General features: G+C 38.1%; 1 pseudogene; it reads left to right on the forward strand.

The window, feature by feature from the left end:
• The first annotated feature begins 15,725 nt into the window (after positions 1-15,725).
• Positions 15,726-15,843, forward strand: LOC145071815 (5S ribosomal RNA; annotated as a pseudogene).
• Positions 15,844-72,089: the final 56,246 nt, after the last annotated feature.

Consider the following 72,089-nt stretch of genomic DNA (forward strand, 5'->3'; position numbering starts at 1 on the left):
TGACTTATAAGTTACATAAACACATTTTATGAACTTCTTTTATATTAATTTGGATTAAAACCAACTATCACTTAATTTTATTCATTAATCTAAATTCACTCATAAAACAAGGTAACACAAAAAACTTTTGGTGATCCATAACTTATTCTTAAGTTATGGAATCCTTTAAAACATTAACACCAAATTTTGTAACTCCGTAAAAACTTTGAATCATTTTTTTTAAAACCTTTTCATATCCATAACTTATGGAGGTTTCAAAAAATAAAACTCTTTAGATCAAACTTTTAAAACTAATAAAATAATCATATCATTTTATCTTTTATTAAATTTGACCTAATTCAACACATAAAGCAAATTATTCAAATTTTACAAATAATTAGTTTTTCATAAGAACAAGTAATTATCTTAAAATTTGAAAATAAAATATTTGCATCAATATAACAGAAAACAACCCGTGGCTCTGATACCACTGTTGGGTTTTGAGCATTCTAACACTCCTAAGTGTACATGCAACCCGAAATACCTTGGATCCATGTTTTCTCTATTATACATGCAAATGTGAACTTCCAAGGTATTATCCTAATCTAGCATACAAAACAATGAATATAACAAGATAGAATATATACCTCTTTGATGTAGAAAGTCTTCATGAAGCTTGAGTGCCTAGTGCCCCAAGTGTGACACCTCAAATGGTTCACACAACACCAAATACACTTGGAATAACTTGAGAGAAACTTGAACACTCCTTGAAATCGTCTAGCCCTCACACTCACACATAGTGCACGATTTCTTGAGCCATGAAATTCTTTTATATGGTGGCTATTAGGGTTACGCCATGTAACTCATGACTTTACCCATTCCTTATGCTCCATGGATTTTAACCTCCATGGAGCATCCATGGGTCACCCCATGGAATTAGTCCAACATAACGAATCTTCGATCACAAGCCCACATATATAAGAATGAATGATTTACACAATCAACCCATATATTTAATTAGTCTCCTTTTGACCACTTAATTAATTCCAAATTAATTCTTGATAAATACTAATTAAATAACCTTATTAATATATTAGAACTTATAATATATTAACAAACCTTAAGTGATATTTCTCTCATTTTATTCTTTCCAAATGCATAATGCCATGCAACCCAAATGGACCATGTCGGGTCGGGTCAAGTCTTACCAATTATAGTTATGGACTTAGACATTAATCCAACAACTTCAGCAGGGATTGTACCACCCCTGCACCTTTGATTTAGACATCGAAGTTGTTGAGTTTCCACTGCAACCAGATGGACCACAAGAAGGCCAATTGCCCCCAGTTGACAGCATCAGCATCGGCTAAGGCGCCAGCTCCAGCTACCCTTCGGATTACAGATGGCCGGAAGGTCAAGGCAGAGGCTCCAGTGGTGAGAAGCCGGGCATTTCAGCTGACTACCGAGGAGGCTCGCGCTACGCCCGATGTGGTGACGGGTATGATTCTTTCCCTCTATCTTATTTTTATGATGTTATGATATTGATTTGTGCTCTGTGTATATGCGTTAGGATCGTTCCATGTGAACGACATTCCTGTTCAAGTGTTGTTTGACTCAGGTGCCACCCGATCATTTTTTTTCCCTTGCGCTTAGCAAGAGGTTTACTGAGTCTTCGAGCATGTTGGATTGCCCTTTAGAGGTAGAGATCGCCAATGATCGATCGGTGCGAGCGTCAGTAGTATTCAGTGATTGTGTCCTAAGGTTATTTGAGGAGCACTATTTGGTGGATTTGGTTCCCATCCCTTTGCGGGGGAACAAGGTGATTATAGGCATGGATTGGTTGAGCCCTAATGGGGCGGTGATAGATTGCACACAGCAGTTAGTGCGGATTAGGACCCTAAGTGGGTGAGAGTTGGTGATCCACGGCGAAAGGCCACAGCATGGACCCACAGTATGTTCAGCAGCGAGAGCTAGGCGCTACCTTCAGCAGGGTTGCGCGGGATATGTCACGTACGTTATGGATACCAGTGATGCGGGTAAGGCGACGGTGAGTGAGGTTCCAGTGGTGCGAGACTACGCTGATGTGTTCCCGGAGGAGCTTCCTGGAATACCTATGGAGCGTCATGTAGAGTTCAGGATCGACCTAGTTCCTGGTGCGGCTCCGATAGCCAAGGCACCCTATCGGTTGGCTCCTCCCGAGATGTAGGAATTGTCTACACAGCTGTAGGAGCTGCTAGACAAGGGATTTATTTGACCGAGCAGTTCACCCTGGGGAGCCCGGATCCTATTTGTGAAGAAGAAGGACGGGTCGCATCGGATGTGTATAGATTATCGGGAGCTGAATAAGGTAACGGTGAAGAACCGTTACCCGCTCCCGAGGATTGATGACATCTTTAACCAGTTACAGGGAGCATCTTGGTTCTCCAAGATCGATTTGCGTTCAGGTTATCATCAGATGAGGGTTAGAGAAGAGGATGTACAGAAGACCGCATTTCGGACACGTTATGGCCATTATGAGTTCGTGGTGATGCCGTTTGGGCTTACCAATGCTCCTGCCGCATTCATGGACCTCATGAACCGCGTGTGTACACCGATGCTGGATCGGTCTGTGATAGTTTTCATTGATGACATCTTGGTTTATTCCAAGACATAGGAGGAGCACGAGGAGCATCTGAGAGAAGTTTTGGAGACCTTGAGGAGGGAGAGCTTGTACGCCAAGTTCTCCAAATGTGAGTTTTGGTTGCGCGATGTGCAGTTTCTTGGGCACCTCGTCAACCAGAATGAGATTTTAGTAGACCCGACCAAGGTGGAGGCCGTGATGAGATGGGAGGTTCCGAAGTCTCCATCCGAGATTCAGAGTTTCCTAGGATTAGCAGGCTACTATCGGAGATTCATTCCGGATTTCTCCAAGATAGCCGTACCCCTGACACAGTTGACTAGGAAAGTCGTGGTCTTTCGATAGGGGCCTGAGCAGCAGGCAACGTTCGAGATTCTGAGGCAGAGATTGTGCGAGGCGCCAATCTTAACCCTGCCGGAGGGTGTAGAGGATTTCGTGGTATACTGTGATGCGTCTATCTCAGGCATAGGCGCAGTATTGATGCAGAGGGGACATGTCATCGCTTATGCCTCGAGGCAGCTGAAGCCCCACAAGGCGAACTACCCGACGCATGATTTAGAGTTAGGGGCGGTGGTCTTCACCCTCAAGATTTGGCGGCATTACCTCTACGGGGTTCGATGTACCATTTACACGGAACACAAGAGTTTGTGGTACCTCATGGATCAGCCGAATCTGAACATGAGGCAGCTTCGGTGGTTGGACGTGGTGAAGGATTATGATTACGAGATCCTTTATCACCCGGGGAAGGCCAACGTGGAGGCCGATGCGCTTAGCCGTAAGGCGGCACCAATCAGGGATGTGTGTATGAGGATGACGGTGGTGAGTCCACTGTTAGAGCATATTCGGGAAGCTCAGCAGGAGGCTATGAAGGAGGAACATCGGAAGAGTGAGCGAATAGTGGGTCAAGTCACCTCCTTCGATTATGATAGCCAAGGATGATTAACACTAAACCGTAGGGTGTGGGTGCCGTACCACGGAGGAGTGCGCCAGATCTTGATGGAGGAGGCGCACAAATCCCGATTCTCTATCCATCCATGGGCGACAAAGATGTATAGGGATCTTCGTCTAGACTATTGGTGGCCCTACATGAAGCGATGTTTGACCTGCAGGAAGGTCAAGGCCAAGCATCAGAAACCGCACGGCAAGTTGCAGTCGTTGGATATCCCGTTGTGGAAATGGGAGGATATTACGATGGATTTTATCACAAAGCTTCCCCAGACGGCGCGAGGAGTAGATTCGATTTTGGTCATCATGGGTCGGTTGACCAAGAGCACCCATTTTATTCCGATTCAGGAGAGTATCTCGGCCAAAAAGTTAGCTGATATCTATATCAGGGAAATAGTGGTACGGCACAGGGTGCTAGTTTCAGTGATATCAGACTCAGATGTGCGGTTCACTTCCAGGTTTTGGAAGTGGTTTCATGATGAGTTGGGCACTCGCCTGCATTTTACCACTGCCTTTCACCTGCAGACGGATGGTCAGAGCGAGCGGGCCATCCTGACTTTGGAGGATATGTTGCGGGCACATATGCTAGACTTTAGTGGTAGCTGGGATATCTATCTTCCCTTGGCTGAGTTCTCGTACAACTACAGCTACCGCGCGAGTATTAACCGTCCACCATTCGAGATGTTGTACGGACGGAGGTGTAGGACCCTGATATGTTGGGGTGAAGTTGGCCAGAGGGTCATGGGGAGCACCGAAGTGGTGCTCAAAATGACCAAGAGAATCCAGCAGGTTCAAAGCAAGCTGGAAACTGCGCAGAGTCGGCAGAAAAGTTACGCCGACAAGCGCCGGTCAGACCTGGAGTTTCAGGTTGGGGATATGGTTCTCCTGAAAGTGTTGCCTTGGAAGGGCGTCATTTGATTCAGGAAGCGGGGCAAGTTGGGCCCAAGATTCATTGGTCCGTTTAGGGTTGTAGCCCGGGTGGGCAAGGTGGCATATAGGCTGGATCTGCCTGCCGAGCTCAGTCAGATCCACAACACCTTCCATGTCTCCCAGATGCGGAAGTGCCTAGTGGATGATTCAGTGGTGGTGCCGCTAAAGGATGTACAGGTTGATGACAACCTGAATTACATTGAGCGCCCAATCATAATCCTCGACTGGAAGTCGAAGGATCTGAGGAACAAGAGGGTGGAATTAGTAAAGGTGCAATGGCAGCACGGAAAGGGTTCGGAATGGACTTGGGAGCCGGTGGAACAAATGATGGAGCATTACCCTAAGCTGTTTCAGGATCGAGCAGCAGACTTCGAGACGAAGTCTAAAATAAGTGGGGGAGATTTGTAGCACCTGGATCCTGGTACGTAAAATTTATCTAAGTATTTTACATTTTTAGCCTTGGACTCGGCGACTTATAGGCCCGACTCACCGAGTGGAGACGGGTTTGGGAGCACGTTTAATTTGGCGACTCGGCGAGTCCACATTCTGGACTTGGCGAGTCTCCGTTGTCTGATGAAACCCTAAATTCCAAGGGTTTGCACCCTATTTAAACCAACCTTATGCGCCCCAACCTCGCCCCCTTCACCCTCAGAGCTCCCAACATCGTTCAAACCCTTATTCCTTGTGAGATTGAAGTGCTTTGGTGTGTTTCTTGAGGATTTTGAGAAGAAAGAATAATAGATCAAGAAGAGAAGAAGGAGGCCAGACATCCTTGTGTTATCTCAGTGATTTCCTTGAGGTATAACTCAGTTTCCCATCGTTTCCATGCTTATAGTCTCTTATAGCTCCATTAGAGTCCTTCTTGAGCCATTTCCAAGCTTGGGTATGGTTTAAGATCTATAATAAGTTGATTAACCTTTAGATCTAGGTATGATTGAGCTCCAGGAGCTTAATTCTTCTGCCTTTATGGAGCCATATTGCATGAGAGCCATAGATCTACTCTTTTAGTGCATTTTGAGCCCTAAAACCTTCATTGGGGTTTATTTACACATAAAGTTGGAAACTTTACATGTTAACCAGGCCCTAGAAACCAATATCTATGTATGGCATGAGCTGGATTCAAGCAAAATCGAATATTTAGTGTTTGCATGTGATAGACTCGGCGTCGTTCATCGGACTCGGCGAGTCGAGTCCCGAGTCCCCGAGTTTTACCTTTTTGTGTTTTCGAAGTGGAGTAGTGAGTCATGGGGTGTGACTCAATGAGTCGGAAGCCAGACTCACCCATGAAGGAACTCAGCGAGTTAATGCCCTGACTCGGCGAGTCCAAGGCAATCTTCTTGCCTCAAGAACAGACTCGGCGAGTTGTTCATACAACTCGGCGAGTCTCATCATAGCATGTTCTTTGGATGAAGATGAACTCGCCGAGTTGTTCATACAACTCAGCGAGTAGGATGAAGGACTATTGGACCTTGGATTAAAAGGAAAACTCGTCGAGTCAACGCCTAACTCGACGAATAGAGGCGGCGTTATGGTCAGACAAAGGGATAAGGACTCGGCGAGTTGGCAGGCCAACTTGGCGAGTCGGGTCAACTGGTAGTTGACTTTGACTTTGACTCTTGGCTCGGTCAGGGGTAAATGGTCATTTTACCCTGAATTAGCAGTATTTGACTGGGTGTTTTGTGGGGATTTTAGCCAGAGGACTTCCGGGACAGCAGCAGCAGAAGACAGTCAATTCCCATGCAAATCAGCAGCTACTTTGAGGTGAGTTACCTTCCAGTAGTGGTGGGTCTACGGCCACAATGCCGGCCCACCGGTAGGAGTTGTACGCTAGGTTATTGTCTTTGTGATATCATCTAGGTTTGCTACTACCTCATATGTTTCTATGTTGGCATGATATATATATGTGATAGTAATAGAGTTCGGCTGTTAGGACTGAAGGGTAGGTCAGACACCCCAGATATGTCTGACAGTATGTGATGATATGTTTATATGTTGGCATGATATGCTATATGTGATAGTGGTAGTAGGAGGGGAATAGTCCCCAAGCCCGGTCGTTAGGGCCGAAGGGTAGACCGGACGCCCCAGATATGTCTGATAATATGCTATGTTATGATATATGTGATAGTAGCAGTAGGGGGTGAAATAGTCCCTGAGGATCGGTTTTAGGACCGATGGGTAGTTAGCACCCCAAAATGGCTTGACATGGGTAGTCAGCACCCCAGAACGGCTTGACACGGGTAGTTCGGCACCCTAGAATGGTCGTACTGGGTAGGTCGGGCACCTTAGAATTGCCCAACAATGTGTATGATATGTGATTGTATGGTATGTGGTAAGATGGGGGAACTCACTAAGCTTCATGCTTACAGTTTTCAGTTTTGGTTTCAGGTACCTCTTCTTCGAAGGGGAAGGAGCCGGCACGGTAGCGGTACATCACACACACGCTTTGTATTCCGCACTATGGGATCTTCCTAGGGATTTGTACTCTAATAGTATTATGTTCTATAAAATGGTTTCCAGACAAGCAACATCTTTTATGAAATGATATGATCCGTGAATTTTTTATTTCTAATGTTTTGCAAAGTGTATGTTTTAAAAATGAAATTTTTGGTTCGTATTTTTGGGATGTTACAGTGACTACGTGCGGCGTACACCCCAGTACGCCCAACGTACTCACCAAATCCACCTTTCAACTTTATGGGACTAATTTGCTAACTCTCCAAAATAGAAGGGTCATAAAGCTAACCTGGATTTCAGGTTGTTACAATACATTGTGAACACACTTTCTTTTTCTCTATATTTACTACATGGTCTTCTCTCTCAATAGTTACCTCATCTGACTGATCTTCTTTGAAGGGATCAGGATATCATTTCCTAAATACATCACTCTCCTTGTGAAGCCAGTTGGCGCTAACTCTACATCTTTTCTCAGCAACAACTGCCCTCTCACTGACGCTGATGCACACATTGATTGACATGTTGGTTTATGTTGATGAGACCAGACAAGGGAAAACTGTGCCACCAAGTGTTCTGGGCACATATTTCTTCTGTCTTGAATAACATATTTCTGTTTCAAAAGGATGAGATAAATTTAAGTGACCTACCTCAACTAATTTCCAGAAATGCTATCACTAAAAATTCATCACCTCAAAAATCCAAAGGCGTATTCAAGGAGACAAACCATCCCACCTTCTCCTCCTTCATATATCACAATGAATGGAACCTTCTTAGATTGGGCACAAAGGACTGGTGGAACGTGGTGACTGGTTCTTATGTATGTTTCACATTTTGTATGTTCCCTTAGTGGAGAGAGAGTGATTGGATGAAGAGTATTTATCATTGATGAAGAGGACAAAGTCGGCGATCGAGATCACCAAGATGATTACTGAGAGGGCTCTTTTTTTCTATCCCGAGTATTCTGCCTTAGAGCATGCCTTCATGGTGCAATACTTGAGAATGATCAAGGTGAAGAATCATCAGTTTTGGTCTACTTAACTATATTGTACATTCTCCAAGCTTCATGATGTCGCCCTGAGGCACTATATTGAGATTGAGACTCAAACGAGGGAGGAGAGGCAGTCATCGGTTCAGTCACAGCCTGCAACAAAGTGGTTTAAGACCGATGCTTCATGATCTGGGGAACATAGGGTCGTACATGTGGCAAGTGTGGCAAGGTTCATGAGGTTATTTTTTAATCTTCTTTTAGGTGCCACAAATGTGGTAAGGAGGTTCATTATGTGAAGGAATATCGTCAGAAGCCTCCTTCAAGTATCAGAGTATGTTTCCACTATGATCAAGTTCACTATATAAAGGTCGACTGCCCCTTACTCGCCTCTAGACCAACAGAAACACTAGACACTTCAACCCTTTAGATCACGGATGGACCCCCCAGGTAGGACAGAGCCCCGTGGGCTCGAGGTTGTGCTTTCAAACTTACAGTCGAGGAGGCTAGGGTGGTGCCAAACATTGTTACTAGTATTTTTTCATTTATGATTCTGTCAAAATTATTTTAGTATAGGCTTATGATTGTATATCAATTAGTTACCTTCTTAGTGAACTCCTTGCCTTAGTTGTTCTTTTTCACTTATGTGCAAGTCGATCCTTTGTGTAGCGTTCTTTTAGTAGGAGTTTTGACATGTCTCTTGCAGAGTTGGAGTGCCTGTTGCGAGTTTTTATCGCCAACGAGCATTGGTTTCTGTATCGAGCATTTTTCAGGATTGTACTTTGGAGATTCTCGAGGTGTCTTACTTGATCGATTTGATCTCTATCCCTATGGTAGATGTATATGTGATAGAAGAGATGAACTAATTGAGCAAGTTTGGTTCCATGATAGATTTTGAGGGGCAACTGGTGCTGGTTCGAACCCCAAGTGGGGGAGAACTGACTATTTATGGCGAGGGTATTACGGTTGGATCAAGTTTTTGTTCTGTTGCCAGGGCTCGGCAATATATCCAAAATGGGCGTATGAGTTATATCGTGTACGTGGTTGACACCCGGGTAGAGAAAGGGGTTTCAGTTTCGAATGTGCATGTGGTAAGAGAGTTTCTATACATATTTTTAGAGGGAAAACCCAGCGGGCCATCCACGAGGAAAATAGAGTTCAGGATCGACCTGATCACTGGTGTAGTGTTAATTGCCAAGGATTCATACCGATTAGCAATATCAGCGGTGCATGTGTTGTCCTCTTAGCTTCAGGAGCAGTTGGGCAAGAAGTTCATAAGACCGACAAGTTTGCCTTGGGGAGCGCCGATTTTGTTTCATAAGAAGAAGGATACAACAAGTTGATGGTCAACAACCGTTACCTACTTCCATGGATTTATGATCTCTTGGATCAGTTATAGGGTGTGTCTTGGTTTTCCAACATCGATCTGGGGTCAGGGTACCATCAGATGAGGGATAGAGAGGAGGACGTGGAGAAGACATCATTCAAAACTTGTTGTAGTCATTATAAGTTTGCGTGATGGATTTTGGGATCACTAATGCACTAACAACATTTATGGAATTGATGAATTGAGTATGGAGGCCGATGCTCAATCGATCAGTTATTTTTTTCATCGATGAAATCCTGGTATATTCCAAAACCAGGGATCAACACCATGAGCACCTTTGAAAGCTACTAGAAGTTTTATGGAGGGAGAGTCTTTATGCGAAGTTCTTGAAGTGTGATTTAGGTTACGGGAGGTCCAGTTCTTGGGACACCTCATTATCCAGAACTAGATTCTGGTCGACCCAGCCAAGATTGAGGCAGCTATGCAGTGGGCCCTATAGAGGTATTCCAGACATAGGTTATGAGCTAAGTGTACATGTTTTTTATATGTTTCATGTGTGGTATTATGGGGGAAGTCACTAAGATTTGGCTTAAAGTTAAAGTGTTATGTTTCAAGTACATCAAATGATTGGGGCAAGGCGAAGGTGTTTTCATACACATCCCTCAGTGATATGTTTTGGAGATTTTATGATACTCTGATATTGAAATAATTGTTGGATTAGTGTCTAAGTCCATAACTATTTTTGGTATGTACTTGACCCGATGGTGCATGGTCCTTTTGGGTTGCCTTCACCAAAGCAACTTGATAGGATGAATTATGGAGAGAAAGGATTAATTATGATTTATTAATATATTATGAGAATAATATATTAAAGGAGAAATCATATTGTTTAATTAATATTAGTCAAAAATTAATAAGAATTAAGTTTGTGGCTAAAAGACATTAATTAAACATAAGGGAATAGAATTGTCAATTGTGTGATAGTCGAATATTGGGCTAATGGACTCCATATTAAAGGGGTGGATGAATTCTATGGGGAAACCCATTAGAAATCGTCCAAAGGCTTTAAGAAAGGGGTTCATGGGTTGCTTAGGGCCTAAGCATCCAAATTAGGGTTTCCTTGTTAGATAACCCTAATAGCCTCACTATTTAAAGAACCCTTAAGCCCCAAAAACGTGGTGAACTGGTTCTCTAGGGTTTCCACACGCTTTGGGTAGCCTCCTTCTCTTCTCTTCTTTCATCCTCTTGCTCTTGGTGTTTGTGAACCATTAGAGGAGTGACATTTGTGACTCTAAGCTTTCTAAAGTCAATACAAGAAGGATTTGAGATTGTTATTGCTACATAACAATCAAGGTATGATCTAAGCCCTAATTCATATGTTATATTGATTATCATATATTAGATCCAGGGTTTGAAGTCTTGGATGAATTGCATGTACAATAGAGAAACCTAGATCCAAGCATTAGGGTTTGTATGAGCACATAGGATGTTCTTATGGTTAAAATTCGAGATGGAAAATTCGATTGGTTTCTATCGTATTGATGCCTTGTTTGTTTGTTCAAGCTGTAAAATTCGATTTTTGTGAGTCTGTCTGATGAACTCGGCGAGTCCCACTGTGGACTCGGCGAGTAGCTCCAACTCGGTGAGTCCATAGAGGAACTCGGCGAGTTCGAGCGTCAGAAAGAGGGGTTTTCGGGATTTCGTGCTGTTTTACTCATGGATAATTGCCTTATCTGTGTTAGATCATTAAAATCCGATTTTATACATATTTATGAGTATATCCTTGATTAAACAAAACATAATTACCAATTAATTAGATAATAACTTCCTCATATGATAAAGTTTGATTATTTGTATTAATTGGGTAACTTACTTTACAAGAAATTGAAATTAGGTCAAATATAGATAATGATAAAATAAATTGTTTAATTTATATTATTTTTTATTTGATCCTTGTGTTATGAAAAGTTTCAATTTTTCCCCTTTAGGTTTTGTAGTTTAAATTTGAACTCAAAAGTTTTGTTTTGAAATTTAAATAGTAGAAACCCTAATGTTCTAAAAAAGGTTTCAAAACTTGCCCTCAAGTTTTGGAATTTAAATTTTGATTGAAAAGTTTGATTTTGGAATATTTAAATTCTAAACCCTAATGTTTTGAAATGTTTCAAAACTTTCCCTCAAGTTTTGGAATTTAAAAGTTGATTAAAAGTTTAATTTAGGAATGTTAAATTCTAAAACCCTAGTATTGTTTTGAAAAGTTCAAATCACACCCTTATGGTTTTATTAATTAATTAAAGTTTATAATTAAAAGACGTTTAATAAATCCATAAAACTTTTGGTTTACAATTTAATCAAATTAAAGGTATAATTTTAAATTAGACCAATCAGTATTTTAAAAAGTATACACCCTATACTATATATAACATTAAAAGTCTAACATTATATATATATGTATGAGTAAAAGTAAGTCTTATTGTCAGTAGGCCTCATTCACAAAGCTGGTCTAGAAGGCGCGTTTAAGGAAATTGCCTATAAAATGGCGATTGAATGGGTATCCACTCTTACCCACCGCACTCTTGACTAGTAGAGGGTCGTTAGCCGAACGGGTAGGATAGTACAGAAACCTTCCATTATAAGTATAATGAAGTCTAAAAGTAACTAAATGCTTTCATAAAATTCCTAATCTTAGTTACTTTAGGCAAAAGTGAATTGATACAAATCCATGAAATTACACTTTGTGCCCTTGCAAAGACGTTAGTGGAGCGTGTATGGTTAACGGACGCACTAAATGGTTCTAAGCAAAGGTAGCAAAGGGTGACTCAGTGTTTGTCATAGTTCGGTGGAGCGTGTGTGGTTTACCGGCACATCGAATAGGTGACCGTAACATGTGAGGGCACCATGTAAGTTTGCATGGTTATTCACACCCGCTTTGTGATCCTCGGCATCCCAGTCACAAACTAGAGGGGCATATCGAGATTTAAACATGCCATTGAAAAGTTTCAATGAATCTCAAAGGATCTAGGAGTTTTCAATACATTTAAGACTTAATCTGTTTTTCGTTTTTCATGGTGGAAAATTAGTGAATCGTCATTCACTTACCTTTAAATGTTCTGCAATTTGGGTTACGGCATCCCTCTCCCGAGTTGTGGAATATTGTGTTGGGTCCTAGCCTTAATATCTCATTTGGGTGATTTATTAAGGACTCAATCAATCAACTAACTTGAATTTGTTTTCTCCCGTTTTGTAGATGTCAAAGTACAACAACTATGGTCTTCCCAAATCTTGTGGAACAAGCATTCCACATGAAGTGGTATTCCACGATTCGATCGAGGAACAAGAAATCATGCTTCACTTCCTCCTCCTCCTCCCGTTATTCTCCCTAACCCACAAGATCGAAGAATTGAAAGGTTCAGTGTCACTAAAGCCCTATTGGAAATGAAACATGATGATGGTAAACCCGTGTGTGCCCACGTTCTAGGAATGAAATCACACATCGATAGGTTGATAATGTTGGGTGCGTCATTTCCGGATAAGTTGGCTGTGAACTGGGTTCTGCAGTCACATCCCGAATCATATAACGAGTTCAAAAGAAAGTATTATATGATGGATCATAACAAAAACCTCATTGACCTAACTTACATACTCATTGTTGTTGAATCAGAAATGATTTGGCAAAGCAATAGAGCGTATTTGTTGGGAATGTCAACCAACCATGCTTTGGAGGATGTTCTAGGAGAACCGACCTGCGTTTGCCGCCAAGAGAAAGGGCGTTGGATACAAGTCTGCCCAAAGAGCCTGAAGAGTCCAGAAGATGGGAGAGTTAAAGAGTATGGATGTGCTTCAGGTAAAATCCACTATCTAACTCCATTAAGTTCCTATTCATTGATTCTTAATACATAATGTGATAAGATTGCATTTGAATGTTTTGCAGGATCAGTGAAAAGAGAGGAGGCTTGATGGAAAAGCAAGATGAGTCTAATCACAAAGAAATGGATCTCGATCACATGGACTTGAAGATTAGATTTTGAGCTTAGAAAGTTATGATAGAGTTGTTAGGAATATTTATTACTTAGTTTTTCAATTGATTTTGTATTGTAAGGACAAAATGTTTTCTGCTACTTTATGAATAAAATAAATTTCGATTTGACTCATTTATTTATTTGTTTCCTTGCAATAAAATCGTTATGAAAAATTGATGTTTGCATATTTCTACAACGAATGGATGTGATTCTTATTATGATAATTGTGAAATGTCGAGAATTTGCCAAATAGGGAGAGTTTCTCATCGCCCAAGTTTCAATTGGACAGAAATTTCGAATCATGCAACTTGGTTGCACGATGAATGAGAAATTTCATATTTGGAAATTAGACTAATGCATTGACAAAGTGTCAAGTGAAGGACTAGGAGATCGAGTACACAAAGTTGTGTGTTGATCAAGTCCACCACAAGAGTAACAAAGATATTCGTCATGATTTACTAAAGGTTTAGTAAATATGATTATACTTATAAGATTAAGTGTAATTCTGAATTGATTGAAAAGGTTTAAATCAATAGCAGAACGAATAAGAAGAATCAAGTAGGCAGAAAGATAAAAGTTTCTCTATTCTAAGAAGAAGGGAGAGTAACTTTTATATTTTATGATAGGTCTTAATGATTAAGAACCATATCTCAATTAATCTTCTGTGTAAGTCTTAGTACAATTGTATGTCTTAGAAGTGGAATCAAGAATTGAAGAAATGGTTAAATCAAGAGGCCAATCATAATTCGTTCCAAAACAAGTCTTAAAGTTAAGATTGTGACATTTAGTGACAAGTCTTAAGAAGGTTTATAACATTCATCAAATGTAGAATTTCGAAAAAGTTTTTTCTTATTCTTGCACATTTGAAATTGGAATGTTGTGATGTCTTCGATAAGACAAAGACCAACTAGGACCAATTTATGAAGTGTTTTGTCTTGATAAAAGCTACACTAACTCTTGAATATTTGTTTGTCAAGAAATCCTTATTGACAAGAGAATCTTATATGTGAAGGAGTCAGTGGGAGTCTTAATAGTCTTGAAAGGTTTCATGAACAAATCAAGAATAAACCTTATCGATCATCACTAGCACACGACTTGAGGTTTACAACATATTGTGTTGACATTATCTTGTTTCTGTGTCGTTCCAATTGAGTTAATTATGCATGTGAGACCTTTGAGTTCTCATTTGAATGCATAAAAGGCAAGGACCTTGATCAATGAAAAGTACATTGATAGGAAAGGGTGAGCTGCTTAACTACTTGGAAGACATGGTGGGCAGCTGTGTTACCATAAGGCAAGAAATCAAGATTAAGAAAGTTCGATCCATAAGAGTTTGAATTTTTCATAAACCTTGGTTTTAACAAATTCACATGGATAGGAACACATACACCATTAAAATCAAGGTGTCATAAGATTCCCTCCTTCATGAAAATGAGTGTGAGGAAATACTTTCACTAAAAGAGATTTTAAGAAGATAGTGATTGTGATAATTGGATTCTCAAATTTGATTATGGTTACGGTATCCCTTTCCATGATTCGAATTGTGAGATCTAGCAATTAGTCTGAATTGTTTAAGACACACACATAAACTATCTAAGGAAAAGGTGTATAAGTTTATAAAGCCTTGATAAAAGATTATCAGAGCATTGGGTATTAGAAATATGAACTTAAAGAAATTCAATAGGCATTGTTTTTCTGAAAGGTAAGTTGTTTCTGAATACATGTCAAAGTTAGTGGGAGCATAAGTGTTATGTTTATAATAATCATCATCATAGTGGGAGCATAAATGTTATGATTGTATGATTATTAAGGCAAGTATTTGTAACAACCCCCTCTGGCACGTATCACAATATTGTCCGCTTTGGGCCACTCGGCACGAGGACTTCCCAGGGAGTCACCCATCCTGGTACTACTCCCGCCCGAGCACGCTTAACTGCAGAGTTCTTATGGGATCTGCTACCCTCACGGCTTTAAATCGCGTTGTGATAGGGAAGGTATCCACACCCCTTATAAGGAATGCTTAGTTCTCCTTCCCAGCCGATGTGGGATCAGATCTAACCCACTTTCACCCCCCATTATAGGGTTCGACGTCCCCGTCGAACACATCAACCCGTGCCCTAGCTCTGATACCATTTCTAACATCCCCCTCTGGCACGTATCACAATATTGTCCGCTTTGGGCCACTCGGCACGAGGACTTCCCAGGGGGTCACCCAACCTGGTACTACTCCTGCCCGAGCACGCTTAACTGCAGAGTTCTTATGGGATCTGCTACCCTCACGGCTTTAAAATGCGTTGTGATAGGGAAGGTATCCACACCCCTTATAAGGAATGCTTAGTTCTCCTTCCCAGCCGATGTGGGATCAGATCTAACCCACTTTCACCCCCCATTATAGGGTTAGATCTGATCCCACATCGGCTGGGAAGGAGAACTAAGCATTCCTTATAAGGGGTGTGGATACCTTCCCTATCACAACGCGTTTTAAAGCCGTGAGGGCAGCAGATCCCATAAGAACTCTGCAGTTAAGCGTGCTCGGGCGGGAGTAGTACCAGGATGGGTGACCCCCTGGGAAGTCCTCGTGTCGAGTGGCCCAAAGCGAACAATATTGTGATACGTGCCAGAGGGGGATGTTAGAAATGGTATCAGAGCTAGGGCACGGGTCGATGTGTTCGACGGGGACGTTGAACCCTATAATGGGGGGTGAAAGTGGGTTAGATCTGATCCCACATCGGCTTGGAAGGAGAACGAAACATCTCCTTATAAGGGGTGTGGATACCTTTCTTGTCACAACGCGTTTTAAAGCCGTGAGGGCAGCAGACCCCATAAGAACTCTGCAGTTAAGCGTGCTCGGGCGGGAGTAGTACCAGGATGGGTGACCCCCTGGGAAGTCCTCGTGCCGAGTGGCCCAAAGCGGACAATATTGTGATACGTGCCAGAGGGGGATGTTAGAAATGGTATCAGAGCTAGGGCACGGGTTGATGTGTTCGACGGGGACGTCGAACCCTATAATGGGGGGTGAAAGTGGGTTAGATCTGATCCCACATCGGCTGGGAAGGAGAACTAAGCATTCCTTATAAGGGGTGTGGATACCTTCCCTATCACAACGCGTTTTAAAGCCGTGAGGGCAGCAGATCCCATAAGAACTCTGCAGTTAAGCGTGCTCGGGCGGGAGTAGTACCAGGATGGGTGACCCCCTGGGAAGTCCTCGTGCCGAGTGGCCCAAAGCGGACAATATTGTGATACGTGCCAGAGGGGGATGTTAGAGTATTGCAAGTTAGCAATATTAATTATAGAAAAACAAGAGTTATACCTTGCAAAGTCGTAAGGGTTGTAAAGTTGTTTTGCTATAATTAAGGGAGAGAATATTATGCTTCATTTCAAATCTAAAGGCTTAGGTTATGGGATGTTAATAAACTCAGTCAAGGATACATAGTGAGTTCTTAAATTTCGATTATGATTACGACAATCCTCTTCATAATTCGAATCACAAGAACATGGCACATAATATATTATGGCAGAGATTGATAAAATATCAAATCTTTATGTAAAACATTATGCATCATGTCCCATACGCTTTGGGTATAGGATAGATTGCAAATGCTATAATATTTGACCATTCTAAAATTTTCCAGATGTCTAGCGCATTTAGAGGGAAAAAGGACTAGAATCGGTTTTGACTAAGATAATTAAACAACTATCAAAGGACGATCCAAAGCTTGCCAAGGATTGGTCGCTTGTGAGTAGTTGGAAGTATGATATTGGATGGAGCATATCGACATAATTATGAATAGATAAGATTCTATTAAGAATGTGTTGTAATATGGTATGTATGGAAAGGTTTCCATAATGAGAGTTGGATATTGAGAATCTATGTCTAGATTAGAAACTTTTATGCAAAAGGCTGTTCGAAGGAATGTACTTTGAGTGAGAGACATCACGTCTATGGAATTGTCTTGTAACAATTTCCGATAGAGAGCATTGTAATTCATTGGCAATAGTCATTGTGACCTTAGTGCAATGACATTACGAAAGGATCATTGCATAAAATGTTAAAATCTATCATATTATATAAGTGGCAAGAATTTGATATTCTTTCACTTGTAGAATGGATTGGGAGTTGTAAAATGAGTATGATTGGTAATGTGTTCATTTGATCTATTTCACAAAGTAAGAACCATAGGTAAACATTGTGTGCATGCTAAGAGCATGGGACAAGTGTGGTAATAATTCAAGTAAGAAGTTGATTACCCGAAACAACAAATAATGAGTAATCGATATGGTGATAAATAAAATGTGTTTTATTTATACTCAAAGGTTTGAGGCCATATGGGATTAGTATTATTCTTGTGTTTCACTTTGCATGTTTTGACTTCCTAAATAATTTAATTGGTTGTGAAAAGTCAAATTGTTCAAACGGAACACAGTCATTCATATGTTGGAAGTAGGTATGAATGAAGACTGTTGTGAATTGGTGTGTGGATTGTCTAAAGTGTATTAGACATAAGCAATTGTTTGCTGCAACATTCATGAGTGCTTATGAATATGAGTTTAAGCATTGGATTAAACCCACGCTCACTTGGATCACTTCATGGATTTTATCACGAGTGATTGGTGAGACGATAATATCTTATATTCTTGAAACCAAGATGTGTGAGTTTGCGAGTCGGTTGCAGATTGATAATATGTAGACGCACCAGTAACTTGGTGTTATAAAACATATTGTTGTGTGTGATTTGGTGAGTGAGTGCAAGCAAGAATTGAGTCAAAGTTTATCCGTTCCTTTTATCCAAAGTAGGATGAAAGCGATATACGTGGTCCCCTCGATGATTTAGTGATGGCACCTAAGCGCTTGGCCAAGCCGGGACTAAATTGATGTGTTCAATTGTAGTCTAATGTCAGTCGTCATAAATTTGAATTCGGGAAACAGCACATAGACAGAGAGAATGATTTAGATCCATGTCTCAGTCTATATGATAATATCTAGAATGGGAAAATATATGATCCCTTATCTAAAGGACACGCGTATCTGATAAGATCAGAGTTAACAGCAGCTTTAGAAAGCTACGATTGCAGATCAGGATCTGAAGTCATACACGAAATAGTTATTAGACTTATCCAAGTGGGAGACTGTTGGATTAGTGTCTAAGTCCAAAACTATTTGTGGTATGTACTTGACCCGATGGTGCATGGTCCTTTTGGGTTGCCTTCACCAAAGCAACTTGATAGGATGAATTATGGAGAGAAAGGATTAATTATGACTTATTAATATATTATGAGAATAATATATTAAAGGAGAAATCATATTCTTTAATTAATATTAGTCAATAATTAATAAAAATTAATTTTGTGGCTAAAAGACATTATTTAAACTTAAGGGACTAGAACTGTCAATTGTGTGATAGTTGAATATTGGGCTAATGGACTCCATATTAAAGGGGTGGAAAAATTCTATGGGGAAACCCATTTGAAATCGTCCAAAGGCTTAAAGAAAGGGGTTCATGGGTTGCTTAGGGCCTAAGCATCCAAATTAGGGTTTCCTTGTTAGATAACCCTAATAGCCTCACTATTTAAAGAACCCTTAAGCCCCAAAAACGTGGTGAACTGGTTCTCTAGGGTTTCCACACATTTTGGGTAGACTCCTTCTCTTCTCTTCTTCATCCTCTTGCTCTTGGTGTTTGTGAACCATTAGAGGAGTGACATTTGTGACTCTAAGCTTTCTAAAGTCAATACAAGAAGGATTTGAGATTGTTATTGCTACATAACAATCAAGGTATGATCTAAACCCTAATTCATATGTTATATTGATTATCATATATTAGATCTAGGGTTTGAAATCTTGGATGAATTGCATGTACAATAGAGAAACCTAGATCCAAGCATTAGGGTTTGTATGAGCATATAGGATGTTCTTATGGTTAAAACCCATCAATAATTGTATTTGATACTTGTTTTTTATGATTTAAGAATTGATTGAATAATGATTTTACTTTAATTGTAAAAAAAATTTGTCACGATTTTTAGGATGTTACAAACATGGTATCCCATTTTATCTATGGTTGTGGGTTATAAGTCTATACTAGCAACGTAATTCACTAGATCGCCTAAATACTCAAGTGTTGTCATCTACTATGGTCGATGACCCAAATATACTTGTCAGTTATCTGATCTTAAGCTACCATTTATGATCATGTAAGAAGAGTATGACTACTACTCTCCGCCTTGCTCTCACACTCTACCCAAGGATGAGACCTATTCGATATTCAGCTTAATTTGAACTAATGATCCTTTATAAGTTTTATTTTTATAACTAAAGAAGACTATATTTAAAGGCAATCTACTTCTAATACAAACCCTAATCAAGCAGTACTATTACAGTTACACAAATAGCACATAGTATAAATACTACATTTAACAATTACCAATACATGATTTTATAAAATTATGTTCTGGATAGTAACTACACACTCGCCTAGCAAGGTTGGGTGATTTGAGGTTAGGGCAGTGCTTTGCCTACACCTTGTCCTTTCAAAAGACCTATATTTAAATATCTATAAGTCTTAATCTAGATAGATATTTCTTACGATAATAATAATGATAGTCTAGATTCAAAAATAATCCTAATGTCTAGTTCTAGATCTATAAAGTAAGGAATAACCAGGTAGGATCATATCGAAGATAGTGTCCATTTGGTATATAGAGTATACTCTTTAGGAATACACTTTAAACACCTCACTAAATCCAGCTTAGACATCACTCCTATAAGTATATCAACCAATATTATGAATTGGAATCACTAATAAATCTTATTTATAGGCTCATAATAAAAATTATGTTTATAAGTATAAGTTACACTTGAATTAAGATAAGTGCAACTTAGCTTACAAAGTTTTCTATCAAGAATTTGTAATTTCAAGGGTAGAACTCTCACTCGGGAACCTCTGTTTCCCTAGCTCTAATGTTGTAGGGCCTTGCTAAGGTAGTCACGAACAAGGGAGTAAATGGCTAGTCGAGGAAAGGGTTTCCATACGATTTGGGTGAATGTGAATGAGAAAATGAGCTATAAACGCTGGTATGTATAGCTTGAAAAAGAGGGGAGTGTTGTGCATGTTGTATGGTGCGTGTCGTGCCCTCTACCAGGGGCATTGATAAGGTTCGCTACAATGCTGACATGAATCATAAAACAGGTACGCCGCGTTGGGTTTTTCATGCAGGTCTTGCACCCTGTCTTTGCACGCAAAATCTCAATATTATTTAAAAATTCGTACTTGTTTTCATATGAGCCCTATTTTCGACGTTCTGTATATCCATGCATATCTATCGACAAGTACTACAACAATTGTTGAGTCACTTCTGGCTATTTCTCAATTTATTGTTAAAGGTATAATCTTAATATGCTTAGACTGTTAAGGTACATATAATAATCGTAACTCTCTCATGTGACCTTCTTTATTGTCTTTATATCGACGAATTCCTATTCACGTGATCTTTACTTCTCGCTTAGATTGTTTTTCCTAACTATCGACCGATTTTATTTTTCGTTTCTGTGTCGCACACTGTTACGCTGAAATTTCGAAAAATCATAACTTCCTTATACGAAGTCGGATTTAAGCATTCCTTATACACACGAGATCGATGTTTCAATTACTATGATTTTGTTTAGGTTATTTATCCTAAATAATATTATATTTTTAATTTCTATTTTATCCTTGTATTAAGTTTTGACATATGCTTTTACATAGATATTATATACACATAATATCTCTAAGATTCACATAAACACATACATATTTGAATAATCCAATTTCAGTTATTCATAGAAGATTTCAATAGCACACAACATGAGTACGTATTCATAACTAGGCCTAGTGATAAACGCGAACCTTACAATAACAGACCGTATTTGTCAGTATTCCATTAATGAAGAGTGTGTTTCTAAAGGAAAAGTGTCGTAGGAAATAATTCTATGACTGAATATTATTGACGGATTTCCGACATTAATTTGGAACACCCCTATTCGCACGTATATTTTTCTAAGTTTAAATTGGTCTTTTGTTGCATTTTTATGCCCTAGGTTAACTGTAGGATAGTCCCCTACACTGAGTGTATGTGGAAGATGACATGCAGGGGATTAGTGACCTACTTTGAGCGTAGGTTAAGATACACTGAGAGTAGGTGTGCTGCACCAAAATCTTAATTCTTGGGGTTGTTAGCCCAATTTAAAGGCTCTAACTCCTTGAGGGCCTCTCCATGCTAAGCCTCCATCCTCTTATTTAGTCATCTTGAAACCCTAGCTACCTTGTGTGAGTTTGAAGCCTTAAAGTGTTTTCTGTTCTCTACGAAGGAAGAAGGTGTTTGTAGAACCAAGTGTGATGTTTGAAGGTGTGTAGATCTCGGATTTGCAAGCCAACATCCTCATCTAAAAGCTATAAACTTCCCATCTTGGTATTCTTTCATGCTAGATCTAGTTTAGTCATGGATTTATATGCTTCTTGTCCTATACCTTTTGAATGCCATTTCCTGATATTTTTCATGTTGTTTAGTCATGAAAACGACAGTTTGGTGACTCTTATCCATCCATGCTTGAGTTCTTGAGACTGTACCCATTAAGACAATCTTTGGGTTCAGATCTGAGAATTGGATACTTGATCCTTATATATTAAGAGCTTAATAGAAAGTTGGGATATAATCAGAGCTACATTCATTGTAGCTTTATCTACGCATAGTTTAGCCTGGTTTTTCCCTTTTTCCACCTGGACCTCTATTTTAAGTGTAGAGCAGTGTGTTACACTCAGCGTAACATCTTGAGGTTGACTTTTGAAAAGTTTGACTTTTGGTCAGCTATGTGGGGTTTACTTTTGAAGGGTAAAATGGTCTTTTTCCATAAGAAGGATTAAATATGAATCGAGACACTTTGAGTGGTGGTTATTACCATAATTGTTAATTAGGGTTTTATTCTAGATATATTTAGTGTTAGGAGCTCCAGTATCATCAGCTCAATTATGTGACCTGTCTGCCTATAGATTGAGGTGAGTCTTCTCACTATACTATGTAGGTTGTGAGATTATATCGGTGACTCTTGCATAAAAGAGTGTGGTTGGATCATAACACTTGTATGAAGATTGTGGTTGGATCACAACACATGTATGAATGATTGTAGTTGGATCATAACACCTATATGAAAGACTATGGTTGGATCACAACACTTATATGAGAGACTATGGTTGGATCACAACACTTGTTTGTCTTCTTTGCTTGCATGGAAAACCTTGGTTGCATCATGGCAGAAAGGTTACCGTCGGGCTATATCTAAGGGTGATTGAAAGAATATGGTTGGATCATAGCATTCACATAGGGTTAGACCCATCGATATGTATGGTGCATGCTATTTTTGGGAACTTACTAAGCTTTGTGCTTATGATTTTGTTGTTTAACATTTTCAGGCAGGGGCAGATCCACAATAAATCCTGGGGTATCCTGGGATGCCCCTCAAAAAAGTTTTAGTATTGTAATTTATTTAGAAAAATTTCATTTTATGTAGTGTATATATACACAATATTAATAGGTTTAGCGAGATAATATCACAAGTTGTATTTAGTTCAGATGGATAAGGCGTTAGGGGTGGTTTTGGAGGTTACAAGGTCAAATTTTCTTTCAAACATTTATTTTCTTTTATTTTCGCAACTCCTTTTATATAACTTTATACAGATAATACCTATTATATTATGATGCTGAGAGAATTAAACATAAGTACTGAGTTTTCCAAGTGGTAAAGCATTGAATTTTTAACTTTGAGGTCCCTATTTGGAATCTTGGCCCTTACACGGGTATACTTTATTTTCTTTATCATTTTTTCAACTTGTTTTTTAGAACTCTAAAATTTTTCCATATCGGCCATAACATGAAACATAGCTCCTATACATATGTTATATAAGCAACACAAGCTTCTCAATTCTCAACAAGTTAAACTTTAAAATGGGTATGGGTTTAAACCTGAAACCGAGTTTGGAAAACCAAGAAACTGAACCCATCGGTTTGGGACACCCCTTTACTTTAACCCTAGCTCCACCATTGTTTTCAGGTACCTCTAATTCCAAAGGGAATTGACTCGACTTAACAACACGGTATCCCCTAATGTTTTTCTACACTGATTATTATCATTTCACTTTGATGTTTACGATAAATTTTTTTATCACAATTGATTTTGGAACATTTGATGTATGGAATTTATGGCTTGAAAATAAAATACAAAAATTATTACTATTACAAAGGATGTTGTCAATTAGTATCAGAGCCTTGGTTTAATGGATTTGAGCACACTCTTGGGTGTGGATGAACTCAAACTGAGTTATTGGTAATCTTACCAAAAGAAAATCAACTTTCATATAATATTTTTTACAAAGAAAGGGGTGTAATGTATGCAATTAGCCAAGCTCAAGTAAGTGATTCCCAAAATACTCATACATGAGTAATATGTGTTTATATGAATTACATGCTAGGATAGGGCTAAGGATACTTTCAGGAATTGCATGATAAAATTGTCTGATTTGTGATGCCTTATAGCCTAAGAGGAATTAGATGCTACGTATTACTTGGAATCTTGATTGGTGAAGTTAACTGGTAAGTGTATATTTAAAAATTGCATACGATTAGGATCATATAGCCCAAGAATGACTGATTTAGCATTATTTCCTATTCTTTTTCTAGTTGTGGGCTTAGGGTAGAATCTGGTATTTGATACTCTATTTGATCTTGTACTATGTATAATTTCCATGCATAAGGAAAACATCGATGATCCATATGATCTATTTTGTTGTTGGTATGCCTTGTTCAACATCAACGTTTTCCTTATTTCCTTATTTCCAATTATATGGATCGTTTCAGCCATCGTCCCACCCTATAGTAGAAACTAATGCTTATGTTACCACTACGTTATCTTCTATGTTGGATCCTCAAGTTCTTGAGTAGTTCATAAAGTTCCTTAATCTCAATTACACAACCATGTATACATCTACATCTCATTCATGATTTTCTCATCTACTCCTTTAGGTATTCCTTCTAATTATGGATCTTGTATTGTGTCTAATCACGTTATGTGTCACCTTATTTGTCATTGTTTCTATCTTTGACTTGTGGATCATCCATTATTGCCAGGTATGCTAGCTCTACACCATGGCTATAGAGGATGTTGGTTCTATTAAAACTTCTTATGTATCTCTTGATGATTTTTTTTATATTCTTTCTTTACAGCTGTGATTAGTTACTACGTGATGTAAATATATTTATTGGGTTTTCTTTTTCGATTATCTTTGTTGCGTTCTTGATTCTAGCTCCTAGAGAGTGATTGGCACCGGTTGCAAGCTTGGGGAATAATATGTCTCAGATCAACTCAAAATTCATGATGGTATTGCCCATTGTGTTGATTTATATTCTTTTCATTTAAGTGATTCGTCTTCTGACATTAATCTTTGGCTTTCACATTTGGCACATCTGTCAACTTCTCGTTTATAGTTTTTAGCCTCTACAAGCGTTTTAGCTCATTTGAAAAGTCGTGATATTTCTGACTGTTGTGGTTGTAAACTGGCAAAATTTGCAGCTCTATCGTTTAATAGACGTGTCACTTATTCTGTTGCTCCTTTTGATCTTGTGCATTTTGATGTGTGGGATCCTTCACTAAATTCTAAAGGAGGAACTACTTACTAAATTTCCTTGATAGATGATTATCTTCGTTAGACGTCGGTTTATCTTATGAAGCGCAGGTCTGCCTTTTTTACCATATATAGTGAATTTAGAGCCCTAATCAAGATTCAACACTCTGAACTTATAAAATTATTTCGTTTTGATTTGGGAGGGACACATACCTCTAATGATTTTACTCAGTTACTTGTATCTGATAGCACTATGAACCATTCATCGTGTGCATATACATCTTCACAAAATAATATTGGAGAAAGAAAACATCACCACCTTTTTGTAACTGCACGCTCTTTTCTTTAATCCTCTTAGGTCACTGGTATTTTTCGGGATGAAGTTGTTCTTAGTGCTACATATGTCATTAATCACATTTCTACTGCACATAATTCTAGGATGTTTTCCCATGAAAAACTATATGGAAAGCTTCTTTATTTTTCTTCATAATGTGTTTTTAGGTGTGCATGCATTGTTTTACGACGTCATGTTGACTGAACCAAGTTGTCACCAAAATCTACTAATTTAGGTAACTTAGTAGATAAAACTAGTTAATAATTATGTTCCCTATGTTCGATACCCGACTATTTGTGCTATTCTATTTTCGACTAGGTACATTGCCTTAGGAGGAATGATTAGGTACATTAGTTTGTTAAGTCTAGTGCATAATTATTTCAAATGAGTGAGTATTTAAAGGAGGCTTTCCTAGTGAAAGAGTTTGATATTTTTCCATAAAAATACTCCCTATGTTTGCTATGTATTCATAAATATTAAGCCCTTCTCTATATCTTATTCTTGCAGTTTTTGTGTTAGAATTAACAGTATATATGTTCCTTCTCTTTAAGATTTATTTGGTATAGCTCTTAAACCTTAAGAAAAACATATATATAAGTGAAGACTAGCATCTTTGGTTGTTATTTCTTGCTTGGTGGATAAATTTCATAGAGCTTCTTTTTTGGATTTTAATGTCATCTTAATGAACTTCCTAATTGCCAAAAGGAATCAAAGGTTTCAAAGGTTATAAAATATTTCTTTATATGGTTGTTTTAATATTCCTAAGATTTGAAAAATACTCCTTATTGGTTAAAATGGTTTTAGTTTATTCAAACCAAGCACGAGAGGCATCGTAGAGACCATACATTACTTTCCGAAGCCAAAAAACTTCACCTAACTAGTAAGCAATACCTTGTGGAGGAGACATGTATACCTCCTCAAGAAGATCACCATTCAAATACTCTCCAAGGGTTTGCTCAAAATTTGCAATGGCCTTTTTTAATTTGGAAGCCTTCGATGGCGATAAAATTTGTTTTATGAATTATTCACGCTTTTTCGCCCATGTTGTTATGTGCCCGGTAGGAGTGCATTCAACCAGTTCTTTGCTTCACCCATAAGAATAACGGGGAACATTCCTAGTAAAACTGTCTCTGTAACACCCCGGATTCCCAAGTATTATTTTATTCTTTTATTTTTGGGTGAGTGTGAGGAGACTCGGCGAGTTGGAGTCCAAACTCGCCGAGTAGGATCGCAATTTTGTGCGCGGGTTCGCGTCTGGACTCAGCGAGTCCAAAAGTGGACTCGGCGAGTCTACACTGTTTAATGAAACCCTAATTTCCAGGGTTTGCGACCTATTTAAAGGGGCTTATGGTCGTCATTTGCGGCCACCAACCCCAGAGAGAAACCCTAAAGAGATTTTGAGCGTTTTGGGAGAGAGAAGAGGCCATTGTTGACCTTTGAAGCTTTGTTTGGCAAGGCAAAGGAGATTCTAGCTAAGAGGAGGCAAGGGAGGTGGACATCCTTCGATTTTGGAGCTCAGAGCATCATCTTGGAGGTATATTTTGGATTCCTTTTCTGTTGTCATCATAAACATGGGGGTTAGGGTTTCTTGACCCCTTTGTTGGTTAGATTTGATGTCCATTTCGTCCCTATTTGTGATGAGGCTTGGGATGAGATCCATAGAGGTCCAGAGAAGCTATATTCCTTAAGATTTATGAGGATTCATGGGAGTTTTGACCTAGAGTTATGAGATATGGGGCTAAAACATCATCTAGGAGCAAATAGTTGTTGTTTGAGCACCAAGCTTTGGACTTTACGTGGTTATCATGCCTGGGGAGGCCAGATCTATGATTGTATGGAGCAGATCTGACCTTAGAAGTGAGTTTGAGTTATGAATGGCATGGACTCGCCGAGTCTCAAGAACAGACTCGGCGAGTAGCATGAAGTTTGCCCGTAACCACTCAGCGAGTGGTCTTGTCGAGTTGAGGGGTCGACTCAGTGAGTCAGGGAGAGTCAGGGGGGACTGAGTCAAGTCGGAACTCGCCAAGTTGTTCTTGAGACTCGACGAGTTGAGTCGTGGTGGCCCCGCGATTTATGCCAGGTGAAACTCGTCGAGTCAGAGAAATACTCGACGTGTCAAGAGAGGATCCAAGGGAGTCAGTGGACATGTATAGACTCGCCGAGTCGCCCTAGTGCACTCGCCGAGTCCGGTCAAAGTTGACCGTTGACTTTTGTTGACTTTTAGGGTTGGTCAGCGATGTGGCCTTTGGGCCAAGAGAGGGGTAAAATGGTCTTTTACCCTTAAGAGGGTGCCAAGAGAGGGTTGATTCTAGTCTCGAGAGTTATATTCATGAGAGTATTTGCCTTATGTGTTAGGCGGTGGCGAGTACGAGATTCAAGTGTGGGGATATCTGCTTTCTGCTTGCCAGGTGAGTCTTCTCACTATACTTTACCTTGAGTAGGTAACCAGACTTATGTGACAAAGTATTTGTATGCTATGTATGTTATGTGTTGTACTGCATTATTTCTATGTGATTTATGTTGTGCATGTTTACAGAGTTAGAACCGGAAGGTTCCCAGAGTTAGAACCGAAACGTTCACAGAGTTAGAACCAGAGGGTTCATAGAGTAGGGTCCACGGATCCACAGAGTTATAGCCTCGAGTGGCTAATATATGTTATGTTTGGTATTTTGGGGAACTCACTAAGCTTCGTGCTTATAGTGTTTTGTGCTATGTGTTTCAGGTTTCTCTCAGGATCACGGGACGACACCGGCTCGATTGTACACACCAGAGAAAGAGTCATGTTTTGAGGATCCTGGTTTATTAAGCAAGTGAAAATGGAGTTATGTTTGTGTAATTCGATTATGACTAGAATTTTAAGAAAAGTGTTTTTAAAATTAACGATTATTTTTAAATGAAAAATTGTTTTGAAATTTACGGTGTTACAAGTTGGTATCAGAGCCTTGGTTTGAGGGATTTAGAGGCACCTTCGGGGAAATCTGGTAGCATGTGTGTCGCGAGGCAGTGATTTATCATGAGCAGATAGTCAGTTAGGACTGAGATAGTCGAGGACCACATTACACCTATTTGAGTATAGTAGGGTGTATTGTAGTGGTATCAATGGGGAGTTCAGTCGAGTTTAGCAGTGCAGTGGGTTTTTTTTATCTATGTTGGGTATTGAATATGGGAGTGGGTCCCCATTCTTGGGATGATCCATGTGTTGGAACGTTGGTTGATGAGTTGAGGTGGGGGAGTACGATGATTTTGTGGTTCAATCTATCAGCCAGTGATGTTATTAGACAGTTGAGTTGTTTAGTATTGGATTGGTACGAGACTTAGAGCGACTAGAGGCAGTCGTGACGAGAAGTTCTTGAGGATTTCATCTGAGGTTCAAAGTATATGAGGTCGATTGATTTCCTTAAAGGGGATTATCGGGCGTTGTGTATCACTTTCCAGGGGTCAGAGTGAGTTAATGCAGGAAGTACTTGTTTGAGAAGGATGAATGTCTCCACGACAGGTGGTTAATGGTCAGGAACCTGGTAGTGGTCACTGTTGTTGCAAGTAGGTAGAGAATGATTGGGCAGCCAACTCCCGGGTCGGTATGCGTATTCTTGCTTGGATTTTGTGCAGTAGGAAAAAGGGTTTCGGAGAATTATCATCGTATTCCGTAAGTGTTAGCGTTTTCTCGTATTCCAATTAAGTAATTGGATACACCGAAGTTGCACTTTAGGAAAAATGAAGATCTAATTATGGGGTTCAGAGGAAATGTATTATTGTATCTATATGATGCTTGGGGCAGGAGATCAGTGGTTGCTGCAGGATCTTGTAATGTTCTGTTCGGGTGTTCCGAGGTATCCGGGTATGATATCTTGATTTCGGAGTTATTCATGAATCTTGAGTTGAGACGACTTGTGGTATATCAACTATCTATGGTTCTAGTGGGATCCCTTCGAGTATTGGCATCCAGAGGGATTATTTAAGAGAGTGGATCTCCGTAAGGTGGGCATTTTGTTATGTCGATCGCCTCCAAATTCTATGATGCATATTCGGGTCGAGTATGGGTAGCTACCTATGATAGTCTGCGGAGCATGAGTTAGTGGAGGTAGAGGGTGTTGTGATACTGTAGGGAGCCGTAGTACTCACTAGTCAGAGGGTGTTGTGATACTGCGGGGAGCCGTAGTACTCACTAGTCAGAAGGTGTTGTGATACTGCGGGGAGCCGTAGTACTCACTAGTCAGAGGGTGTTGTGATACTGCGGGGAGCCGTAGTACTCACTAGTCAGAGAGTGTTGTGATACTGCGGGGAGCCATAGTACTCACTAGTCATAGAGTATTGTGATACTGTGGGTAGCCATAGTACTCGCTAGTCATTGAGAGGTCATTATGATGTTGCGGGGAGCCATAGTACTCTTTAGATGGCAAGAGAATGTGGTGATGGAGTGTTCTCCGATCAGTGTATGATGTGGAAGAGTTTTGGGCTTGAGTAACCCTAGTATTGAGTTTTTGGAGCCTGGGTGTTGAACCAGGGGCGAGACTGGGGTCTCCGTCTCTGTCGGGAGATGCGGCGAGATGCGCAGCAGACACCATAGATCAGAGTTGAGACGATCCTCGGTTGGATTGTATTTTTCTCGCATAAGGAAAAGAGAATTTCGTGACTTGCATGTCACTGGGCTGGGATAGTGGTCACGGGGAGGAAGTTAGTGGGATATTTGGATCATGATATGGGTGACCTTTGGAGGCTCAGCTGGGGAGTCAAAAGCTGACCTGGTGCTCAGTCTCGAAGAGGGATATGAGAAATGAGCTAGAGCTTATCATGGTGATGTCTGAGGACACTTCAGAGCGAGCGAACGATTCAGACGCTCGAATACATGCTTTGGGCATGTGTATTAGATTTCGGAGGGAGTTGCGGCACGTATTTACCCTTAGTTAAGTTTCCCATATCGACAGCCATCATTCGAGCATTGGTATGCCACCCTTTGAGCTGTTGTATGGGAGGAGGTGTCGGACCCCCATTTGCTGGGGAGAGGTTGGGCAGCGTGTTATGGGTAGTACGTAGATTGGGTTGCAGACGATTGCGCAGATTCAGCAGGTCAAGCGGAGGTTATTGACCGCTCAGAGTCGTCAGAAGAGTTATGCGGACAGGCGTCGGTCCGAGCTCGAGTTCCAGATCGGCGACCTTGTGCTCCTGAAGGTCTCTCCTTGGAAAGAAGTGATTCGATTCAGGAAGAGGGGAAAGTTGGGGCCCCGATATATTGGTCCATTCAGGGTGGTCGTGAGGGTAGGCAGGGTAGCCTATCGTTTGGAGTTGCCAGCAGAGTTGGGTCAGATTCACGACACCTTCCACGTGTCGCAGTTGCAAAAGTGCTTAGTCGACGAGTCAGCAGTAGTGCCACTAGAGGATATTCAGGTGGATGCGAGCCTGAATTATGCTGAGAGACCAGCGGCGGTCACAGATCGAAGGACTAAGGTTCTGAGGAATAAAGAGGTGCCACTGGTGCAGATTCAGTGGCAGCATCAGAAAGGGTCAGAGTTAACTTGGGAGCCGGAGTGCGAGACGCGTGAGCAGCATCCGGAGTTATTTGCAAAGCGAGACTTCCAGGGCGAAGTCTAATTCAAGTGGGGGAGGATTGTAACACCCTGGATTCCCATGTATTATTTTATTCTTTTATTTTTGGGTGAGTGTGAGGAGACTCGGCGAGTTGGAGTCCAAACTCGCCGAGTAGGATCGCGGTTTTGTGTGCGGGTTCACGTCTGGACTCGGCGAGTCCAAAAGTGGACTCGGAAAGTCCACGCTGTTTAATGAAACCCTAATTTCCAAGGTTTGAGACCTATTTAAAGGGGCTTATGGCCGTCATTTGTGGCCACCAACCCCAGAGAGAAACCCTAAAGAGATTTTGAGCATTTTGGGAGAGAGAAGAGGCCATTATTGACCTTTGAAGCTTTGTTTGGCAAGTCAAAGGAGACTCTAGCTAAGAGGAGGCAAGGGAGCTGGACATCCTTCGATTTTGGAGCTCAGAGCATCATCTTGGAGGTATATTTTGGCTTCCTTTTCTGTTGTCATCATAAACATGGGGGTTAGGGTTTCTTGACCCCTTTGTTGGTTAGATTTGATGTCCATTTCGTCCCTATTTGTGATGAGGCTTGGGATGAGATCCATAGAGGTCCAGAGAAGCTTTATTCCTTAAGCTTTATGAGGATTCATGGGAGTTTTGACCTAGAGTTATGAGATATGGGGCTAAAACATCATCTAGGAGCAAATAGTTGTTGTTTGAGCACCAAGCTTTGGACTTTACGTGGTTATCATGCCTGGGGAGGCCAGATCTATGATTGTATGGAGCAGATCTGACCTCAGAAGTGAGTTTGAGTTATGAATGGCATGGACTCGCCGAGTCTCAAGAACAGACTCGGCGAGTAGCATGAAGTTTGCCCGTAACCACTCAGCGAGTGGTCTTGTCGAGTTGAGGGGTCGACTCAGTGAGTCAGGGAGAGTCAGGGGGGACTGAGTCAAGTCGGAACTCGCCAAGTTGTTCTTGAGACTCGGCGAGTTGAGTCGTGGTGGCCCCGCGATTTATGCCAGGTGAAACTCGTCGAGTCAGAGAAATACTCGACGTGTCAAGAGAGGATCCAAGGGAGTCAGTGGACATGTATAGACTCGCCGAGTCGCCCTAGTGCACTCGCCGAGTCCGGTCAAAGTTGACCGTTGACTTTTGTTGACTTTTAGGGTTGGTCAGCGATGTGGCCTTTGGGCCAAGAGAGGGGTAAAATGGTCTTTTACCCTTAAGAGGGTGCCAAGAGAGGGTTGATTCTAGTCTCGAGAGTTATATTCATGAGAGTATTTGCCTTATGTGTTAGGCGGTGGCGAGTACGAGATTCAAGTGTGGGGATATCTGCTTTCTGCTTGCCAGGTGAGTCTTCTCACTATACTTTACCTTGAGTAGGTAACCAGAGTTATGTGACAAAGTATTTGTATGCTATGTATGTTATGTGTTGTACTGCATTATTTCTATGTGATTTATGTTGTGCATGTTTACAGAGTTAGAATCGGAAGGTTCCCAGAGTTAGAACCGGAACGTTCACAGAGTTAGAACCAGAGGGTTCATAGAGTAGGGTCCACGGATCCACAGAGTTATAGCCTCGAGTGGCTAATATATGTTATGTGTGGTATTTTGGGGAACTCACTAAGCTTCGTGCTTATAGTGTTTTGTGCTATGTGTTTCAGGTTTCTCTCAGGATCACGGGACGACACCGGCTCGATTGTACACACCAGAGAAAGAGTCATGTTTTTAGGATCCTGGTTTATTAAGCAAGTGAAAATGGAGTTATGTTTTTGTAATTCGATTATGAGTGGAATTTTAAGAAAAGTGTTTTTAAAATTAACGATTATTTTTAAATGAAAAATTGTTTTGAAATTTACGGTGTTACAAGTTGGTATCAGAGCCTTGGTTTGAGGGATTCGGAGGCACCTTCGGGGAAATCTGGACTCAAACTGAGGATTTAAGAAAATTTTTCAAAAAGAAATGTGTTTTTATACAGAGAATAAGTGTTTCAAAGAGAAAGCAAAAAGAGAAGTGTGTAGAATCAGCCAGAGCCGGAACGGTGATTTCCCAAAACACCCTTATTTTGTGTTATGAGATATTTGTGATATATTTTATGAGATAGTGTGCATGCTAGAGGCAGGCTAGGCAATTCATATTTTAGGACTAGAGTGGCCTGATTTGTGATGCCTTAGCCTAGGGTTGCTGATATATGTGATGTGCTTTTGAGTATGTGCTGAGCGAGAGTGTCCAGCAGGAAATTTTAAGGGGATTTGAGCAGGGAAGTAATATGGAAGAGATATCTATATGAGCATATGAGGAGCTTGCCGAGAGGGTAGCCAGATGCCTACGTGGGGCGGGGTTATTAGAGTTCAGTGATATCCATCATGAATGAGGAAGGTGACTGGATGATAACCTAAGGAGGTTTTTCGTACTGAAGGGGACGCTTCAATACCCGAATGCTGCTTGCTTTGTGGAACTCCCGATGATGGGAGTCAGCTACTAAGTGAATATGACGATATTCAGGAGGTAGATGGCTGGCATCATTAGGAGCTCTTCAGCAGCCGATGGTAGAGAAGTATGGGAATCTAGGAAGAGCCTAGGGAGTAACCTTAGCCAGATGAGTGCGCTGGCAGAGTAGAGAATTTCGCTGGGGAGCGAGCACGCGCGAAGGGATTGGTGAAAGAGCAGGTCGAGCAGCTACTTAGGAGCTCCGGGATAGTCCGTGTGGAAAGTATCGGTAGATGTGGCAGGTAGTATGGGCTCGTACTACTGAAAGCAGAGGACCCATACTTGATACAGGGAGTATTCCGGAGGTTCTAAGGAGCGGATTGCGGAGTGATGTTATGGTACGAGCACCATACATTGGAGCGGATTGAGGAGTGATGTTATGGTTCGGGCACCATACATCGGAGCGGATTGAGGAGTGATGTTATGGTTCGAGAACCATACATCGGGGCGGATTGAGGAGTGATGTTATGGTTCGGGTACCATACATCGGAGCGGATTGAGGAGTGATTTTATGGTTCGAGTACCATACATCAGAGCGGATTGAGGAGTGATGTTATGGTTCGAGTACCATACATCGGAGCGGATTGAGGAGTGATGTTATGGTTCGGGTACCATACATCGGAGCGGATTGAGGAGTGATGTTATGGTTCGAGTACCATACATCCGAGCAGATTGAGGAGTGATGTTATGGTTCGAGTACCATACATCGGAGCGAATTGAGGAGTGATGTTATGGTTCGAGTACCATACATCAGATCGGATTGAGGAGTGATGTTATGGTTCGGGCACCATACATCGGAGCGGATTGAGGAGTGATGTTATGGTTCGGGTACCATACATCGGAGCGGATTGCGGAGTGATGTTATGGTTCGAGTACCATACATCGGAGAGGATTGAGGAGTGATGTTATGGTTCGAGCACCATACATCAGAGCGGATTGAGGAGTGATGTTATGGTTCGGGTACCATACACTAGAGCATATTGAGAAGAAATGTCATGGAATGAGTACCATGATTCGTAGTGAATGATGCTTGTGGTTCTCCGGTTATCCGGTCATGATTGAGTTCGAAGAGCCGTCCCTTGAGAGGGAGATCGAGAGCCTCTCAGAGTATTTTAGTAAGGAGTCAGAGAGAGGGGAGAATTTCGGTCTGAGTTGAGCAATCAGTCGATAGGGGAGATGTCACCTTCTATGATCTGGGTGGTACCAATCATGTTCGTGTGCAAAACATGAGAAGCATGATGTTTAAGCTTTGGGTTTGGGGGTAAACCCTGCAGGTTGTCATTGATGATGATTTTCCACCAGAGTATCAGGTAGCATGTGTGTCGCGAGGCAGTGATTTATCATGAGCAGATAGTCAGTTAGGACTGAGATAGTCGAGGACCACATTACACCTATTTGAGTATAGTAGGGTGTATTGTAGTGGTATCAATGGGGAGTTCAGTCGAGTTTAGCAGTGCAGTGGGTTTTTTATCTATGTTGGGTATTGAATATGGGAGTGGGTCCCCATTCTTGGGATGATCCATGTGTTGGAACGTTGGTTGATGAGTTGAGGTAGGGGAGTACGATGATTTTGTGGTTCAATCTATCAGCCAGTGATGTTATTAGACAGTTGAGTTATTTAGTATTGGATTGGTACGAGACTTGGAGCGACTAGAGGTAATCGTGACGAGAAGTTCTTGAGGATTTCATCTGAGGTTCAAAGTATATGAGGTCGATTGATTTCCTTAAAGGGGATTATCGGGCGTTGTGTATCACTTTCCAGGGGTCAGAGTGAGTTAATGCAGGAAGTACTTGTTTGAGAAGGATGAATGTCTCCACGACAGGTGGTTAATGGTCAGGAACCTAGTAGTGGTCACTGTTGTTGCAAGTAGGTAGAGAATGATTGGGCAGCCAACTCCCGGGTCGGTATGCGTATTCTTGCTTGGATTTTGTGCAGTAGGAAAAAGGGTTTCGGAGAATTATCATCGTATTCCGTAAGTGTTAGCGTTTTCTCGTATTCCAATTAAGTAATTGGATACACCGAAGTTGCACTTTAGGAAAAATGAAGATCTAATTATGGGGTTCAGAGGAAATGTATTATTGTATCTATATGATGCTTGGGGCAGGAGATCAGTGGTTGCTGCAGGATCTTGTAATGTTCTGTTCGGGTGTTCCGAGGTATCCGGGTATGATATCTTGATTTCGGAGTTATTCATGAATCTTGAGTTGAGACGACTTGTGGTATATCAACTATCTATGGTTCTAGTGGGATCCCTTCGAGTATTGGCATCCAGAGGGATTATTTAAGAGAGTGGATCTCCGTAAGGTGGGCATTTTGTTATCTCGATTGCCTCCAAATTCTGTGATGCATATTCGGGTCGAGTATGGGTAGCTACCTATGATAGTCTGCGGAGCATGAGTTAGTGGAGGTAGAGAGTGTTGTGATACTGCAGGGAGCCATAGTACTCACTAGTCAGAGGGTGTTGTGATACTGCGGGGAGCCGTAGTACTCACTAGTCAGAAGGTGTTGTGATACTGCGGGGAGCCGTAGTACTCACTAGTCAGAGGGTGTTGTGATACTGCGGGGAGCCGTAGTACTCACTAGTCAGAGAGTGTTGTGATACTGCGGGGAGCCGTAGTACTCACTAGTCATAGAGTGTTGTGATACTGTGGGGAGCCATAGTACTCGCTAGTCATTGAGAGGTCATCACGATGTTGCGGGGAGCCATAGTACTCTTTAGATGGCAAGAGAATGTGGTGATGGAGTGTTCTCCGATCAGTGTATGATGTGGAAGAGTTTTGGGCTTGAGTAACCCTAGTATTGAGTTTTTGGAGCCTGGGTGTTGAACCAGGGGCGAGACTGGGGTCTCCGTCTCTGTCGGGAGATGCGGCGAGATGCGCAGCAGACACCATAGATCAGAGTTGAGACGATCCTCGGTTGGATTATATTTTTCTCGCATAAGGAAAAGAGAATTTTGTGACTTGCGTGTCACTGGGCTGGGATAGTGGTCACGGGGAGGAAGTTAGTGGGATATTTGGATCATGATATGGGTGACCTTTGGAGGCTCAGCTGTGGAGTCAAAAGCTGACCTGGTGCTCAGTCTCGAAGAGGGATATGAGAAATGAGCTAGAGCTTATCATGGTGATGTCTGAGGACACTTCAGAGCGAGCGAACGATTCAGACGCTCGAATACATGCTTTGGGCATGTGTATTAGATTTCGGAGGGAGTTACGGCACGTATTTACCCTTGGTTAAGTTTCCCATATCGACAGCCATCATTCGAGCATTGGTATGCCACCCTTTAAGTTGTTGTATGGGAGGAGGTGTCGGACCCCCATTTGCTAGGGAGAGGTCGGGCAGCGTGTTATGGGTAGTACGTAGATTGGGTTGCAGATGATTGCGCAGATTCAGCAGGTCAAGCGGAGGTTATTGACCGCTCAGAGTCGTCAGAAGAGTTATGCGGACAGGCGTCGGTCCGAGCTCGAGTTCCAGATCGGCGACCTTGTGCTCCTGAAGGTCTCTCCTTGGAAAGAAGTGATTCGATTCAGGAAGAGGGGAAAGTTGGGGCCCCGATATATTGGTCCATTCAGGGTGGTCGTGAGGGTAGGCAGGGTAGCCTATCGTTTGGAGTTGCCAGCAGAGTTGGGTCAGATTCACGACACCTTCCACGTGTCGCAGTTGCAAAAGTGCTTAGCCGACGAGTCAGCAGTAGTCCCACTAGAGGATATTCAGGTGGATGCGAGCCTGAATTATGCTGAGAGACCAGCGGCGGTCACAGATCGAAGGACTAAGGTTCTGAGGAATAAAGAGGTGCCACTGGTGCAGATCCAGTGGCAGCATCAGAAAGGGTCAGAGTTAACTTGGGAGCCGGAGTGCGAGACACGTGAGCAGCATCGGCAAGTCCACGCTGTTTAATGAAACCCTAATTTCCAAGGTTTGAGACCTATTTAAAGGGGCTTATGGCCGTCATTTGTGGCCACCAACCCCATAGAGAAACCCTAAAGAGATTTTGAGCGTTTTGGGAGAGAGAAGAGGCCATTGTTGACCTTTGAAGCTTTGTTTGGCAAGTCAAAGGAGACTCTAGCTAAGAGGAGGCAAGGGAGTTGGACATCCTTCGATTTTTGAGCTCAGAGCATCATCTTGGAGGTATATTTTGGCTTCCTTTTCTGTTGTCATGATAAACATGGGGGTTAGGGTTTCTTGACCCCTTTGTTGGTTAGATTTGATGTCCATTTCATCCCTATTTCTGATGAGGCTTGGGATGAGATCCATAGAGGTCCAGAGAAGCTTTATGAGGATTCATGGGAGTTTTGACCTAGAGTTATGAGATATGGGGCTAAAACATCATCTAGGAGCAAATAGTTGTTGTTTGAGCACCAAGCTTTGGACTTTACGTGGTTATCATGCCTGGGAAGGCCAGATCTATGATTGTATGGAGCAGATCTGACCTCGGAAGTGAGTTTGAGTTATGAATGGCATGGACTCGTCGAGTCTCAAGAACAGACTCGGCGAGTAGCATGAAGTTTGCCCGTAACCACTCAGCGAGTGGTCTTGTCGAGTTGAGGGGTCGACTCAGTGAGTCAGGGAGAGTCAGGGGGGACTGAGTCAAGTCGGAACTCGCCAAGTTGTTCTTGAGACTCGGCGAGTTGAGTCGTGGTGGCCCCGCGATTTATGCCAGGTGAAACTCGTCGAGTCAGAGAAATACTCGACGTGTCAAGAGAGGATCCAAGGGAGTCAGTGGACATGTATAGACTCGCCGAGTCGCCCTAGTGCACTCGCCGTCCGGTCAAAGTTGACCGTTGACTTTTGTTGACTTTTAGGGTTGGTCAGCGATGTGGCCTTTGGGCCAAGAGAGGGGTAAAATGGTCTTTTACCCTTAAGAGGGTGCCAAGAGAGGGTTGATTCTAGTCTCGAGAGTTACATTCATGAGAGTATTTGCCTTATGTGTTAGGCGGTGGCGAGTACGAGATTCAAGTGTGGGGATATCTGCTTTCTGCTTGCCAGGTGAGTCTTCTCACTATACTTTACCTTGAGTAGGTAACCAGAGTTATGTGACAGAGTATTTGTATGCTATGTATGTTATGTGTTGTACTGCATTATTTCTATGTGATTTATGTTGTGCATGTTTACAGAGTTAGAACCGGAAGGTTCCCAGAGTTAGAACCGGAACGTTCACAGAGTTAGAACCAGAGGGTTCATAGAGTAGGGTCACGGACCCACAGAGTTATAGCCTCGAGTGGCTAATATGTGTTATGTGTGGTATTTTGGGGAACTCATTAAGCTTCGTGCTTATAGTGTTTTGTGCTATGTGTTTCAGGTTTCTCTCAGGATCACGGGACGACACCGACTCGATTGTACACACCAGAGAAAGAGTCATGTTTTGAGGATCCTGGTTTATTAAGCAAGTGAAAATGGAGTTATGTTTTTGTAATTCGATTATGACTGGAATTTTAAGAAAAGTGTTTTTAAGAATTAACGATTATTTTTAAATGAAAAATTGTTTTGAAATTTACGATGTTACAGTCTCGATTGGTATGTTTGGTATGTTGGAGTAGTCGACAATATTGTTGATCTCATCAATGTGCTTGTAAGCATCCTCGTCATCTTTCCAATGGAATGGAATGTCTTTCAATTGAGCAAGTATGTGTCCTTTTAACTCAAATCTAGCTGTGTTGGGAATCGTGGATTGCAGAAGTCCTAGTCCGGTATCTTCACACATTCCTCTCTTATATACCTCCATCGTCAATTCAGCAATGACCGCCATGTTGTTTTTGGGCTTGCTTTCGAGTTAGATTCCATTTTTTGGTTTTGTTTCAGGCTCGTAACCTGCTTCCTTTTTGTTAGGATTCTTCTCAATAATTTTGAATTCGCTTTCTAGAGTCTTGTTGCTTGATTCTCCAAGTTTGGGTGTCTTCTTCTTATGGAATATCGAGTCAGGATCGTCAAACGGTGGTATGATTGGTGTTTTTGATCCTCGGGTCATAAATCACTAAAAATAAATAGATGAAATAGATAAAAACAGCAAAATGAAAAATAAAAATAAAAAAAGTAACTACTTGATGACCATGATGTGATAATCAATGACACAGCCTGGTGAATCAATCAGAAGAAAACTTAATACGAAAATTAAGAGAAAATAGATAGAAAATTTTCTAATAAATTGCAAATAAAAATTAACTGAAAATTGATTGTTCCCCGGCAACGGCGCCAAAAAGTTGATCTGAATTAAATATGCACTAGTTTTAAACAACTAATTTAACTAATTATTACTCCTAAGACAATGTACCTAGTCAAAAATAGAATAGCACAAATAGTCGGGTATTGAACACAGGAACATAATTATTAGCTAGTTTTATCTACTAACTTATCTAAATTACTATTTATTTAAAAAGGTCTTTTTCCCCTAGTTTTGCAAGACTCGAAAACTTAGTTAATCAGACTAAACTAAGAAAGAAACTAATTATTAACTAATGAAAGTAAAAGCAAAAGTAAAAGCAAGAAACAAAAAAGATGATTTTAATCAAGATAAATGGGAGACTTTCGTTTAGATTCGATATACTTGTTATTATAGTTAATTTAATGGAAGTGCAATGGATTAACACTTCATTGATTTCTCGATATACTTGTTATAAGATGATCAGATTAATGTTCACTAACCTAATCCTATAGCAAATAAGTTCATTCATACGGTGATCAAGCGGATAAAATACCAAATTTACTAGTGCTCATTCATACGGTGATGTGGTTAATTAAATCAATTCAATATATGATCAGTCTTCATATATTAACTCCAACATTTACTTACCCACTTTTCTATTTAACTATAGGTCTTGGTCAAAACACTATTCCTATAATTTTGCACTTCACAAGATCATAACATTCAAGTTAATCAAGAATGATAGATCATTCAAACTTAATTAAACTCAGCGATAAACAGAATAGTAAATAATATAAACATATAGAGGTTCTTTAGTAAGCTAACATAACAAATAACCAACTTATCATAATCAAATCCATAAATCAACTCATAAATAAGCAAGTAATCTAGTCTAAATGAAAGTTATGGTATTTAGCCCATAACTTCAGCAAATAAATATGTAAAAACGAAATTCAACTTTTAATCCATGATCAAACACAAGAAGAATAAGTAAATATAAGAAGTTTTACCTCAAATCTCTGAAAATCGAGCTTCTAATCGAGCTTCTGCAACTACAATCTTCCAAATGACGTTCTTGGCCTTTAAAAGTCGACAAAAACTCCAAAAAAAAGTTAGTTATTTGGAGGAATGCACCTTCTATATAATTTTTTTCTTGAATTCGGTTCACCACTTCCTGTTAAGTCCACCACGACGTGGTCTTTGGGTTTATCACATAATCAGCAACTCTTCGAGGTTCATCAGGGAATTTCAAAACGCCACGCCATGGTGATGTAACCATATCATGGTAAGGAGACTTTTGTTCATTTTAGCCTTGATCCAAGTTCCTAGCTTCGATCTTCCTTCCTTTTCGCTCCTGAGCATGTTTTTTACTTCTACAACACAACATATCACCCACTAGTATGTACAAAATTCAAGGCTTACAAATGAAAGTTTATGATCTTCCTTACAAGCTTAGAATGGATGATAAACAAACACCACACTCCATCCTCCACTAGCTTAATTAGATTCAGCCATATGTGAGGAATGGCAAGGTAGTGTGGTCATCATTCAATCTTGTAGCTAGCTAGTCAAGTCCCAACTAAGTGTTTACTCGAAGTGCCTAAAAATTTATATGTAACATTTAAGTCACATTATATGATTAAATATAACTAGTTATTGTTCTCTCTATTAATATTTCCTTGAAGCATTAATTTTCAATAAGTTGGTAAAATATTATTTTCGTAAAATAATCTTTTTCCAATTAGATACAAGTGTCGATATTTATTAATAATCAAAATTATTATAAAAATAAATCAGTAGCAACTCGGTATAATGTGCGAACTTGTAGGCTCATATGTCATTAGCAATATCATTCTATAATGACTCGTGGGCATAAAGATCTTTCAATTTCCCACCTGCACAAGGCTAATCATGGATTGATAAAGACAATGGTAAATACCTAACAACATTTCACTCCTCCTAATAACACAAGAAGAAGAATGTGATTCATCAACATGCAATTCCCAAAAGATCAAAGCTATAATTGATGTATTAGGTAAGTTTATCGTTTATCCCTTTTCTACATACATTCTATTAACACGTGAGATTTGGATCGCAATCACTCTCATTCATTTTCAACTTTGAATAACATGTGTTACATGTCTAGCTCTCAACGCAAAATAAGAACAAATCTCATCTTGACTACATAAACCTTTTGCATAGTTCACATCACACCTAATAATGGGTTTTATAACTACTCAGTTAACGATTAGCAGTTGAGCACATCAAAGCCTAACACTCTCTACACTTAGGTCGCACTATGTATCTCCGGTTTTAACAATACACAAATACTACCTAACACTCTCTAAGGGATGCTCTTAATATGGTTCCATCCAATACCAATTCTTTTATAAGTACCTATGATTCTTGCTCACAAGACATTGTCTACTTTCATCTGGTGAGAGTCAACCAATACAATTCATATTAGTCTTACTTCAGAACTCCTCCAACAATTATGACTGATTATGACCTTTTAGAATAATAATATTATTGTTGGATTAAACATGTTAATACAGAACAAAACAATTATTATTGTTTAGATCGTATCCCAATATATTAAAATAATATAGAATACTTGTTGTTAGAATGTTCCAATATAGAAATACTAAATCAAAATCAAAATCCCATTTCTATAATAACAAATTCTTATAGGTAATGTGTGACCGTTCATACTTAGCTTAAAGGAAAGACTTTATTATTGGGTTTTGACTAAATTTAATTTGTGTGAATTTAGGGAATAACATCATCTCCATATTTAAATTTATTCTAAGTACATTTAAATATCTTGGAGAATATGATTGGTGTTCTAATGTGATTTAGATTCTCTTAGCTTGATTAAGTGTACTGCTGAAGTCACAAAATATTTCTAAGTTATCCCTAAAGGGCAAGACTCAACCTTGTTTTTCAATAAACACATTTATCCAATCATTATGTGATTATAGCTTCTAAAGTACTGTAATATTCTTTGGTAGTAGAATATGATATCATTTTTTTCTTAGACCTCATTTAAACAAAACTTAATCTTCATTCCATAACGAAGTCATAATTCAAGTATAATTCATAATTATATTTATCTATTTTGAAGTTAACATCCTCTGTATCTCTTTACATGAATATATTATTCTAAATTGATTTTCTCATATACATTCTCTTAGTTCTTCTTAAGTACTCTTATAATGTCCTTATAAAAATCGAATGAATTTCCCACGTATCCAATTGGAATCTTATGATATGTTTACACCATAATAATATGCATAGTCTTGTGTATAATCTGGAAAAAATGACGGATTCATTTGTCAAGCAACATAATATAAATCATTTTATTTAGCTCAAATCTATGTTCTAGGTTGTTTTGAGTCTAGCTCAAAATTGGGGTCATATGGAAATTCCAAGATTCCACCAAAGGAATCTTGTATCTTGATTTCTTTCAAGATATTGTCAATATATGCAAAAACTTTAAAACATTAAACATTTATCTTTACCTATCTATATAGATTTTACATTCCAAGAATGTATCTTGTCTTTCTTATGTCTTTTATCTTAGAATCACTTTCCGAGTTAAGGTCAAATGACCTTGCAGAGTCGGATTATAATTTCTCATGATTAAGTATGTCCCACTCATACAAAATTAAGAATATCACTATTTATCCCACTAGTATTTAGTAAACACATATGTTATCTTCATTTTGACATAAAAGCATATATTGTATTTTCATATTAAAATGATGATTCCAACCTTGAGATGTCTGCTTTATACATCCTCAAATGGATCTTAAGGCTTACACATTTTGTTAGAATAACATGGGTTAAGAAAACCACCATGTTAAGCTATATAGATATCTTCAAGTAGGGGTCTATTAAGAAAAGCGGTTTTCCTTAAATATACTTGCCATATCTCGCATTAGGAATATATAGTTATAGTAAATAATATCCTTTTTTATCTAATCATAGCTACTTCTGAAAAAGTTTGATCATAGTCAATGGCATGAGTATCATAAAGATCGTATTCACTGACATGAGTGTGAGAAAATCCTATTATAACAAATCTTGCTAAATGTGTATAAATCCCCATATATATATATATATATATATATATATATATATATATATATATATATATATATTCTTTCTAAAAATAATCAATCCCACACTTGATTATTATACAAGGATTAAATCTCATGTTCATGACTCTAAGTGATTACTCAGGTTCAAGATCTGATGTAACATGTTGGTATTAGATGGATTTTCTAGAAACCATCAAGAAGAAATCATAAATGAGAGACTTCATATTACTCATGTTGTAGATGATTCCTACCACATATGCTAACATATTTTGTTTACAAATAGCTATTATTCATATTCAACAACTCCTTGTTGAAACTAATTCCAACTATTGCTACATCAGGCTATGGCTCTTCTGTTTCTTCAAGTTCCATAAGTCTCCCACTTGCTTGGTCTAACACCTACATTTCTTGCAAGATTAGTCATAGTCATAAAATTCATAATCGACTGATTTTCAGGCACGATGCCAATTGCGAAAGCACCATATCGTTTAGCACCTACTGAAATGAAGGAGTTAATGAAACAACTTCGTGAGTTATTGGACAAAGGTTCTATAAAACCAAGTTCATCACCCTGGGGAGCTCGAGTACTATTCGTAAAGAATAAGGATCGTACAATGAGAATGTAAATTGACTATAGAGAGCTAAACAAAGAAACGATAAAAAAATAGGTATATTTTACCTAGGATAGATGACTTGTTCGCTCAATTGCATAGAGCAACCATTTTGTCCAAAATTGATATCAGGTCAGGCTATCATCAATTGAAGATAAGAAAGCAAGACATCGAGCAGACAACCTTTAGAACAAAGATTGGACTCTAGAAATTCCTTGTTAAGTCGTTCAAACTAACAAATGCTACAACAACATTCATGGATCTGATACATTGTGCTTGTAAACCTTTTCTCGATAAAGTAGTAATAGTCTTCATTGATGATATCTTGAATCATTCCAAAACAATCAAGATCATGGTAAACATTTCTAAGAATTACATTAAGTTTTTAAGAGGGAAAAGCTTTATGATAATCTCTCCAAGTGTGAGTTTTGGATACAGGAGATTCAATTCTTGGGTCGTATAGTCAACTAGGAAGGCATTGTAGTTGACCCAACAAAGATAGAAGTTTTGATGAAACGGGAGATGCCAAAGAGTCCCATTGAAATTTTTAATTTTCTGGGATTGGCAAGTTACCATCGAAGATTTATCCAGAATGTCTCTTTTATCACTACTCCATTGACAACCCTGACCAAAAAGGGAGTTGCTTATACTTGGGGAGAGAATCAAGAAAAAGCTTTTAGGTGAATTGAAGAAGAGGTTGTGTAATGCACCAATCCTCATCCTAATAGAAGGAACTGATGACTTTTTGGTTTTCAATGATGCTTCTAAGATTTTATCGAGATGTATCCTTACCCAAAGGGATAAGGTAGTAGCTTACGCCTTGAGACAATTGAAACCCCACATGCAAAATTATCTGACTCATGATATAGCGTTTGTCGTAGTGGTTTTTCCCCTAAAGATTTGGGGACACTATCTTTACGGAACCAAATGAAAACTCTATACTAAACATAAAATCCTTCAATATCTCTTTGCTTAGAAAGAATTGAAAATGATAAAAAGGCGGTGGATGAAGCTACTCAAGGACTATCATTGTGAGATACTTTACCACCCAGGTAAAGCAAATATCGTAGCTGAAGCCTTAAGTAGGAAGGTGATTATGGAAGGGAAAAGAGCTAGATCGTTGAAGATTAAATTGATCTCAACAATTGTGGAAAATATCAAGGAATCTCAGAAAAGGGCTCTGGCAGAAGGTGATAAGAAGGAAGAAAGTCTAGGCAAGACATTTTTGTTTGAAAAAGATAAGCAAGGGTTGAAGATGTTTAAGAATCGCATTTGGATGCCTAAGTTAGATGGTATACGAGATCTTCTTATGGAAAAATCTCATATGACCATGTATTCTTTACACCCAGGAAGCACCAAAATGTACTTGGACTTAAAACCCTATTATTGGTGGCCAATAATGAAGATCAATATGGAAACTTACATAGCAGAATGCGTAACACGTGCAAGAGTAAAGGCACAAAATTAGAAGCCATATGGGAATTTGGAATCGTTATCGGCACCCATAGGGAAGTGAGATGATGTTACCATGAAATTTATAACAAAGTTCTCAAAGACAAAGAAAGGTCACAACATGATCAAGGTTGTAGTAGACTAACTTACAAAGAGCACGCACTGCATAACCTTAGGGGGGAATTGGCTTATGGAGAGGTTGGCATAAAATTATGTAGAGTAAATTGTTAGGATTCATGGAGTGCCCTTATCTTTTGTGTCAGATAGTCACGATCGATTTATTTTTAGATTATGGGAAAGTTTGCAAGAAGAATTGCCCACGAAGCTGTGTTTGAGTACTACATATCATCTTAGAGAACTATCCAAACCTTGGAAGATATGTTGCGGGCATGTTTCTTAGAGCTTCATGGTAGCTGGGATGACCACCTATCACTGGCCAAAATTTCCTACAGCAATAGTTATGAATCAAGCATTAAGATTCCTACTTATGAAGAATTATACGTAAGGAAGTGTCGTATGCTAATGTGTTGGTTGGAAGTCGGAGAAAAAAAAACTTGACGGGCCCTAAGTTATTACATAAAGTGTCGGCATTGAAGGGACTTATTAGATTTAGAAAGCGTGGGAAGTTAAATCCTCGTTTTATAGGACTATTCAAGGTACTTCAAAGGATAGGGAATCAATCTTAAAATATTGAATTACCGAATGAATTGAAAGGTATCCATAATTCCTTTCATGTTTGTTATTTAAGGAAGAACTCGGGAGAAGAAGTCGATATGATCCCACTTTTATAGTTAAGGATCGATGAAGATAGATGGCTAGTTGAAGAGAATGAAGTAATCGTTGAATGTAACAGGAAGAAATTACGACATAAGATGATTGACCTAGTGATAGTACGATGGAGACACACGACTAGGCTGAACCTCACCTAGGAAACAGAAAGTGAATAAAAAGTCGTCATCCTTATTTGTTTGCTGCTACATGATTATGGTGATGGAATCTTCCAAAAGGGGAGAAAATTGTAACGTCCGCCTTTCCTATTAGATTTATCATAGTATATAATCACTTTGATCAACTATTGTAATCTTTATATGAATGAATAAGAAAGGATTATTCATATATTTATATGATTTTGTGTTTTATATGATATTATGTATGTTACAAGGATTCTGGAAATATAAGGAGCATTCAAATCCGACTCCGTACGAAGAAGTAATGCTTCTTCGAGGTTTTGCGATTCAATTGGAACGACTCTACATATCGTAAAAAGTAATTTTTTGATAAATCACTTTTTAGCCTGAGTGATCTAAACAAAAGTCATAGTAGTCATTAAACCAAGAGCGTTCACATATATAACGTCTAAATCTGACTTCACTAGAGGAAGTTTTGACTTTCTAAGATTTAGCACAACAGTGTGCACATAAAAATCAAAATCTCAATCGATTGATTGTTAGTAAAACCATTTTGAACAAGATTTAAAGATCTTGTTAATAGGATTATGTCGATATAAATATCATCAATAACAGGGTCTGCATGTAGGAGTTAAAGTTTCCGAAATGATTTCTACTAGGAACTCATTATTAATATTTATCAATGATTCCAATATATTATACAAATTGATCTACTTATAGGATAGGTGCCTTGAATGGTCTCGTCGACTTTTTTATCGGATTTTAGAAAAGCTATATGCCAAAATGTTCCTGCCTTCCGACTGTCCTACCTAGCTAATCATTACTTGATAAATCTTGAAGTACACTTGGGGATAATTGAGGAATCTAAACTCGTAGGATAATATTACCATTAAGAATGAAATTAGATTGAGACATAGAGTTATATACATTTAGGTCTTTTGCAAAGGTGTTAGGCGAAGGTCTGCCCGATTCACTAATCACTAAACACTTTGTCAGGTGAGTGCGTAGTTATTATCGGGAACATAATCTTAATTTAAAAATTATTAATACTATTAAATAATATTAAATTTTTTCATATTTGTGCTATGTGCTATATGTATAATATGATAATTTGATAATAAAATGTATTGGGAATTGATTTGCTTTAGTTATAAGTCTTGCCTTAGTTTTAAGAATAAGAGTCGTAAAGGTTGCTTAGGTGTCATAGTTGAGATAGAATGTGGACTCTAAATGGAGGGAAGCCCTCCTCTTTCTTGGATGAAAAAAATGGTGGGTCCAGATCAGAGAACAAGCAAGTATGCCTAGGTTATCTATCGGAGTAGATGAGAACACTTAACTATTCTAGGAAGTCTGCTGAATTGTGTTGCTAGCATGGACTTATAACCCATGGACGTAGATAAAATGGGTTACCATATTTATCAAATCTCTGGACATTGGTTTCCATTATATGACTTACGTTAGCCAAAGACACTCATAGTTATGTCCTGAAATGGATGCTCAAACAATTCATTATGTAATGTGGTTCTTCCAAATGGTTGTCGAACTAGGATCTGTGAGGATCGGTTGCGTTGGGTAGTTGGCCTTTGGCAAGATTTCATATATATAATTTCGACATCATTGGTTGAAGGAATGATATTATCTATTATCATTAAATTATTATGGGCTTTAAAACCCTACGTATCTCACCAGGTTTTCCCAAACCTAACCCACTCATTTTTTTTGTATCACAGCTAGTGGTACCATGGCTATTGTATTCTAGTTAGGGTGTTGAGTGGAATAAATAGATGTGCTTGTAAAATGTAGTTTCAGGACCTTTTTAATTTTATGCGGTAATGTATGTTTGGATATGAACGAATGACATCCTCAAGGTTTTAATAAAATAACTTTCTTTATTTTAAAAATGTTTTACTTCACTGGGAAATTCCGCATCTCAAGTTATAAAGTGTAAAGAAAAATGTTTTAATTGTTTCTGAAAAATTGGTGGATGTCACACTTTGTCATTAGAGTTTTGCTTTCTGTTAACTCATCTTTCATAAGAATAAGAAAAGTTATTCTTGGTGGGTTTGTACAAATAATCTAAGAAACCATTTAGAGCATTCTATAAATATGTATTTAGTAGATTTTGAGATTAGAAGATTTATTCCAACATAGGCTTAAAATCCAATAAAAATTAAGTAAGATAAGGATGGTGCCTTTCCAAGTAATGACCTGAACTCTCCTATTTCGTCATCTAGGTTAGTATTCGATTAAATCATCATTATATTTCTATTATAGTCATGTTATGACGACTAAATGTGTAGAAAAACAATCATTGATCATGTATATGGGTCATCGAGTTCTTCTTCTCTAGCAAATACTCAATTTTTAGAAGGTATAAACACTCTCCTACATATCATTTATGTTTCCTTCAAACAACACAAAAGAAGGAACCTTGGGTGATGCAATAAACCATTATTTAAGTGTTTTGGTTGGTCTCGAGAGGTTAGGATCATCCTAAAAGAGGATTTGGACGGACCTAACTGGACTAGAGAAGGTAGACGATCGATTTCTGATTTGTAATTGATAGCTCTACTACAACATGGTCACCTAGCTACCACGAAATAGTGACGGGAGTTGCTCGGTTCCAAATCAAGATATGATGCTTGCACCACAGTACAACAGCATACCCGTTATAGTGTAGTTTCAGTCTGAAAATAATTATTTTGTTGGAGTTCTAATTTTGATTAGTTTCTTATGCAATATTTTACGGGTGTTAATTTGCGCGTTGGAAGGTTGTTCTCCTTTGTTCATAACCCTACATATCTTGGACTAGACTGATTCATTCATATGATCGTCTAAGTACATGTATGGGAATTTTCATGCCTTAGTATAAATGTATGGTGTAGTTATTTATGTGTGATGTCACAATTTGAGTTTATGAGATGTTAGGAATCTGAAATTGTGATGTATTGCAGTAAAAAATAACTTAGGGAAGTTATTGTATGCTAGATTCCTTAAAATGGTTAATTTATGGATGAAAATAGTAGTAGGTTCATGCTAGTCGTGATGCTTATTTTTTATGATAAAAGATGATGTTATGCATGATATGTTTCTGCTATAACATGTTTGAATGAGAGTAGGAAATGTATGCTAGAAAGTTTATTTCTAAAATGTGTATTTCTTTACATGCTTGAATAAGATGTTATGTGGAAAATTTAAGTATATACATTTGAACTACGATATGTGATGTATGATGCCTTGAATTAATAAATAAAATACAAGCACGATTACATAAAGTTAAACACGAGAACTATATATGACTAATGCGAGTAAATTAATTAATTATAAAATTAATAAAAATGGGGAATACATATAGTGAGGTTAAAAAGGGTGGAAACCTAAACATACATGTGTTACCTATTGGATGTCGCGGTGGAAGGATATCTTTCGAGGAAAATTGCTTAAGCTAAATCGATGTCGAGTGGTTTTCTAGGTAACCATTTCGAAACATGGTTCAGGTGCACGACAGTGTATTGGGACAGGAGATGTTGGCTACTCGAAGACGTCGGATCAGGCATCGCGTTTGGGTCGGGGTATACGGATTAAAGTAAACATTGTACCACCCTCAAACGATGACACATTGTTCTTGTACATGCAAAGTCAAATTAGTGAACAAGAAGACCCATGAATAGTGTTACGTGTAGGAGTCGCACCTTATTTGGTGTACTCGGTCAACAGGACACGTTAGTAGCGAACGGGGTCTTTCTTTTGGAACTTAGCGATGTCGTAGATCCTAGTTACCGAGGGACTTTAAAATTAATTAATGTGAAGTAAATCATATAACAATTACTACGGTGAAAGAATATCCTTATTAATATGTACATTACATATTAATAATTATAATAAGTGATGTGTATTGATTGTATGAACTGATTGCACGACTAAACATATTGTATTCTGTATGTTTGTTTCCATACCTATGTGCTTGAGATTGAATCACTATGCGGATGCTGACACTTATTTCTTTGGTTTTTTTTTTGGTGTCTTGCATTCGAATAGGTATCTTGATTTGATGGCCTTGTGAAGTTGGGACTCTTTTAGGGTACTTACTTTTAGTATCATGTTAGCGATGATATCGTTTGGACATGTCATGATGTTTCGTTTACATTTGGTTTTTGGTATTTGTTTTGGAAATACTTTTACAAACCATATTTTATGGGTTGGTTTTGAATGTTTTGAAATAAGTAATGTTGGTGATATTTTATAAATAATTAATTAAGACTTATGTTGCTATAATCTGTTAAATGATATTTTATATAAAAAAAACAAGTTCAAAAATCATGTTATTAAATTATGTACTACGTATTATAAAGTTTTTTACCTACTAAGTTGTTTGTATTAGAAAGAAAGTCATCCCAAAAGCATAAAGGACGATAATTGTACCGATTAGAAAGTAAATCATATCTAGTAAGGTTTAATTCATACGTTATAATCTCAAATGCTTTCAATTATGATTTAACATGTAAAATATAATTGCAAAGCCTATAGTTGTTAATAAAGTTAATTTGGTATCTAGTGATAAATCTTAGGCATTTATTAAAAAAGAAAGTCATACATTACGGTGTATTGTTCATTAATAATTATTTTATCTACATTTTAGTGAAATATCATTAAGAATCTTTTATATATAAATAGCATTCACATATATGAAATAAACTACATTATTTGGCTTCAAAAATCCATTTCTTGACGTTGGAATATGTAAATGTCATTTTTATAATAAAGATAACATTGGCATAGACAATTTTGATTTAAATCAAGTTTAAATCAAAAGTGTTTGTATAAAGAACATTTTATTAGAAAACATGGATATTTGCTTTATTATTCTGTTAAGAGATCTAGTTCTCTAAAACTGAATTTTAATCATTACAGGATATGAAGGTGATCGTTATGAAAAACGATTAAGAAAATAACCAATACTTTAATAAATTAACAAGGACATATATCTAGACATGCTAAATCAAAACACACATTGTTCAAAAACAAATATTGTTTTACATTAATAATACTTTATGTCCTAATCATAAATAATAAACTAAACTTCGAGATTGAAGTTCCAACTTCCTTGTGCTTAACTGGTAACTCTTCTTGAATATCTATAAACATATACAAATATTAAATTAACATTAAATATCAATTACTTAACTGTTAAATAAAAAGTATATGTTCCATCTGGTAGATACCTAAATTACTGGCCCAACCAATATTTCTTAATAAAGGGACATGTCCTCTTCCGGTGTCTTGTTTCTTGACAATACAAACAAGATCCATCTCTATGGGCATTTCTGGATATACTTGACCTAAAGGTGTCGTTTCCATAAACTTTGGGCCTCTTAGATCACACAAGGTGACTCTTTTTCATACTTGCATTATTCCATTATTTGAACCGGATGTAAACAAGTATCATTATATTGTTGTAATATGTGCTTAACTTTTTAGAACATAGAATATACGTCGAAACTACCCAAGACTTCATGGAAGTCATGTTTACATTTTCTGTGCAAAACCGATGGTTTAGGAATAGTGTCCTTTTAAGAATGTTATTATTTTAGCAAGTGAAATATGATGCATGGTTATGAGATCTTTTTGTTATTTATAAAATTTTAACAAAATTCATTTAGTATTTTTGATAGTTAAATATTTAATAATTAATATCCTTTTAGTTTCTAAAAATATTTTATCAAAGTCTCAGATTCAAGTTTCAAAACAAGTAAAATGGTTAAGTGAATTTTATCCCATACATCTAATCTAACTAAGTGGATATCGACTATCAATTATATTTTATTATATAATTCATAGTTTTATGGGATCGCAAATAACTTATGTTAATATATATATTTGATCTCATCTATGTCTCAGATCTCTATTGGCTAGGTATCTTTATCACAACAGATTTCCGATCAAAATCATCCGGTTTGAAAGACATGTAGAACTGGCACATAAATAAAAGTTAGGTGTCAACTAGATTGCTAGAGAGTCCCTATCTCCCTTCCTAACTCAACTTTGGACCCTTGCAAGTGTTCAAGGTTCCACCTTTTTTATTATAGATTGCTAGATCTTGTACTTTTTCCCATTTTCTTCTTAATCTTGTTAGATAGCATGGTGAGATTTCATAAAGGTTGCAGTTTTATGAATCTCTTGATCATTTGGAGTAGTTCATGATTTGAATCTGAAGTTTGGTGGGTTGTTTGAGCCATGCACAAGAACTTGTCCATAAACCCTCATTTTGACCTAAGTTGAGTCCACGACATGCATTAGAAATGCATGTTTAGAAAGCACCAATATTTAGGATGGTCTAAGTGTCATAATCCCTTCTTGAGTAAACGGGCTTGAGACCTAAGGGATAAGTGCTTCTTTATTAAGTCCATGTCATAGTTATGATTTATATACTAGAGACTTGAGCTCTAGACCTCTTGGTGGGTCTCAAGGGTTAAAGTTTGAAACTTTATCCATTTAGACCATAATAATAATCAAATTTGGCCCTTGAAACCTCTGGGATTAGAGGGTTCGACTTAACCTATTAATACATTTTGAACCCAGTGCCTACGAAATGGCGTAGGTTGCTATGGCGTGGCGACTGGGGAAACCGCGTCTATTTTGTCTTTTGAAGGCCATGATGTGGCCAAGGATGACCACAACATGCAAGGTCAACCTTGACCATTGACTTTGACTTTTGACATGCATTGAGTTTTGGTCAAACCCCTAGTTTTGGAAGGGAAGCAAAGGTTTTACTTTGTATATCTATATAAGTGGTTTGTAACAATTGTATTCATAGTAGTAAGAGTAGTAGCAGTTGATCATCATTTGTTAGGTAAGTCTACTAATTGTACTCATGGGTTGAAGGAATCAATGTCGGCCCACCGGATTATGTTGGAAGGACGATAATTTTATGTGGCACTTGCTAATATACATGCATGTACTTGTTGTCTTTATGACTCTTGTTGATATGATTGTATTCATAGTTGTAGGGGTGAAATAGACCCAATACCGGTTGAAACATATTGAAGGGGTAAAACAGACTTAGTACCGGTTGAAATTTATCGAAGGGGTGAAATAGAACCAGTATCGGTTGAACGATACTAAAGGGTGTGAAATCGACAAAATATCGTTTGAAAGTTACCAAAGGAGGTAAAATAGAACTAGTGTTAGTTTTGAGAAGTGTTATTTTTGAGATATGTTGTATGTTTGGTATGGGGTATTTTGGGAAAAAATCACTAAGCTTTGTGCTCACAGTTTTATGTTTATGGTTTTAGGTACTTCCAGTTCGAAAGGGAAAGGATCGACATGATCGCATCACATCCACCAACATTTTGCGTTTTATGAGATGATTTATACTTTGATAATTATTTTATGAATTATCACATTTTGATGGATTTTGAAATGAATGAATGATATTTATGTTGATTTTAAAAATGAAATTTTTACATAGTAATTTTTGGGACATTACAAGTTTGTATCTGAGCCTAGGTTTAAGGGATTTGGGAACACTTCCGAGTGTGTTTGAACTCAAGTTAAGGAATTGATAATATTTTGAAAGGAAATGAGTATTGTAAATGCATATTTATAAAGAAAAGGGTTGTGATGCGTTCAATCAGCTGAGCTTAATTATGTACTTCCCAAAATACCTATACATTTTTATTTTTTCAGTATATGTATATTTGTATATCATGCTAGATTAGGGCTAAGGATCTGCTCAAAATCGCATGGTAAGATGCTATGAGAGATTCTTTTGTATGTTGGTTGTAAGAACCTTTAGAACTACATGCTAGTATAGGTTACAAATGATTAGATAGAGTGGTATGGTTAAGTAGTGCTTTGGTTTACAACTCAATTCTTGAGTGTTTCTTGCTTTGTGATTCTAGGGACTCGACTTCTTGGCTAATTATTAAGCAAATACATAAAATTACATATTGTGGGGATTTCATAATTCTCGAACGTTAAGTTCAATGCTATTGTGCAACTCATGTTTGAGTCCAACCGTTGTAAGGTGGGATCTAGCATTCGAAAATGATCTAATGTCGATAACATGTAAATGTATTCCTAACATGTAACTGGGATCTAGCAGTCGAAAATTATCTGATGTCGATAACATGTAACATGTAACCGTTATAGGGAGTCTCTTCTGCAGTTGATGGTAAAGGGTGATGGGTAAAAAGGAATCCCAGGAAAGCCTAGGATATATCTTAGTGTGTAATGTGCTATATAGTGTGAGTAAAGTAATTAATAGTAAGGAAGTGACTTAGATGATTTGGGATAGTGCTTGAGGGAGGTATATATAGGTGTGGAAGGTAGTAATGGGCGCATACTATTGAAAACACATGATCTATACCCGAGACAAATAAGGTATTGATGATTTTGAGAAACTTCGGGAGTGTGAACCTCTTCATGTGTGTATTTATTATTTATGTAATGTCTTTCATCATGGTGACGACACGTGGTGGAGCAGGAGGTTTAGGATATAGATCGGGTTCGGGAACGGCCACCAGACCAATTGATGAGGGATTACACGAGTTCATCGCGTCTGACATTATGAGAGGTATCCTTGATGCGACCCCGGAGATGTTCGCGTCGATCAAAGAGGGTATCATCGAGTTGATGGAGGAGCATTTTCAGGCCTTTAGAGCCGAGCTAGCTACCAGTCGGTACAAGGCCCACACTATCTCCTTCAAGAGCTTTAGGGGATGTGGGGCACCAGAGTTCTTAGTGGCAAACGACCCCATTACCACCAAACGAAGGATAACATATATGAAATGTGCTCATATGACTAGCTTCTTCCCTGAGGGGTCGCAGTTGAGGTTCGTTGCAGGCTGTATGAGGGAGCGAGCCTGGGATTGGTGGGAGGAGGTTTGTTATGCTACAGGAGCATTAGCCAACGCAACAATGACCTAGTCAGATTTTGTGACCCAGTTTCGAGCAGAGTTTAAACTAGCTGTTGAGGTGCAACAACTAGCGAGGGAGTTCCAGGATAAGCGTCAGACGATTAAGACTGTGGCAGAGATCACCACTATGTTCCAAGAGAGAGAGCTTTATTGGCACCCCAATATGCCACAGATGAGCAGATGAAGAAAACTTGGTACCACGCCATGATGAGATTGGATATCAGGGAGTGTGCTAGCTATTCATAATGTCGGATATTGGAGGACATTATATCCAGGTCCCAGGAATGGGAAATCGATTTAGAGCACATGAAAAACAAGAAAGCAGAGCAGACACAGACGACTAGATTTCAACGAAGAAACCCAAGGTTTTTTTATTCTAGATCTAGGGGCCAGCAGGTTCGGGTCTACTGTGGCAAGTGTCGCAGGATGTTTGATGGGGTTTGCAAGGTGGGTGGTTCGGGCTGCTATAAGTGCGTCAAGACAGAACACTTCTGCAGGGATTTCACTATCACCACCAACACCAACTATGCTTTAGGTCTGATCTTCTTCCATTACGATCAGAGGGGCCACAAGAAGGCCGACTACCCGAGTTTGACAGCAGGAGCAGTTTCAGCACCCTCTCCGATCACTTTGAGGATCACAGATGGCCGAGAGGTCAAGGTAGTGACCCGTGTTGTGAAGAGCATGGCTTTTTAGCTGATTAAAGAGGAGTCGTGTGTGACTCCAAATGTGGTTATGCGTATATTTTCCATTCATTTATGCGCATTCATTATTGTTTATGTTTATGTTTTAAGTTGTAATGTTTAGGGACATTCTTAGTGAACAGATTTCCTACTCAAGTTCTTTTTTCTTTGGACACAACCTGATTGTTTGTATCTCTTGTGCTTTGCATGATATTTGGTGATACTCCTAGGGAGATTGATTACCTTGGAGGTGGAGATCATCGATGATCGTTTAGTCAGAGTGATGAGTGTTCATTGTGGTTGTACTCTTGAGCTGTTCCAAGAGAGATACCCGATTGATATTGTTCTTATTCCCTTGAATGATTGATTGTGGGGATGGACTGGTTCAGCCCTAATGGGGAGATGATTGATTGTGGGCACAAGTTATTGCGGTTTAAAACCCCAATTTGAGGAGAACTAGTTATTCATGGTGAGCGTGCTCTATGCATACCGACTCCCTGTTCATCTCCGAGAGAAAGGAGATATCTTGAGCAAGGTTGTTCGGATTTTGTGGATTATGTATTGGACACCGGGATGGAGAGAAAGAGGACGATTGAGGATGTGTCAGTAGTTCGACAGTATTAAGATGTGTTCTCAGAGGGATTGCTTGGAGTACCTCCCAAGAGACAGGTGGATTTCCATATAGATCTGGTTGTAAATGTAGGACCGATAGCTAAGGCACCCTATTGGTTAGCACCGTCGAAGAATCAGGAGTTGTCAACACAGCTGCAGGATCTGTTAGATAAGGACTTCATAAGACTAAGTAGTTCACCATGGGGATGCCTTTTGGGCTCACCAATACACCAGAAGTGTTCACGAATCTAATGAACATGATTTGCAGACCAATGTTGGACCGGTCAATCATTGTGATTATTTATGATATCTTACTCTATTCTAAGACAAGGAGCAACATGAGGATCTTCTTCGAGAGGTTCTACAAACTATGAGGAGGGAGAGGCTTTATGCGAAATTCTCCAAATGTGAGTTTTGGTTGCATGAGGTGCGGTTTCTAGGGCACCTTGTCAATCTGAAGGTTATATTGGTTGATATGGCCAAGATAGAGGCCATGATGGAGTAGGAGGTCTCGAGATGTCCATCTAAGATTCGGAGCTTCCTTGGACTAGTTGGGTATAATCAAAGATTTATTGAGAATTTCTCCAGGATCGCAATTTTGTTGACCAGGTTTAAGACGAAGTTTGTTACCTTCAGTTGGGGGCATGAGTAATAGGCGACGTTTGAGACGTTGAGATAGAGATTATGTGAGGCTCTGATTTTAACCTTGCTGGAGGGTATGGATGATATCACGGTATAATGTGATGAGTCGATCACCAGTTTGGCGAGTTACTGATACAGAGGGGTCGGGTTATTGCTTACTCTTCGAGGCAGTTGAAGCCTCATGAGGCAAACTATCCCACTCATGATTTGGAATTGGGGGTGGTGGTTTTCGCCCTCAATATTTAGCAACATTACCTCTATAGGATATGTTGTACCATTTACATGGATCATAAGAGCTTGAGGTACTTGATGGATCTGCCAAATCTGAATATTAGGCGGTGCAGGTGGTTAGATATAGTGAAGGATTATAATTGCGAGATCCTTTATCACCTCGGGAAGAAGAACGTGGTGTCCAACACGCTCAATCGTGTTGGGTTTTGAGCACTATAACATTCCTATGGCGCACATGCAACCCTAAATGCTTTGGATTTATGTTTTCTCTAATTAGACATCCATTTTCAATTTTTCCAAAGCATTCTCCCTATCTAGCATACAATTGAAGTTGTACAAAATAAACTTGGTTTGGATGATTACCTCTTGAGCAGGGTAGAGTTCTTGACCTTTGAAAGCTTGAGCACCTCAAGTGTGATGCCTCTATTGGTTCACTAACACCAAAATGCAAGAGGAGGCTTAAGAGAATAAGTTGTCTATCTCCAAGAGATGGTGTAACCGATTTTAGCTCTAGAGGGGTTCAATTTATAGTGTTGCACATGCTAGGGTTACACTTTGTAAACCCTAATAACCCATGACTTTCCATATTCTCATGCTCCATGGGTTTAACCTCCATCGACTATCCATGTATTAGTTTAGCCCACCTACAAAATCATGGATCATTGGCCCACACTACAAGAATGATTGATTTACATAATCAATCCCCATATATTTGATTAGTCTCTTTTGATCACAAAAGTCATTCCAAATTAATTCTTGATCAACACTAATTAAATAATATGATTTTGTATTAATTTATACTTGTAATATATTAATAAACCATAAACAACCTTATTCCCCAAATCCATCCTATCAAGTTGCATTGGTGAAAGCAACCGAAAAATGACCTTGCTACAATCGGGTCAAGTACATCCTAGTTATAGTTATAGGCTTAGACACCAAATCAAACAAGTTGCAAGGTGACGATCGCACCTCTTCGAGATCTATGTTTGAGGATGACGGTGATTAGTCCATAATTGGAGCAGATTCACAGGGCTCGGGTTCATGCCATGAAAGAGGAACACTACAAGAGTGAGCGCGTTATGGGGCAGGTGTCTTGTTTCAATTAAAACAATAAGGGATTTTTGACCTTACATCGGAAGAGTTGGATTCTATATTGGGGTGGTGTATGAGAGGTATCGATGGAGGAGGCATACAAGTCAAGATTTTTTATTCATCTAGGTGCGACAAAAATATACAAAGACCTCCGATCCGATTATTGGTGGCCCTGCAATAAGCGGTGTGTGGCTTGGTATGTGGAGAGGTTCTAGAATTTTAGAAAGGCCGGAACCGAACATCAGCAGCCTCACATAAAAATGTGCAAGGGTGGATTCGATTTGGTTCATTGTGGATTGATTAACCAAGAGTGCGCATTTTTATTCCCATTCAGGAGAGCATCTCTATGAAGAAGTTGGCAGATGCTTATATACGAGAGGTTGTGACACGACATGGGGTTCCGGTATCAGTGGTCTCAGATCAGGATGTACACTTCACTTGTATACTTTTGAAGGGAGTTCATGAGGAGTTGGGTACTTTTCTGCACTTCATCACGACTTTTCACCCGCAGACTGATGGTCAGACTGAGCGAACTATCCTGACTTTGGAGAATATGTTGCGGGTCTGTGTGCTAGATTTTGGTGGTGGCTGGGATACGTACCTCCCATTGGCTGAGTTTTCTTACAATAACAACTATCATGCCAGTATTGATCGACCTCCTTTGAGATGCTCTACAGACCCATATTTGTTAGGGCAAGGTCGATCAGCGAGTCATGGGTAGCACGAAGGTGGTGCTCTAGACTACAGTGTTGAACCAGAAGGTGTGGGGGATAATAGACCGCAGAGTGGACAGAAGCACTATACAAATATGCGCCAATCTGATTTGGAGTTTCAGATCGGAGATATGGTACTCCTGAGGGTGTCACCTTAGACAGGTGTCATCCGGTTACGGAAGCGGGGCAAGTTGGGCCCCAAATATATCGGTACTTTCAGGGTTATTGTCAGGGTGGGCATGGTTGCATATCATTTGGAGCTACTCAATGAGCTCGGTCAGATTTACATCACATTTTACTTTTCTCAACTGTAGAAGTGTTTGGTTGCTGATTTCGCAGTGGGGCCTTTAGAGGACATTCATGTGGATGAGCGCCTGAACTATATAGAGAGATCGGTTGTGATCCTCCATAAGAAGACTAAATCCCTAAGAAACAAGGAGGTGAACCTTGTGAAGGTGCAAATGAAGCACTGGAGGGGCTCGGAGTGGACATGGGAGCTTGAGGAGGAAATGAGAGAGCACTACTTGGAGCAATTTTTGCATGGGACTTCGAGGACAGAGTCTGATTCAAGAGGGGAGAGTTGTATCATCCGGTTTTCAGGAATGTTTTTTTTATAATTTAAGATTTGATTTTAGGGAGTCAACACAACATGGTAAGGATCGTCACGACGTGGCGAGGCATTTTCCAGTCACGGGTCTTTTTGAATCGCCATGATGTGGCAAGGAGGGTCACAGTGTGGCTTCCGTTGACATCTTAAACCCTAATTATTCAGTTATTGTACATATTTAAAGGAATAAATAGGCATGGGTTTGCTCACCCTTACCCTCCACCACCCTCCTAAGCTTAGAAGAAACCTTAACTCATTTTCCTCAATACTTGATGCTTTCTTGAGTGCTTTTTATAGGTCTTGAAGGAAGAAGCAAGAAGAAGTAAGCCAAGGATCAACAAAAGAGTCCATATCTCTCTTCTTAACGCGATGATGGAAACTTGTAAGTGTTCAAGGTTCCACCTTTTTTATTATAGAGGGCTAGATCTTGTATTTCATCCCATTTTCTTCTTGATCTTGTTAGATGGGATGGTCAGATTTCATAAAGGTTACAACTTTATGAATCTTTGGATCATTTGGAGTAGTTTATGATTTGGATCTGATGTTTAGTGGGTTGTTTGTGCCATGCATACGATTTTGGACATAAACCCCCATTTTAACCTAAGTTAAGTCCAAGACATGCATTGGACATACATGCCTAAAAAGCACCTAACTTTAGGATGGTGTTAGTATCATAAGCTCTTGTCAAGCAAATGGGCCTGAGACTTAAGGGATTAAGTGCTTCTTAATTAAGTCCATGCCATAGTTATGCTTTATAGACTATAGACTTGAGATCTAGACCTCTTTGTGGGTCTCAAGGGATAAAGTTGGAAACTTTATCCATTTAGACCATAAAAATGATCAGATATGGACCTTGGAACCTCTAGGATTGGAGGATTCAGATTACCCCATTAAGACACTTTGAAGCCAGTGCTCAGATCCTGGCCTAGGTTGCCGTGGCATGGCGACTGGGGATAGGGATGGAAATTCCACCCGACCGGGTTGACCCGCCCCAATTGGGGACGGGTATTCCCCGCTAAAATGGGTATCGGGTACAGGGCCGGGGATCCCCATTATGCTAAAACCGAGGATGGGCTCAAGCCCGGGTATAACAATCACCAACCCACATCGCCCCCACTTTGATTACTATATGTGTGTGTATGTGTGTGTGTGTATATATATATATATATAATATTAGTATATCGATCATTTAATGAATTCGAATTAAGTCCACTAAAACGAATTGATCTATGTTAGACCATTAGAGATAGAGTCCATATACCAAATTATGTTCTCAATTCCAAGAGTTCATCAGTCGTCAGTTTGTTTGTCGATCTGTATACCAAATCGACACTATTTGTTTTGACACTTGTTAAACTTTATGATTGATGTAAACAGAATCTGTTTATGGCATATGGTTTTGATCACTTATTAAACTTGGTTTTTTGTGTAAGACTGTAAGTTGAGTTTATTATGTTGATAGATTGGGGATGGGTTGAGGATGATTTGGGAATGGGCTGGGGGAAAGCCCAAAATACAAAGGGGAGCGGATTTGATTCCCCGCATCCTTCGGGGATGGGGATGGGGATGGGGACAAGGTTAGACACTCGGGGATGGGGACAGGGATGGTCAACCCCGCTCCAAACCCATCCCATTTACATCCCTAACTGGGGAAAACATGTACGTTTTGTCGTTCGAAGGCCACGGCATGGCCAAGGATGGCCACGACGTGGACGGACAACCTTGACCGTTGACTTAGATTTTTTGACTTACGTTGACTTTTGTTCAAAGACCTAGTTTTCGAAGGGAAGCTAAGTTTGTAGTTTGTATGGTTGTATAGGTGGTTTGTAGCATCTATATTCGTGCTAGTAGGAGCAATAGTAGTTGATCATCGTTTGTTAAGTGAGTCTCTTCACTGTACTCATGGGTTGAAGGCACCAATGTCAGCCCACTAAATTATGTTGGAAGGACGATAATTGTTTTTTGTGATCCTTGTTGATATGTCTGGTCGTGTTTGTTATCTTTGTGATTCTTGCTGATATGATTGTATGCTTAGTTGTAGGGGTGAAATAGACTCAGTACCGGTTGAAAGATATGAAAGGGGTTCAAATAGACCCAGTACCAGTTGAAAGTATTAGTTTTAAGATATTGAAAGGAGTGAAATAGACCTAGTACTGATTGAAAGATATCGAAGGGGGTGAAATAGATCGAGTTTTAGTTTCAAGCTATTATGTAAGTTTGATATGGGGTATTTTGGGGGAAACTCACTAAGTTGTGTAAGTACAGTTTTATGTTTATGGTTTCAAGTACTTCCAGTTCAAAACGGAATGCCTGGCATGATCGCACAGCATCCACTAGCATTTCGTATTTTATGACATGATTTGTACTCTAATAACTATTTTATACATTATCACATTTTGATGGATTTTGAAATGAATGAATGTTGTTTCTGTTAGTTTTAAAAATGAAATTTTTACATAGTAATTTTTGTGACGGTACATAAAGTTTTTGAAATTTTAATAAAATTAATTTTATAAACTTTTGAACTTCAGAATGGCCACCATCTTCATTTTTGTTACATTTATATATAAATAAACTATTTCTAAAACTAATCTAATACTGATAAAATAAACAAAATCAAAACTATCTATTTAATCCTTACTTACCATATGAATAAATAAATACTACAACAATTTTAACAAATCAACACAAACACATTCACTAGAGACCCATGGTTAGTTTATGCACATCATGCACATTCATATACTCAAAATTATGTACAACAAATATATGTTTTTCTAAATCAACTTTTGGTGAAAAAAATGCATGTGAACGTTTGTTACATAAAAAAAAAACAATTATAAAGATGTCATAGAAAATATGAGGGATTTTCATACAAAAAGAAAATCATCCATGTTTTCCAAAAGCAATTATAATAACATATTATCAAATAATATAACCACGCTTGCAAAAATGGCATTGATACCAATTATTGGGTTTTATTCAAAAAAATATCTAATTAAAGTGTCAAAAGTGACGTGATTAGCAACAGAAGCAATTTTAGATTTTAATAAACTAAAACCATTTTACCCACTAATAATCCTTTTGAAAATATTAGGAAAATCAAAACAACAGTAGAAAAGAAAAAGTTTACAACATTTGAAGACTTTGATTCATTTTGCCAATTAGCAAGTTGATGAAGATGACATTAAAAACCAAAGAAGAAGTTTTGTATAATGTATCCACCAAGCGAGAATCAACTACCAAAGATGCTAGTCTTCACTTGTATATATGTTGTTCTTAAGCTTTAAGATTTATACAAAATAAACCTTAAATTTAAGTTTCATATTTACGAAAATATGGCAGCCATTAAAGAGTACTTTTGTGCAAAAAGATCAACCTCTTTCACTAGGAAAGTCTCCTTTAAATATCCACTAATGTGTAAAAAAATCAAGGCTCACAAGTTAAAGGGTATGCTCTTCCTTACAAGCATGGAATGGAGGGTAAACAAACACCACAGTCATTTCTCCACTAGCTTCATTATATTTGGCCATATGTGACGAATATGAGGAGTAGTGTGATCTTTACTCAATCTTGTAACTAGCTAGTCAAGTCCCAACTATGTGGTTACTCTAAGTTCCCAAAAAGTTGTACATAACATTTAAATCATACTATGTGATTAAATGTAATGAGTTATTATCCTCTTTATTATTATTTCTTATAAACAATAATTTCCAATAAGTTGCTAAAATATTATTTTCATAAAATAATATTTTTCCAATTAAATACAAGTGTTCATATTTATTATAATCGAAATTACTTTAATAAATAATCAATCAGTACTAACTTGCTATAAGGTGTGACCCTATAGGATCATATGTCATTAGCAATATCATTCTATAATCACTGTTGGGCATACCGATCTTTCATATTACTAGTGATTGTGACATCCCAATTGTCATGACCCGAAAAGACCTTTTATTTATGCTTATTTTGAAATAGATTATTCTTTATATTGCTGAATTTGTCCCATAAAAAGTATTTATGAAGAAATGTTTTTCATTGATTATTAAAAGTTTGGGATGTCATAACTGATATAAGAAACATAAGCATAAACTTTACGGGCATTACAATATCTTTTTATACTAATCGTCTTATTATACTAATGGCCTACATCTCATCGAATGCCTTATTAGGTCCAAACGTCATTATTCATATACCTTTGTAATCATACAAACAAACTGAATGGGTCAGGCTAGGAAATCTGGTGAGTACATAGGTTTTTCAACCCAAAATAATACTCCTTCTATCCCAAAATTATTGTCCACGTTTACTTTTTAAGTTTCTTTTTTTCAACTTTGACCTTAAATAATTTACTTTTAGTTATATAATTTTTTATGCAAGATATAAATAGATTGTTTTTAAATGTATTTTCATTGGTATAAGTTTCATCAAAAATTATATCACACAAATAAAGTTATTCATGGTCAAAGTTGACATGGAAAGACTTTAAAAGTCAAATGTGGACATTAAGTTTGGGACGGAGGGAGTATTTATTTTTTAATTTTTCTATTTCACATCAATCATTTAACCCAATTGCCCATCCCTGTTTTCTTCGATATTCATCTCCAAGGACATATCCTAAGGATCATCACGAACATCGAGTAGACATTACTTCATCGGGGATTCATCCATAATACATATCAGTAAGGAATAGAGTACATCATATGAACATGTAGTTCATCATCAACATGTTGCGAACTTGCCTTTATTCCACTGGAATGTTTAGAATAGTTTGTTGTTAACATCTATACTCTATTAGATTACTACATCGTTAGTAAAATAGTATAGATAAACTGGTGTCCTATTATCATCACTTTCATCTATCATCTCTCGTCACCCACACCCTCATCATCTGTCATCTCCCATCACCCATCACCCACATCATTTTTCATCTCTCATCATCCATCACCCTCATCATGTGCCGTCTCTCATCACCTGCCACTACCCAATATATTATAAGTATAATAATACATATACGATAAAAATTATGTAAATAATTTATATCTTTGTGTATGATGGAAGTAACTATCCACTCACTTGTTAAAAGCAGATGACTTAAGATTTGAGAAACGTTTCGCCTAACACTTTAGCTTTTCCTTTGATATGACCTACGTACGAATATCACTAAGTGATAGTCCTATATTCCTTATGACTAGTGATAGTCTAGATTTCTCAACAATCCTAATGTTTACTAATATATAGCTGATAAGGACGAACCAAGTAAGATCATATTGGTTCAGGGTTCGTTTGGTATACACAGTGCACTGTTTGGAAATCCAACTTTAAATAACTCACTAAATCAAGCCTAGACATCACCACCGTAAGAAAATCAATCATTACTATGACAGGGAATTACTAATATATCATAATTATAGTTGCATAAGAACGACTATGAATATAAATATAAGTTACACTTCAATTAAGGTAAGTTCTGCTTTACTTACAAAGATTTTCTAGCGAAAAGTCATAAATTTCACTGGCAGAACTTCGACTCAAGAGCTTCCACTATTCGGACTCTCCGATCTTCCAGAGTTTAGTTAAATAGCCTAAAAGCTAAGAAATTTTGGGCTGTGGGGGTATTTATAAGGAAAAATTCGAGTGTGCACACCGTGCCGGACCATGTTCACGTCGGGCCCTGGCGTGGTCGGCCTCCTTCACCATGTCGGACCATGTTCATGTCGGGCCCTGGCATGGTCAGCCTCCCTCCTCGTGACATGTGGCATCTTTTCGCTAGTCCACACCTACGACTTCTAGAAGCATGCATCGTGCCTCTCCTATGCACGAGTGAATTTTCAAAAAAATTTATATTTATATTTTCTTCATACAAGCTCCATTTATGGCGTTCTTTATATCCACGTGTAGTTATCGACGATCACTACAACTTTTATTTAGATCAGTCGGCTAATTCTCATTTTATTTATAAATTTATATTTTTAATAGACTTAGACCGTTAAAGTCTATATTAAAATCATAACTCTTTCATACGACCTCCATTTTGGATCATTTTGCCTAACAATCGACCGATTTAAAATTCGGTTTCTGTGTCGCACACTACTATAATGAAACTTCGAAAAATCTTAATTTCCTCATATGAAATCAAATGTTGACGTTCTCCATATGCACGAGTTCGCTTTTATGATTACTACGAATTTCGTTCAGATTACTTAGGCTAATAAGCAATTTATTTCTGACTCAGTTTTTATGACGTGCATAGTTGTGTCGGTTTCATCGTGAAACTTCAGACAATCATACTTCATATGAAATCGGGTTTAAGTGTTCCTTATACCTACAGAATCATCATCACGACTACTACAATTTTATCAAGATTATTTATACTAAACAATCCTCCACAGAAAACATTAGTTTTATCGTTTGGTAATAAAAGGTCTATTATAATCTTATAACGTGTGAAACTAAAAATTATCCTATTTGTGGATTTAATTTATAGTAAAATGAATAATTTTTATTATAAAAACTGAAATCATCTAGCCCCAACTTGTGGGCGTTAAAGCGATGGTCATAATGGTATAGAGTCCTTGAACCATGATTTGGTAAACCGTTTTGCTATGAAAGACATGGTTCTACTATCTTATTTCTTGGGGATTCAAGTTACACAATCTCCAAAAGGTTATCTTTTATCTCAGATAAGGTATATCTCAAATTTGATTAAACACGCACAACTTCCAGATAACAAAACAAATGATACCCCTCTACAGAGTAATGCCAAGTATTCTCCAACTGACGGTGTTCCCGTGTCAGATCCAAGACTTTATCGTACCATTATAGGGGTCTCCGACTATCTTACCACTACTAGGTCATATATTGCTCATGCAGACCATAGGGTTAGCCAGTTTGTCACTACTCCTTCCACTATTTATCGGGGAGTTGTTCTTTGTATTTTGAGATATCTTCATGTCCCTCAGCTTCAAAGTATGGCATTTCCTTACACTTATTCTCTTGAGTTGTGTGCCTATAGTGATGTTGATTAGGATATCAATGTTTAGGATCGCAAGTCTACTACTAGTTATTGTATCTTTCTTGGAGATTCATTGATTTCATGCAAGTCTATGAAAAAGATGCAGTCTCTTGATCATGTACAAAATCTAAGTATCGAGTTATGGTTGTTGCTACTACAAATTTGTGTGGCTACGATGGCTTCTTGCATACATGGGTGTTCATATTTCCCAGTCTACTCCTTTGCACTGTGACAATGAGACTGTGAGAATGATTGCCAAGAAATTGGTGTTTAATGAGTGGACAAAACATATTAAGGTTGATTGTCATGTCACTCGTCACCAATTTCAGCAGAGGACTAACAAACTCACAATGTTTATTTTAGTCTCATTATGAGTTTGAGGGGGGATGTTAGCATAATAAAGTTATTAGGTCATTTTTTTCGGCCCTTTTAGCCCTATAGCTAGGTTTAACCTAATTTGTTTTCCTATTTATATTGTCTTTCCCATTCATTTATATTAGTGCTATCTATTATTATTCAATAATAAAACTCTAGCAAGATTTTTTTCATTTGTTCATAGATGGTAGAAGGATATGTCATTGGGTTATTAAGATAGAGCAAGGAAGAACAAATGATGACTTGTTGGCTATTCTCTCTTCTATCACATGTCCTATTTTAAATAATTCAGATAGTTGGTGTTGGTGTTGGGAGTTTACAATAGACGGGTTTATTCATCGTTTCCTTACTTAGAAAAATTATAGAAAAATGTTTCTTCGTGGTTGATTGGATGGAAGAAGTGGATCACTGTTAAAGACAATATTTTCGCTTCAAGACTTGGTCAAAGGAGATTACCTACTCGTTTAAACCTTCTTAATCGGGGATCGACATAGAAAGGTTTCTTTGCCCATGTTGTTTATAGGAAGTGGAGTCTGAAGATCATACATTTACTTACTGCGATGTTGCAGCTTACCTGTACAACAAGGTGAAAAGATGGTGGGGGAATTCTTTACCCCAAATGCTGGATGGGAAGGTGGTGTGCGTTGTTGCTTGTTTTTCCAACTTCCCAACTATTATGAAAATCTATTTTGATGGGGCTGCATAGACCGTTTTAGGGGTCCTATTGCAGTTCTGTAATGATACAGTTTTCATTGACACAAAACGTATTGAATCAGCGGTGTCTACAGCTTTTGAGTGGGTATCTAGCAGGTGAAGAAGGTACAAACTTTACTGGTTATGATGGAGGACTTGCCAAACATGGCTATCTCTAAATTGTAATCTTGAACCATCTAATTGTTCTTTTTTTTTTCCTTGGCTTTTGCTACTTTAATTGCTAGCCTTTAATTATTGTTGGGGTGGTATTGTAGACACTCCATCCTACACCTACTCTAGCATACATTTCAAAATTTTATTTCTCTCTCTTACTTTTTTCTTACTCTCTCTCTCTCTCTCTCTCTCTCTCTCTCTATATATATATATATATATATATATATATATATATATATATATATATATATATATATATTCTAAAACTAAAAAAAAAAAAATAGGTTCACGTATCTCTTTCTCTTTCATATATATAAAACTGAAAAAACATTGATTTTTATTTCTTTTTCTCTCTCATATATTTATATAAGTTGATGTATCTAAATCTAAAAAAAATAAAAAAAAAAATATGTTGTTGAAAATTAGGATAATTTTTTTGAGGGACTTTAACTTTCTATTCTAATATAAATTAATATAAGCCTTCTATATTAATTTTCTTTTAAGCAACTTTAACTTTTCTTTGTTAGTATATTTTATAAAAAAAAAAAAAAAAAAAAAAAAAAAAAAAAAAAAAAACCTTCTATCTTAATTAGTGACAAGTAAGTTTTTGTAAAAAATATAAAAAGACGTAGCCTTTTATATTAAAACTGAGTGACTAATATATATATATATATAAATAAAAGGCATCTATATTAATTGCTTTTTTGAGATATATAATTTTATTTAATATGTAATAAAGGTAAAGAAGTTTTCTTTTGAGTTAAAAAATATATATAAAGTGAAAACATAACCCCCATAAATTTATTCATTTTTTCTTGAGTTAATAAATTTCAATTAAAAAAATGAAAATTATAGAATTTTACAAAATATGTTTTATAATTTTGTTTAATTATTATATAATAATAAAATAAAAATAAAAAAGCTACCCATATAACAATATCTAAGATGGATGGATGGCTTGATTTAAAACTTTTACAAATAAGATTTTGGAAAAAAAGATAAGTAAAAAATATAGGGAAAATGAATATTTTTAATACAGGTGCAAAAGGCTATATATGATAGGTGAGACGTGGCCAGATGGAAAATGACTGACACTATTTATTGGAGTTTGAATTTTTAGTTCTTATAGTCTAAAGTTAGACCGGAGTGAGCGACTGTAAAAATAAAAGGTTGAGGTTATTTATACCCCTTTAGTTTCTAATAGTAACCCCTAACGTTTATAATAACTTTTTTTTAAATGGTTAAAATGATTAGTTAATAATTTAACATTTTTTACCTATAATGATTATATATTTATTTATAATTATTAGATAAAAATAAAAAATGATTATTAAATTTTGTTTAATATATGATTGGCAAGGAATAAACTTTGCGATAAACCATATTAACAAGTTAACTTGCATCCTATTTTTTATATAAAAAACTAAATCCTCTTTAATAAATGAAAATCTTTTTGCCACATGTTACACTTACATTGATTTTGCCACATGTCATTTTGTGGTTAATTTCAATTAAATTTTCTCCACATGGCATTTTATGGTTTTTTTTTTCATTTTATTAAATCCACATAATATTAAATGTAATAATTGTAATAATTGACTTTCCTTCTAATTCCAACATTTCTAAATATAAGCTTCGTTAATTTCCTTTGTTTATTTATCTATTTTTTTGAATTCACAAGAAAAAAAACACTTTAATTTTAATAATTCAATATTTTTCTAACTTTTTATTATAAATTTAAATTTTTTCAAATGTTTAGAATTTTTGTATTTAATTTTTTTAAATGAACCCATGTAATACATGGGTCTTACACCTAGTGATATATAATTTAAGAAAAAATATTTACCAGTAACTTTCTAAGATGACTTTTATGTGTGTTATTAGAAAATAATTTATCAAAATAAATAAGTAATGCATAAAGTATAAAAGGTATAAATTCAGGTTTAAAATAAAGTATCGTTAAATTGATGGGGTATTTTAAACCCTAGCAAATAAAACTCAGCCGCTAAGATGGAGAGTCAAATGCAATTTCCGACGGCTTTTCTTTTTTCAGGTCTTTCTTACGGCGACGAGGCGATTTCCGGCCATTGCTCCGACGCTTCGACGACGGTCTTTCTCATGATGGTGTCTTTATCATCCTTGTCCGACGGTGGTCTTCTCCGACGGTGAACATCAATAAGATCGGTGGTTCGCGTTGTTCTCTCTCTATCCCTCTCTCTTTCTTCCCGGTAACTCCCGACGTTGGTGGCCGGCAACGGTGGCTACCCTACAGTGGGTTGAAGGCGGTGTCTCTCGTTCACTATGTGGATCTTTCTAGTAGAAGCCGACAGGAGGTGTCCAACGACGGTGGTTAGTAGCTGTAAAAGGTGACCGACAATTGTTTGATGATTGTGGTTTGTTTTAACCGGTGACTGTATTAAGTTAAAAACATTGTTTTGATTAATATTAAAACTTTCTATTCATTTTTTATAAAAGTAATTTATAGATTTATTATTGTATAACTTTAGTGTAAATTTTCACTGGAAATGTCCTACATAGTCTTCTAAACAGCACAGGTGAAGCATCACATGAATTGGCTAATATTCTTATTATTTGGATGATACATTATTTAATGTGTTAAAAGAATACATTATATATGGATTGGTTAAAATACTACAAAAAGCTACTATAAAAGTATTTGATATCAAATTGGATATCATAAATAATGATTGAAAGGGTAGTGGTAGGAAAAAAGGGTATTAATAGTAGTACCCAAATAAAAACCCTTATTGTTGTTCAAACAAAAACCCTAGCTAATGGTACACGTCATGCTGACTTTTTTTTTTCGAACTGAGGGAGTAACTTTTCAAAACCTTTATTCCCCGAACAATGCTTGTTACGTAACATTTATCTTAAATTAAAGCTCATAGAATCCTACTTCGTGGTAGATATATGTTGTTGAATCACAATAAAATATAGGCTCTGAAATAGCTGTTAAGCTACTTCTTCAGATCCTAAATTCGATCTATAAAGAGAGATCATCACGCTCTTAGTTTCTTTATTTCCTAGCTATCTATGAATCTACCTCTCGATCTATCTGTCTGTCCATGTCTTCTCTAAGATTGTTCTGCCTCTCTTTTATAGATGGATTTCACCATCTTCCATTGAACTTGAATTTATATTGCTTCTGCTTAGACCTGAGGTCTAGGGAACAAAACTCTGAAATAGGAAGAATTGAAATCTAAGATGGTATGGATATTGTATCAATTTCATGAACATTAACTACTTTGCCACTACCAACAACAATTGATTCTTGTTTTGCCAACTTCTCTCTTCATTCCAAAAATAAACGTGCTTTTTGGTGCAAGTTGTAAAATGAATGCCTATGTAATATGAATTTAATTAAGCAGAAAGCAATGTTTCTGAATCATTGAATAGCTTATTAATTCCTTGTTAACTATGGTTTGGAAAGTGTCTTCTCTACATGGGATTGTGAGGCCTCCCATACGATGATCAAAACCATACTCTTCTTCTGCCCGCATTAGCAAGTTCAAAAACGAAGGATGCTTCAGGTATGACAATGGGACAATGACACGCTTCTTTTTCTTATCTTCACCAACATAAATGACAAAACACCCTTTTGGTACATCTGCCTTGTGAGTCGAACTTGAAAGCATACGTCTGAAAATCTTCTTAGCTTGAATAATTCTTGTTAATCTAAAAATACCCATATGTAGTTGGAGTTAATCTTTTTAGAAAATCTGAAGGGCAATGTCAGAGATTGCAAGGATGTTTGAGAAGTTACAAATGGGTGATTTTTGTAATTACACAGATGTGTATATATACACGGATCTATATATATGGTGAACTTTTCAATATGATT

The sequence above is a fragment of the Lactuca serriola genome, chromosome 8, assembly GCF_051521515.1.
Source record: "Lactuca serriola cultivar US96UC23 chromosome 8, Lser_US96UC23_V15, whole genome shotgun sequence".
Taxonomy (NCBI): Eukaryota; Viridiplantae; Streptophyta; class Magnoliopsida; order Asterales; family Asteraceae; genus Lactuca; species Lactuca serriola.